A 67,606-nucleotide genomic window follows, 5' to 3' on the forward strand; every position below is an offset into this window, starting at 1 on the left:
GTTGTGTCTTGATGTTGGAATGTTCCCTGTTTTGTATTGTAAACTTGCAATAAAATAAATTTTTTTTTTTTAAATAAATATTTTATCCCCCAATCACATGTAGTGTTCATCTTGGTGGTTGTGTCTTATGGTGTTGGAATGTTCTCTGTCTTGCTTTGTAAATTTGCAATGCAATAAAATAAAATAATAAAATAACATAACATAAAACTGTTTAAACTAATTACAGCTAACATATGTGTGATTGCAAAAGAGCAAATTCAAATGCAGTAATAATTCTAATAGATTTGGCAATCATTTGTGACAGGATAAAGTTTGAAATGGTTACAAAACTGGAAAAATTAAGGTTAATTAAAGAATTATTTATTTCTGGGAATGGCATTTTGAACTTTTTAAGTCAGTTTTGTTGAAAGTTCTATTTAGAACAACTTAAAGTATTGCTCTCCCTTCGAAGTACCCTCAGAAGGTATCATGCATAATTTGGAACACAGGGAATATCTTCACTGGCCAGAGCTTAACACTTACTTAACAACACTTTTCATGCTTTTGCATACTGGAAACAATGTGTTATCACTTCAATCTCTGATCCAAAAAAAATCCTTTTGAATTTATTATTAATATACTGTACATTTAAAGCATTCAGAAACTGATATTCAACATATGGTGTTTTCAAACCGTTCATATGAATCATACTGTGTAAAATGTTTTTATGTAAAATGTCCAGGAAGAAAGTACATTCTTTTCTATTATGACATACTTTTATAAAACACTGATATTTGTCATGTAACCCTTAGAATATTTTTTATTTTTACCCTCACCTGCAATATGGCTTATGATATTATATGCAATGCAAGTCTTTTTCTCTCCCCTACTGACGCAAGTTGATGAAATTTCTGCGCATCACTTAGATGAACTGAGAAATGTTGCTCTGAAGAGATCACAAGGTGACTTGGACACAATGACATCATTTAGCTCCATGAGTAAAGCTTCAAAGCCTGAACATACAGTTGATGTCAGAAGTTTACATACACCTTGGCCAAATACATTTAAACTCAGTTTTTCACAAGTCCTGACATTTAATTGTAGAAAACATTCCCTGTCTTAGGTCAGTTAAGATCACTATTTTATTTTAAGAATGTGAAATGTCAGAATAATAGTAGAGAGAATTATTTATTTCAACTTTTAATACATTCATCACATTCCCAATGGGTCAGATAATTACATACACTTTGTAAATATTTGGTAGCATTGCCTTTAAAATAGTTTAACTTGGGTAAAATGTTTTGGGTATCCTTCCACAAGCTTCTCACAATACGTTGCTGGAATTTGGCCCGTTCCTCCAGACAGAACTGTTGTAAAGGAGTCAGGTTTGTAGTCCTCCTTGCTCGCACACGCTTTTTCAGTTCTGCCCACAAATTTTCTATCGGATTGAGGTCAGGGTTTTGTGATGGCTACTCCAATACCTTGACTTTGTTGTCCTTAAGCCATTTTGCCACAACTTTGGAGGCATGCTTGGGGTCATTGTCCATTTGGAAGACCAATTTTAAAAAAGACTGAGCTTTAACTTCCTGGCTGATATCTTGATATCTCTTAATTTTTAATGTAGGACTCGTTTTTGTCACGATTCAGTGTTTCTCCCCTGTCACCTGTCCCGAACTACACTTCCCATAATCCCCTGCCCTCATCACTGCCAGTGTCATTGTTCTCACCTCTATGTAATTTAATCATCACCCTTCTGTATTTAAACCCTGTTGTTTGTTCATTCATTGTCGGTTGTCAAATAATGTTATGGTTGTCCTTGATGTTTCTCCTGCCTGTGTTCTCCGTGGATGTTTCTCATGTTTATACTTTGTTTACCCCTCGTGGATGTTTTGTTTGTTCCCTGTATTGTTTAGTTATCCTGTTCACCATTTGTTCCTTTATTAAAAGAACTGCATTTAGATCCTCACTCCTCGTCTGAATCATAACAGTTTTACTGTGGATATGGATACTTGTTTACCTGTTTCCTCCAGCATCTTCACAAGGTCCTTTGCTTTTGTTCTGGGATTGATTTGCACTTTTTGCACCAAACTACATTGATCACTAGGAGACAGAATGCACCACCTTCCTCAGCGGTATGATGGTTGCGTGGTCCCATGGTGTTTATACTTGTGTACTACTGTTTCTACAGATGAGAGTGGTACCTTCAGGAGGTTGGTAATTGCTCCCAATGATGAACCAGACTTGTGGAGGTACACAATTGTTTTTCTGAGGTCTTGGTTGATTTCTTTTGATTTTCCCATGATGTCAAGCAATGAGGCAGTTTTAAGGTGGGCATTAAAATACATCCACAGGCACATCTCCAATTCAGTACACCTCCTATCAGAAGCAAATTGGTTAATTGTCTAAAGGCTTGACATAATTTTCTGGAATTTTCCAAGCTGCTTAAAGGCACAGTTAACTTAGTGTATGTAAACTTCTGACCCACTGGAATTGTGATACAGTCAACAAAAAGTGAAACAATCTGTCTGTAAACAATTGTTGGTAAAATTACTCATGTCATGCACAAAGTAATAGTCCTAAACAACTTGTGAAAACTATAGTTTGTTAATATTAAATCTGTGGAGTGGTTACTTTTGAAGACTTCAACCTAAGTGTATGTAAACTTCTGACTTCAACTGTACTCTTGTTCATTCAAACTCAGTGGGCATTTTGAATTATGAGAGCAAAGGTAAAGTACTAAAGAGAGTAAAAAGGGCCAATAATATGAATAAACAGTAGTCCCTAAAATAATACTTAAGCCACATTTATAGTGCCTTATAATTACATACCCAAGTTTACATTTATGATGCTTTTATTCAAAGCGACTTTCAAGTGCTTTTTTTCTTAGTGCATTCTAAGTACACTTTATATCATAGGAAAATTAGGCACAGTTTATTAAATATTAGTTTAGTGACATTAAATGTTTACACGTAATAAAATATGAAAATTAGGCACATATTATTGAATATGCATTTATTAAATATTACAAATGATCTGTTTACTCTTAATAAAACAACACATTTTAATTAATTTTAATAAAATCTGTTTACATGTAATAAAATATACAAATTAGGCACATCTAATTAGTGGTCACCCAATTGTGTATACTTGTGTATATGGTTGAGTGACAATAAAGGGATTTGATTTTATATCTTTTAAAGCATTTGACAATTTTAACTTCTTTAAATAACTTCTTGTTATGGTGCAATAGTCTTTATTCACAGTAGCGCCATCTTTGTTTTTTGACGTGAATGAAAACGAGGCTGTGGTACATGCCTCACTCAAAGTACATGATATGTTAATTATTAAATAATATGATAAACCTCAAAGGACCATGGTATTACCAGCTGATTCCATCACTGTACCATGGCACCACCATGCTAGACCTTTGTAAGGGAATTCTACATTGTAGTTTATTTATTTGCAGCTTTGTACTGTCATATGTAAGTCAGTAATCTCTGAAAACAACATATTGAAACTACAGATCTTATGCAGCACCATATAACCTTGATTGAAGTCTGCAACGTGCATGAAAATGAGGCTGTGAGGGACAGAATTACAGTCTCTTTAAGACGTATGTAAATAAGTATGTCTCGGATGTCAATAAGACAGATGTCTTTGAGACGTTTTCATTTAGAATGTTTGTAAATCTGATCTTAAGACGTTTAGTAGATGTTGATTAAAATATGATCCTTTCCTGATAAAAAGATCTAAGACAGACATCTCAGAGATGTACATGCGCTATCTGGGATGTTTTCTGGGGGTTTTCTTTTTTTGTGTGTGTGTGTGTACTGAATTTTTTAGAAAGATGTCTGTTCGTTTGAAGAGACTGTAGCATATGTCTATCCCTCACCACCTTTATTTTTATTCCCACCAAAATTGTAATGTGGCGCAACACTGAATAACGTGAGTTTTGTTCTGATGTTGATTTCCTTTGTGAATTTGCACATATTTTATCAGATCTTGTAGTTACTGTAGATAGAGCTTTAATTGTTGGTGACTTCAACATTTACATATATAATGAAAATGACACATTGGTATTCGCATTTATTGATATTCTCAATTCTCTTGTAAAATGCAACATGACCAACTCATCGCCATAATCATATGCTAGATTTAATTCTGTCATATGGAGTTGTTGTTTATAATTTTGAAATTCTGCCACAGAGCGAAGACATCTCGGATCATTACCTCATCTCTTGTATGCTGCGATCAGCTTGATATCGTTCAGGTAGATCTATTCTTTCGACCACTAAAGATAGCTTCACTAACAATCTTCCAGATCTATCTCATACACTCAGTAAACCCCAAAGCCTAGAAGAACTTGATGAAATAACAGAAAATACACAGTAATTTCTAGCACTCTTGATAGTGCTGCCTCACTTTGATTACAAAAAATTAAAGAAAAAAGCCCTGCACCATAGTACAATGATCACACTCATGCTCTCAAGAGAGCAGCTCGGAAAATGGAGCACAAGTGGAAGAATACAAAATTAGAGGCGTGGAAGGATAGTGTCTGTAGCAACACTAAAAGCTGCCAGGTCAGCATATTTGAACAAACTCATAGAAAATAACCACAACAATCCTAGATGTTTATTCAGTACTGTGGCTAAATTGGTTAGGAATAAATCCTCAACAGAACCAAATATTACGTCGCAGCACAAGAGTAATGACATCATGAATTTCTTTACTGATAAAATTGAAATAATCAGAAATAAAATTGGAATTATGCAATCATCTGTCACAGTACCTCAGAAAACAGTGTCTCATAATTTTCCTCACGTGCAACTTCAATCCTTCGCTGTCATGGGTTATAAAGAGCTAACAAAACTTATTGAAACATCAAAAGCCACAACATGTTTGTTAGATCTAATACCAACTAAGCTCTTAAAAGAGGTATAAATGTAATTTCAGAACCATGTCCCAACTGCCATTTGAAAGTTTTTTTTTATCAAACCACTTATTAAGAAGCCACAACTTGATCCTGGATAACTGGCTAATTATAGGCCGATTTCAAATCTCCCTTTATTTTGAAAATACTAGAAAAGGCAGTATCCTCACAATTATGATCATTTCTACAGAGAAATAGTATATATGAACAATTTCAGTCAGGATTTAGACCCCATCACAGTACAGAGACTGCACTTATTAGAGTTACAAATAACTTGCTCTTATCATCTGATTGCGGCTGCATTTCACTTCTAGTGCTTTTAGATCTTAGTGCTGCATTCGACGCGATAGATCACAAAACTCTCTTGAATAGGCTAGAAAATGATGTTGGCATTTATGGAGCTGCATTAGCATGGTTTAGGTCCTATTTAGCAGACCTATTTAGGGCCTCTGCTTTTCTCCTTGTAAATGCTTCCCCTGGGAGATATTATCAGGAATCTTGGAATAAGTTTCCACTATTATGCCGACGATACCCAACTTTATTTTTCTTAAGCCTGATGAGATTTCACAATTCTCCAAATTAGCAGAGTGTATCAATGAAATCAATGATCGGATGGCCAGAAATTTCCTTCTACACAATTCCGACAAAACAGAGGTACTAATTATTGGACCAAAAACCTCTATAAATAAGCTGCTAAAATATAATTTGACTCTCAATGGGTGTACTGTTACATCGTCTTCAAAAGCAAAGAACTTAGGTATTATATTTGATACCAATACATCCTTTGAATATCAAATTACCAGTGTATGTAGAACAGCATTCTTCCACCTAAGAAATATTGCAAAATTACAACACATGCTCTCTGTTGCTGACCTCAATACTAGATTATTGTAATGCATTACTGGGAGGATCAATAAATAAATAAATAAATAAATAAATAGGTTCAAAATGCAGCAGCTAGAATGCTGACGAGAAACAAGAAATATGGTCATATTAGCCCCATTTTATCATCGTTACATTGGCTACCTGTTACATTTTGTATTAATTAAAACATTCTGTTAACAACATACAAAGCTTTGAATGGCCTAGATCCACAGTACTTAAGTTACGTTCTACCATGCTATATTCAGTCACATTCATTACAATCACAAAATTATGGTCTGTTAATAGTTCCTAGAATATCAAAATCCACAAAAGGAGGTAGATCCTTTTCATATTTGGCTCCTAAACAATGGAATAGTCTCCCTAACACTGTTCGAGATGCAGACACACTCACTCAGTTTAAGTCTAGACTAAAGACTCATCTATTTAGCCAGACATACACCTAATTTATCCTTCAACACACAATTAGGCTGCTTTAGTTAGGTCTGCCAGAACCAGAAACAGTGATCATGATCTATAACCCTGTAATAAATTGAATGGCATCTATGCTAATATTATTTTATTTGTTTCCCTGTCTCAACCACGGGACTCCTATCCTGAGGTCACAAATGCCACCAGAACCGGTTGGATCAAGCTCCAAGCTTCCTGCTTTGTGTCGCTGTGCGATGATGACTAATAGCAGTCGGTGCCAGCCAAACATCACTTCAGTCAATTACGATGAACTTCAGAGGATGAACTGATGCCAACTCCAACCATAAGACATTGGATACTTCATATGCCATTGGCTGAACCTTGGATTTAGGATGGACCTCACCAAAATTACCAGCCAGGTTCAACTGCGATGCACCTCACTGATCTCTGCCTGCATCACCTCGGTCTAAAGATAGACTATGCTCTTGAAATTGAATACATATAGACTATCAATGTATTGCCAACAAAAGCCTTCATCAGCCAACTAACAAAGGACAATTACATCTATGTGAACTTCTGCAGCTAATCCAGGATGGACTTCAAAGACATTGGTCATTAATCTTACAGTTCATTCAAAATCTATGTTTAAACACTGACCCTTAACATTTACTTATTTTAATAATTTTAAGCCATGACTTGCACTATACATAAGTAATATTGGTATTATATTCATGATGTTAGCCAGAGGGGAAACCAGCCAGAGTTTGGTTTCTCCCAAGGTTATTTTTCTCCATTAATCTACATCTTCTGGAGTTTTGTGTTCCTTGCCACAGTCGCCTTTGGCTTGCTCACTGGGGTTATTAATACAATTATCATTTAATTACTTATTTTTAAACACAATTCACAATCATATTTTATCAAACTACACAATGATGACTAAGACATTATAGATATTACAGTTTCATTTTCTGTTAATGCTTGATCTTCTGTAAAGCTGCTTTGAAATGATGTGTGTTGTGAAAGGTGCTATACAAATAAATATTACTTGACTTGACTTGGCTTCAGTCAAATTTTTGTCAATTTAAATGGTTTTCAATCAAGGTCTAATAATAGACTTAATATTGGAGATTTGATGTGTAATTGTACTATATTTACCACAAGGGGTCGCTTTATATCAGGCGATCAGTATGTCTGGAAATGGAGAGAAAAATTACAAATCCACAAATTCATACTAAAACGTCTCAAACACATTTAATGTAACAGCAGGAATGGAAAAAACGAGGCTAACAGCATTCAAAACAAAGCAAATAGTATTCTCAAGACTAAAAACACTGTTTATGTAAAAAGAAAGGCTACTTAAGCAATGCAAGTGTGTTCATCAGTACCCAAATATCGTTGTCAGTACATTTGTTGCAGCAATGAGTTAACAAGTATGTACTTACACTTTCAAGCTCATTTATAGATACTGTCCAGTAAACACAATTCATATATACATCCAAACAATTTTTTATAAACGCATACTGTAAAGATTCAATTGGAAACATTTAAATCTCATTTTGAATAGACTTAAAATTGGATAAAATGTTAGTCTAAAAAGTTAGACTACAACAAAAGAATACATTTTGTAGTAAATGACAGGTTATATATGAGATATAGGCAGGGTTGGGAGGGTTACTTTTTAAATGTATTTCACTACAGATTACCGAATATATGCTGTAAAAGTAATTTGTAACATATATTGTTAGATTACTCGAGGTCAGCAATGTATTCTAAATACTTTGGATTACATCTTCGGCACTGGTAGATTTTTTTTCACTTGTTTTGACTATAAAAACTCTGCCAAGACAAAATACACATGTTAAAAATACATTCTCTGAAAAACCTAAATATCTTATGCAATGTTGTTTCTAAAACAAGATACATCAAATCGATCTTGTTTTAAGGATTTTTTATTTTTATTTATTTTTTACAGGAAACAATACAAAGATTATTATCAAGAATATGATTTTTGCTCTAATATCAAAGATCTTACTAGAAAAAATTAATTATGATCCAACGTGAATTTTCTTGATAAAAAACATGATTGTGTCTGGTAACATATGCATGTAAAATGGATAGAAAACTAACAATTTACACAAGGTTTATTTCTATTTCTTCTGCTCCAAACTTACTTCAAATGTACTTCTCTGTCTGCTCGTATGAATGTAACATATCTTAAGAAAGTGTTTCACCGCTGTTCAAATGCACTTTGGATCACATCATTTATATGTATAAATGTTTTTCATCTGAAAGGACTAAATATTAAATGAAACAAATGATAATATAATGCAAAGTAATCTCTTCAGTAATCAAAATACTTTTTGAATGTAACTGTATTCAAATTACCAATAATTTAAATTGTAAGTGTAGTGGAATACAGTTACTTATATTTTGTATTTTAAATACGTAATTCCGTTACATGTATTTCGTTACTCCCCAACCCTGGATATAGGCAGGGCTGGATTGGTAATCTGGCATAACGGGCATTTTCCCAGTGGGCCGATGCACATTGGGGCCGATTGGGAGAACCGAGCCACGAACTGGTCGGCCGTGAAACCCCAACTTTTGGGCCAGTTGCTATGTAAAATCCCCGGCCGATTTCTCTTCCCAGTCCAGCCCTGGATATAGGCTAGATATAATGAAACTCTTTCAGAAATCCAAAAACGGAACCCTAAACTTGTAAAAACTATTAACCTTTAAAGCTTTCCACATTTACTCAAATTCCCAATATTATTATATTTTTATCAATATTGCCATTCCTTTATCACTGATATTTTATCATTGTTAACCTCTAAGTATTTTCTCTTAACACATATTGTGTTGGATGCATCCCATTCTTATACATAGACAAATGCAAATAAAGTTTGAGTTTATGAAGAAATACGTACTTGCAAAAGGAGGGCGGGGCCACCGCGCTCGACCAATCCCATTCCAGTAAACGAGCGAACGCGTTGACATGAGTTTAGTAGAGACTGATCACTGGGGTTAAAATGAATGTGAGAAATTAGAACGCCTAATGGATGTAGAAAAGAAAGTCCCACCTTACAGGACACCAAAAAAGTATTACTTTCGGCCATCTTTGGAACGCTCCCGGGCAGCTGTTTCCAGTCATGACAGTGCAGGTCCTATCTACTTGAATGGGGGAAAAGTGAAATCTCAAAAACGGTTGGTCAAGATTATGATCAAAGAGCATATTTCAAATCAGCAGTAAAATCGTACAAAACTGGTGGCGTAAAGTTTGCTTTTTCACCTCTATATTGCGCAAAAACGCATAATAAAAAAGCAATCGCAGGCTTGTATAGCTAATGCGCATGCGTTTACTCGAGTTGATTGACAGGCGATGTCTGTATCTAAAAGGTGATTGACTCTTTTACCTGTAAGGCGAGACTTCCTCTCTACGTCCTTTGGCCGTTGGGCTCCCATTCATAGAACTGACCCCTCTCTGTTGCCTCTGATGTAACTCGAGAACGCGCATGCACATTAGCTGAACCAGCCTGGAAAATAGCGTTTTTAGAGTGATCTGAGCTATGAAGAAGCATAATTTATGATGCCATTGTTGTCAAATTTTACTGTTGATTTTAAACATATTTCTTAAACGTAATTTTGACCAACCTTTTTAATGTTTTGGTCTTTCCCTATTCAAAAATAGCAGCTGTAGTTGTATGTCGCTTGTTAGCATAGAAAATATCTGCCGGTGAGCGTTCCAAAGATGGCCACCGAGTGAACTGACTTGACTTGAAAGCGACTTTGAGGTGAATTGGTTTGTGCGCATGCGTGTTGCGGCGGCTGAATTTGAGGCGTTCGCGTGAACAGAGCGGCGTTTCTATGGTGAGGTGATATTTGACGGGCCACTGGACCGGTTTACAGCTCACCGCCGAACAAGGGGCTCTTTGATGCTTTTATGTAGCCGATTTCGTAAATAATTATCTGGACTCTAGAATCACAAGAATAGGCTCGTAGTCAAAGACTTCCTCCCTGGAAACATACTAACGCCCTAATCAGCATAAGCGGCGAACAGTAAAGCGCATCGTTGAGATCTTGATGCATCAGTTTTGAACTATTTGATCATTCCTACAATTGATTATTTTGCCTTTTCACAGCCATTTTCACGGCAATTAAATGTGCACGTGGAGCTGATGAAACATCCACCTCCTGGATCATTTCATTATTCTTGCGCTGAAGACAGATTTCAAGTTAATGTTTCGCCAAGAGGTCGGTGTCCTATCCTTCATTCCGTCTTGTTCGTACCTTTTCCAATACGAGAAGAGGAACATGTCTCGATATAACATCTACAGTCTGCTGGACTGGATATATGGAGGGGTGGACCCTAAGTTTGAAGGCAACGGAGGGCCCGAGTGTGCCGGCTTCATCTCCCCTCAGCAGAGAATAGTCGAGACTCTGTTCATCACCGCCATCTCTGTGCTGGAGCTGGTGGTGGCTCTCAAAAAAGTAAATGTCCCTAAAGAGGTCCGGGATGTGGGCAAGGATGGACGCCGGACGAAGGAGGACAGCTGGTGCAAGAACTTGTTGCTTGTGCTGCTGTGCATGACGTTTGGGGTGGAGGTCGGGTTCAAGTTTGCCACTAAGACTGTGATTTACCTCCTCAACCCATGCCATGTGGTCACAATGGTGCAAGTAAGTCTAGTTATGATGTAATAAAATGCAATATAACAAGATCTGGGTTGGTAACTGAACGATTGTAGACACTGAACCTCAGGTTACTACAGCCAGCCAGTTACTTAGGAAGTGTAATACTAGTTGATTTTGATTAATTGGTCAGTTACAAATGGGTAGGCTAATTATTAGTTGTTCAAATTATGATTCAACGGTTTATGCCCCATAGTTTGCAGCTTTAACCCTAGAATGCATGTGGGTCAAAAATGACCCAGCGTCTGTATACAATTTAAGACATAATTTTTATATAATGTGGACTTTTGATCTGCCACTCCAGTTATTCCTTAGTTAAGGCATCTTTTAATTTATTTTATTTTATTTATATCATAAGAGAGTTAGCATCAGTTCCCCTAAGTATAGTACGCCATTTTACAAGTTTATAACAATTTATTTAAAAACGTGTTATCCTAGTCCATTGTACTTATATGTTTGTGTGGGTTATTGAGGTGACTCAAAGGAGGAAACATGGCACATTCTTGGAGTGCCCATTGAAACCTGTACAAACAGATACATGATACAATATCTTTGCTTTGTAAAGCTAGGTTTAGATTTAGCCAAGTTACTGAAGATGAAAGGAATATTATGTGAGTAATAAAAGTTAAGCTCAATTAACAGCATTTGTTGCACAATGTTGATTTCCACAAATTAACTTTTATTAAAATAAGCTAAAATTGCTTATTGCTTTGCCCAGAGACATCCTTGTGCGCATCATAATACACAGGATAAACTTTAAAATGTGTTTAAAAGTTGCATCTGATGAGTCCGTTTTTAAAAGAAGTAAAAATATTTCAATGCAATAAAATACATTTGTGCCGGAGTATTAAATTAGTTGGATTGAAAACTTTTCAGATCTACCAACTGTTTTATTCCACCAATATAGACAATCATCTCCAATCTTCCTTTACAAAACTGCTCAATGCTATTATCATAATCAAACTCATTGAAAACATATACTTAAAATCTACAATCTGAAGCCATGACACCAAGCTGTTATTCCTTGTCTTATTAGGAACATGCCTACAGAACATCGACAAATTATATAATATTCATTAAAATGCATGATCACAAAGTGAGAATACCAGCCATTCCAAGATGTTAGAGTTACAAACAAAAGTACAGCACAGGTTAGGTCTAGCATGTGCACTGCTACAGTCGTTGATGACAGGACAGTCAGTCCAATTCTCTTTCATATTATGTTGACAGTGTATCCCAGCTTTCAGGTTAAGATTCATAACACTCTTTTCCAATTAAATGACAAAAATACTATGATGATGAAATCTATAGTTGTTAAGCGACAACTAGTTAGCATGCATGAAAACTTTAGTCAAAATGTAATGATCCCTGTGCAAGGGACCCCATTTTTAAAATATAATGGTAGCTTTATGTTTTAATGTTTAAAGACTCAATAAATAGTGTGTTAGTTACCACATTATGAACTCTGTGTAGAACACTGCTGTCACGGCTTGACATGTCAACTACCCATTTACAGATATATGAAGTGTTATGGTGTGTAAATAATACATGTCCTGAAATCAACCCCTTCAAAACCGGTCTGTATGATGAAACCTTAAACATAGTCTCTATTTTAACTCTTTAGTTATAATGGTTCATGCTTGCACACACACTGCTTTTCCTGGGAAAGCAAATTTCCTGTTTAACATAATAAAATATCTATTGTCTTACACCCACATGTATTCACTTTAAAATTGATGCAGATTTTATTGACTGAACACCAACTGCCCCTCCTTTTAAAATCAACATGAAATAAAATTAAACCTAATTTATTTTATTGTTACACATTTCTGGTCATATTACACATGATCAGCACATATTATTCCAAATATATACAAAAAAAAATGTCATTGTAATCTTTCATTAAAATGTAATAACTTCCTCTGAAATGACTTTTCATTTCCACTGACATTACCGAGGCCGTATGGGCCAGTTAATGTTCAGCAATTGGTTAATACTAACCAGTAGCCAAATAGCTATATAGACATTGCTTTAGAAAACTTGTTTTCAGGTCTGACTCTATTCTGCTACAGAACACCCACTTTGCATGATCCAATCAGTTTCTAATGAATAAAAGCAAAGTCTCTTTCAGGGCAAGTCAGTCCACTCAGCAGCCATCTTTGAAACACTCCCGGGCAGCTATTTTCTATTAAGTGACCACTCCACCAGGAGTGGTGGTGGCGTAGTGGGCTAAAGCATATAACTGGTAATCAGAAGGTTGCCGGTTTGATCCCCACAGCCACCACCATTGTGTCCTTGAGCAAGGCACTTAACTCCAGGTTGCTCCAGGGGATTGTCCCTGTAATAAGTGCACTGTAAGTCGCTTTGGATAAAAGCGTCTGCCAAATACATTAATGTAAATGTAAATGAGTACAACTGACGTAAAAGCACAGCTCCTATCTACTTGAATTGAGGACAGAATGAAATCTCCAAAACATTGGTCAGGATTTCGATCAAAAAACATAGGCATCTGCAGTAAAATCTGACAACAACTGAATCACAAATTTAGCTTCTTTAGCAGATCACACTAATAAATGGTATTTGTCTGGCTGGTCAAGCTAAAGCGTGTTCTCGAGTTGACTGACAGTATCTGAAAGGTGATTGACTCTTTTACCTCTAAAGCAGTACTTCATTTTCTACATCCATCATATTGGGTGTTCCATTTTCTCACATGCTTTTCAAAACGTGTTCTGTCTCAGTCTCTGATAAAATCCAGTCCCGTTCTACAGTTTATACTCGTGGAATATCGTGTTTCACTCAGAAAAAAAATTCACATTAAGTAAGTAAAATAAGTTTTGAATGTCATTTCATGTTGACTGTTAAAATATACAGCAAGAAGATGCAAACCTTTTATCAAGTCAAGCATATTTTCCCATATAATTTTAGTTTTCTATACATCATTCAATATGGCTAATGTGTTCCGCATCAAGGCTATTTACTATTCTCATGGCACAACTTTAATATTTACCAGCATAGTGATCAGATTTGCATGCATGAGTTTATTGACATGCAAAACAATTGGGTCCATGACTGTTGATGCCTGGTAGCATGACATCACAGCAATGACAGGGTGACACCCAGCTTTGATGTTCCTTGGCTGGAGGAAGGGAACATTCTTTCGCACAATCAAGCCGGTTTTACAGTTGAAAAGGGACCCATTTAAAATGGTTCTTCAAAATGTTGTGCACTCAGCTGTGTCCATTTACTGTGGTTAAATACAATCACTCTTTGCATTGGAGTAATCTTCTCAACAGAAAATCTTTGAGGTTCTTTTTCAAGAGAAGTGAATTGCCTTGCATGTAGAAAGATTACAAGCTAAGCATTAAACCGTTCCAACAGAGAAACAATGCTTCACGTTATTGTGATCTGGCATTTGGCAAATCAGTTTATTTTATGTTGATCAAAGAGTTCCTGTTTTTCATGTTTTCTGTGTGAATCAATAAAATGTTAAAAAAGAAAATAAAAAGACTGGTTGAACAACTTTTATGCAGTTTTTGCTATTGGAGCACTCGCAACCCACAATTCTTTGCTTCAATGGAAATGTACATAAATTCTTGGAAATAGTGATGCCGATTTGCCCAAAAAGATGTAATGTTAATTCCCAAGTTGAGCAGTTTTCTTATCTCTCTACATTGTTATAACTCTCCTAAAGTTTACCGCAGAGATTCCCTTCTCATTCAGAGTACTCACACAGGTTGTGAGAAGTACATTCTGTCATAGTAACCATGATATGTTCTGTTTCTGTTTGTCCTACAAAGACATTCTTGTTCGGTATACCACTGCCTTCAAAGGACGCGTCCTACCTAGCAGCAGCCTTCGAAATGAGACCCATTCAGTCGAAAGTTTGGTCTGTGCTTATTGATATTTGAATCACCTTCCCCAGTGGCCGAAGCTGGAAGTTTTGTTGAATGTAAGGGCACTTGTTTCAGGGTGAAATGTCCACTAGGTGGTGCCAAAAATGAAGTTGGATATTTAGTTGTAAATTATGTATTGAAGTCAACAAGAATGCATATATTTATAGGGGTGGGCATTTTTGAATAATTTAGTTGAGTACTCTTACTCACAAAAAATGAGTAATCGGTTACTTGTAAATTAAAATGTACGTTAAAAATAAGAAGAATGACACGTACTTGAAATGTATATTTAGTTTTATTCACAACTGTTACAAAGAAATGTTTCAAAAGCAAATAATTTCAACAAACTATGTTTTCCTTTTTTGGGGGGGGTGTAATGAGTAATGTGCAATGTGCATAAAAAATTTGGGAAAATGTTTTAAAAGAATAACAGTAAAAAAACATTTGCACTTACCCAGAGCTTACATAGAAACCAATACTCATGGCATGAGGGTAATGCACATATATTAATTCTGAGTCTACGTCACAATTTTATAATTTTGCATGTTATTATTCAGAAGAACAAGTGGTAAAAGTAGTTTCTTTTTAATTGATTTCACGCACATACATACATGTATTGATCTGAAAAGCTTTAGAGTTTCTTGCACCACTTATAATTTTTTCCACCATAAAAGCAGAAACTCATCAGTTGGTTTGCATGACTCTAACTAGAATTGAAAATAAATAGAGTAGAATTCAATGACAATCAGTTGAATTCCCCCCATGGACTCAGTTGTGACTGAGATGTAGTGAGAGATTCAAAGGGAAAATACAGTGTAATTCAGCATTGCTCATTGCAGGCAAATTAATTTGCAATATTCAAGTGTTGTTTTTCATATTCAACTAGCTGGTGCAGAACGAGTACTCGATTAGTCGAGTACATCTCTAATAAATAATTAACTCAACCCCCTAACCCAAATCCTAAAACTGTTAGTGTAGTAAAAATATATATTTAGAGCAAAAATGCAACCTCTGAAATCATGGTTACAGTTGTTAAGCGAACCCCACGGGAACCGAACCCATAGCTCAGAGGTTGTTCATTCAACATGCTATCTGTAGAGCTAGAGAGAAATGTGATCACTTATGAATTGATACAAAATGTCTGATGGTGGTTGGCGCTTGTCAGTAATTCAGCAGTATGGGGTAGATTTCAGGGTACACAAAATTTCAGAAGCAACACGACGATAATTGATGTGATGTATCACCTTGCTGCTTAACGAAATATCACCAGCATTATCAATCAGTGTATATACTGTGAATATTCCAAATATAGAGCATAGCATTACCAGTCATTAACCTTTTCTGCAAGCAAAGCTTTACGATATAATAAACAACCAGACCAAGAAATCTTCATTGCTTTTGCAGATAACACTTTATTTTAGTGTTTATGTTATTGTGTATTTAAATAATTGCAGAGTAATGCTAAGGAAATACATTGTGTGTGCCTTTCAGTGGTTCTACTTATGTCAGTATACTCATGTATACAAGTCGTATTTTAATAAGGTCATGAGTCTTATCATTAGCTGGTAAATATTAAAGCTGGTTTAGTGGGGAATTGTAAACAGCCTAAATGAGGTACTCAAACATAAGCCAGTTTGATAAACCAATAACATGCTGAGGGGGTTATGAGGGAAATAAGATTGGCATTATAACATATAAAATGAACCCTAACCAACATTTAACCTTACCAGATATTTTAGCAATTGTTTTGTCTTATTAGAGTACAGCGTTATTCACCGCATTCTACCCCAATATCATGATATGTTTTTCCTGTACCTTTTGGACAAGAAAGCAATATAAGGTATTTTTACTTGAGAATGTAATTGCAGCATACAGGAAAGCTGAAAAAATAAAGGCATTAGAACTTACAAGTATACTTTTGGATGAAAGATTTTTAATTCATTCAGTCAAGCAAATTTTTAAATTGAACTTTTCTCTTAAACCGTTAAGCTAATAATATAATTTGTAACAAACTTTAATTAGAAATGCAGCTTGTTTTAAGCAAATACTGTAGAAGCATTTTTCTCTATTGCTCTCAGTCTGTAGATAATTGCTCAGTGTTCTTTGTGTTTTTCTTTAGATCAGTATGGTACCAGTTGAGTTTGTCCAGCTGAAAAACAGCAAACGTGCACACAAAATAAAGCTTATTTGCTACCCAGATTTCCTGAAAACTTTAGAATAGAAAGAGATTACCTCTTTAAATTTCTGATGTATGAGGAAGATGTTTGTAGGCACATTTATAAAAAATATGTCAGAAAACGTTTTTAGGGCCTTTGCACACCAAACAAATTTTCGATATATTGAAAATACTACAGCTAAACATTATATGATGTTTTACCGTGTGAATTTCATACTTTTTTTTTTTTTTTTAAATGTACAGTAATTTCAAATCTACGGAAGAGGATTAGGGCCAAGCAATAATAAAAAAATAAAGCCATCTCGAGAATAAAGTCATTATAATGCGAGATTAAACTCGTTAAATTTCGAGAAAAAAGTCGAAATACAATCTTGAGAATAAACTCATTAAATATCGAGAATAAAGTCATTATAATGCGAGATTAAACTCGTTAAATGTCAAGAAAAAAGTCGAAATACAATCTTGAGAATAAACTCATTAAATATCGAGAATAAAGTCGTTGTGTTTCGAGAAAAACTCGATTAAGTTTAATCTCGCATTATAATGACTTTATTCTCGATATTTAATGAGTTTATTCTCAAGATTGTATTTCGACTTTTTCTTGACATTTAACGAGTTTAATCTCGCATTATAATGACTTTATTCTCGATATTTAATGAGTTTATTCTCAAGATTGTATTTCGACTTTTTCTTGACATTTAACGAGTTTAATCTCGCATTATAATGACTTTATTCTCGATATTTAATGAGTTTATTCTCAAGATTGTATTTCGACTTTTTTCTTGACATTTAATCGAGTTTAATCTCGCATTATAATGACTTTATTCTCGATATTTAATGAGTTTATTCTCAAGATTGTATTTCGACTTTTTTCTCGAAATTTAACGAGTTTAATCTCGCATTATAATGACTTTATTCTGATTTTCACTATTGGTCTTCCTCCCAAGCTGCTCTTAATGTCTGAAAAAGGAAATGCTGGCCTCCTTTTGACAGCTGCTATTAAGTCATGCCAATCAAAATGAATACTGCTTTGGATAAAGCTGTTTTATGGCTGTAGATTTTGCCAGACAGGGCTCAACAATAAGGATTTTCAGTTCCACTTTACAATTAGGTTCTGTTCGTTAACATTTGTTAATGCATTAGGTATCATGAACAAACAATGAACATATTTACAGCATTTATTAATCTTTGTTAATTTTAGTAAATAAAAATACAATTGTTAGGTCATGTTAGTTCAGTGTATCATGTAAAGTTAACTTGTACAACTTTTGATTTTAAAAATGCATTAGTATACAGTATGTTGAAATTAACATTAACTAAGGTTAATACATGCTGTAAAGGTATTGTTCATTGTTAGTTCATGTTAACTAATGTTGTTAACTACTGTTATCAAATGGAAATTTATTGTAAATCGATACCAGCTTTTTTTCTTTTGGGATAACGTTTAAATTTTACATGGCCTGGCAACATGAAAAAAAAAAATACATTTAGAAACTTTTTAACAACATATTTTTAAATGGTCAGAAGCAAAGTATTTTTTTAAAATTAAATATTTATGATGCTGTCAGCAAATAAAAAAATTATATATACCTATACATAATCTACAAACATGAGTTCTAAACTCTGGTTGGAATAGGCCAGAACCTTTGTGATGTGTCTGGACAGTAAACGGACATACACACCACAAAAACACACAACAGTGATTCAGTGTTAAAAAAGCCTATTCACAGTATTTGTTTATTTATTAATGTATTTTTATACAAAATCTGCATTCACATGACTCACTGTAGCATGATGTTATTTTATGTGGCGCTCCAAATGGCGCAAATCATATGAATGCGGCTTCACGATAGCAAAATGTATTTGTATAGCACTTTACACAACAGGCATTGTTTCAAAACGGCTGTACATTAAATTATGGAAACAGAAATAACAGAAAATTTATAAATATAATGCCAATATTAGTTATTTATTTTTAGAACTGTTAGTGGTTAAAATTAGTAAACAAAGTGTTGCGGGTCAATGGTTAAACAAAATGATTTTGGTGTTTTAGTGTTAATGTCCTTGAAGTGATCCTGAATTAACTGAGGAAATATCCTTGAAATTATCCTGAATTAACTGAGGAAATACATGTCTCAACTCAACTCAGTTTTATTTATAAAGCACTTTCAAAAACCACACTGGGTACCAAAGTGCTGTACATGGAGTAATAAAAAATAAATAAAATCACATTAATACAGCTTAAGAATGCAAAAAAACATTTAAAACCTATAAAACAAGAATAAGATAAAATCTACCTAGTACAAATTATAATGCAATTAATTAAAAGCTAGGGAAAATAAATACGTTTTTAAGGCACCCTGGAAAGAGAATAGAGACGGAGATGATTTTATGACCAATGGAAGCTCATTCCAAAGTCTAGGGGCTGCCACCGCAAAAGCTCTATCACCTTTAGTTTTTAGGCGAGATCGAGGAACTGACAGACACAGCTGATCACTAGAGCAGAGAGACCTTGAAGGTTGATTCAAACTTATTAAAGCAGAGATGTACTCAGGTGCAAGACCATGAAGAGCCTTAAACACATACATCAACACTTTGTACTTGATTCTTTATTGGATCGGTAACCAATGTAGTGAAATCAAAACTGGGGTGATATGGTCTCTTTTCCTGGTTCCAGTTAAAAGCCTAGCAGCTGAATTTTGGACCAGCTGCAGGCGAGAGAGAGAGGCCTGACTCACACCCAGATACAAAGCATTACAATAGTCCAATCGAGAGGACACAAAGGCATGCACAACCTTCTCCAAATCATCAAAAGAAAGGATGGGCTTCAACCTTGCCATAGTTCTAAGATGGAAAAAACTATTTTTAACCACAGCATTTATTTGTCGATCAAACCTGAGCTCAGAGTCGAATATAACACCCAGGTTTTTTACTTAGGGAAGTTTTTCCCTGGAAGCAGTGACAAATTTCTTTCTAAATTTAAGTCACATCCCTTTGACCAAAAACAATAAACTCTGACTTATCCTCATTTAATTGAAGAAAGTTGTTTGCCAGCCAACACTTCACATCGGCCATGCATTTATGCAGAGACTCAAAAGAGTGGTGATTCCCATGTTTAATAGGAAAGTAAATTTGAGAGTCATCAGCATACAGATGATAGTGTATGCCATGCCTTTCAAAGATCTTTCGTAACGGAAGCATGTAGAGGGAGAATAAAACGGGTCCCAAAATGGAGCCCTGAGGAACCCCACATGTTAAAGGAACAACTGATGAATAACAGTTCTCTAAACAGACTGAAATCGTTCTACCCTTGAGATATGAGGAGACCCAATCCAAGGCTAACCCCTGAATACCAACCTGGTCTCTTAGGCGATTGATAAGTATGTCATGATCAACCGTATCGAAAGCGGCACTAAGATCCAGCAGCAGAAGACCAACAGGACTACCAGAATCCACACCTAATAAAATATCATTTAAAACTGTCAACAGAGATGACTCTGTGCTATGACCAGCTCTGAAGCCTGACTGAAATTGATCGAGCAAATTATTGATGGCTAAAAAATCATTTAATTGTGCAAGCACCGTCTTCTCTAATATTTTTGACATAAAGGATAATTTTGATATAGGTCTAAAGCTGTTCATATCAGATGAAACAAAGTTTGCTTTCTTAAGAAGAGGCTGAATAACAGCATGCTTAAAGCAGTTGGGAACAATACCAGTGGTCAGGCTACTGTTAATAATCGATAACACACTTGGACCAATTGATTCCACCACCTCTTTAAACAAAGTGGATGGAATAACATCACACATAGAACCAGTAGGCTTCATATGTGCAATTATATGTTTGAGTTGAGACAGGGACACAGGTACAAAACAGGTCAATAGATTTTGCGGAACAGGATAGGTAACAGGATCATTACTAGTAGGTAAGATTTGTGAGCGTATACCAGAAATTTTAACAGTAAAAAATTTTAAAAACTGCTCACATGTGTCCACCGAAGGGGAGATGGGAGTAAGGGCAACTGGATGAAGAAATGATGTAATAGTAGAAAAGAGAACTTTAGCATTATGACAGTTCTTTGAAATGATATTAGAAAAATAGCTTGATCTGGCTAATTTAACTGTTCTTTGAAATTTAGTCAAACAGTCTCTCAAAATTTCATAGGACACTTGTAGTTTATCTTTAAGCCACTTTCAGCTCAGCCTTCCTGCACTCCTGCCTAAGAGCACGGGTATTACTATTCAACCAGGGCTGAGCCTTGACTTTTTCTTCCTAATTTTTAATGGAGCCACAGTGTTTAAGATGCCAGAACATGACAAGTTGAACTGGGAGACCAAATCCTCAGGCCCCATATCAGAAAAAGGAGACTCCAGCAGTGATTTCAGTGGAGAAACATTAAAAGCAGCTGAAAAACTACTAGCAGTAGAGGGAGTGATAAAACGAGATGTGACAGCAACAGGGCCATCATTAACTTGATCACTGCATGAAAAATGTGGGTTAAAAATAACAGTCTTGTGGTCTGAGAACACAGTGTCAGCAATTTGCACATTGCTGATAGAAAACCCAGAGATAAAACCAGATCAAGGGTATGACCACATATATGTGTAGGGCCAGCAACACTCTGAAATAAACCAAAAGAATCTAATAAATTAACAAACTCTTTGACCAGTGGTCTCGAAGGACAACACACGTGAATATTAAAATCCCCCAAAATTAAAATGCTATCTGAGCAAGGAATAATAGCAGATAAAAAATCTGAGAACTCATTTATAAAATCTTTGTTATATGACGGTGGTCTGTAGATGAGGGCACATAACACAGATTTAAATGAATTCAGCATAATAAGCTGAGCTTCAAATGTAAAAAACGCCTCGGTGGACAGAAGCCTGCATTTGAACTTGTTTTTAAAAATAACTGCAAGGCCCCCACCCCTACCGACTGCCCTAGGTGAGCTAAAATAACTACAGTCGGGAGGTAAAAGTTCTGAAATAGGAGCCATGTCGCCGTTGCTGAGCCAAGTCTCCGTAACAAATAAAAAATCCAATTTCTGAGAGAGAAAAAGATCGTTCAGTATAAAAGACATGTTAGAGAGATCTTGCATTGATCAAAGCCATTGTCACAGAGATAGAGTCAGACGAAAGATGAGAAGTCACATATGTATTTCCCGACCTACTGCTACCCAGGGTACGTAGGTTGTTTAGGTTAGCACCGTGGCCTTCATGCCGCCACCTCGAAACCACGGTCCGCGATGGTCGCCACCCTGATCCAGATGAAGTTGGATGTACAGGCACCAAATATGAACCCCTCAGAGTCGGCAGCACTTCAACACCATCCCGCTCTGAGGCCACAGATGAGAAGAAAGTAATCCTTTGCGACTTCTTCGACCTCACTAATAGTCCAGCCCGCTTTCGACGCCTCCTTCGCCGTTTCCTCCGCAAGCACATACACCCAGGCAGGTGGCAGACTTGCGTCAGCGTGACTGGCGCAGCATGAGAAGGGAACCACCAGTTGACACTGGGATCACGTATCAAACAGTCAGTTACCTCCGTTCATAAATTTAAAAGAGCCAAGCGATCATAGACCAGAACACAGCAAACCATGCGAGAAATAAAGCCAATGATAAAGATAAAAATGTAGATGCATTGTCCTTTGATTTTGGCTGATGAAGTCTTTTGTTAGTGGTTATTTCATTGTCTATGTAGTTCTTTTTTTTTTCTTTTAGTTTTGTCCCTCCTTTGACAGCTGATATAGGTATCATTCAGTGAGAGCATTGCAGTCCAGCTGTTATCTTATGGCAAGTCATTTTGGTGAACTTCATCCTGAGCCCATGTTTCAGACAGAGGCTCATGAAGAATCCCATGGCTTTGAGTTTGCATCAGTTCATACTCTGTGAAGTCTGTCTTAGTAGACTTAAGTGAAGTCTGGCTGGCATGTGCTGGCACATGCTTTAATTGGTCATCATCACTCTCTTCACTTTACATTTACATTTATGCATTTGGCAGACGCTTTTATCCAAAGTGACTTACAGTGCACTTATTACAGGGACAATCCCCCCGGAGCAACCTGGAGTTAAGTGCCTTTCTCAAGGACAGAATGGTGGTGGCTGTGGGGATCGAACCAGCGACCTTCTGAGTAACAGTAATGTGCTTTAGCCCAATACACCACCACCACCACTCCATGATCTCCATGATCCTTTATGATCGGAGATAAATCTGGCAGGCTCTGGTAACCTCAGGATATAGTCCCGAGTTTGAGACAGGGAAAGAAATAGAAAACAATTAGCGTAAATGCCACTCACTTAAAAGCAGGGTTAAAGAATAAGAGAAGTGTTTACGGTTCCAGCAGACTTAACTAAAGCAGCATAACTGTGAATTGAGTGATAAATTAGGTGTATGCCTGGTAGATAGTCTAGAGTTAAACTGAGAGAGTGTGTTTGCGTACCCCGCCTCCGGACATACGGGTATAAAGGCGGGGAAATACGTCTAGTTCATTCAGAATTTTTCTGAGGAGCTGGAAATGGTCCGGCCACAAAAGTGGCTCGGCTCAGCGACGTGGCCGGGAGGACACAACGTCTCGTTCCCTCCATCAGGAAATGGAGGTTACATACGTAACCTAGACGTTCCCCGTCTCTCGTTCACTTCGACTTTCGTTGTGTCGAAGAAGCGCACTAGGGGTACAGTTTAAATCACGATCCACCCGGTCAGTCCGTCAGCGTGTACCGAGTTCTACCGGCTTGGACCTGAGAAAACACGGGACGATACTGACTCAACCCTGAGATTGTAGAATATCGCAAAGGTATTAGGTGTTGCCCAAACCGCTGCTCTGCTTATGTCTGCCAGGGAGGTGCCTCTGGCCAGTGCCCACGAGGATGCAACACTCCTTGTTGAGTGTGCTCGGACCCGCAAGGAGGGGTGCACGGCCTGGGTGTGATAGGCCAACCTCTGGGCGCCTCTTAGGAACCTGATAATTAAGTCGTGCTTACCCAAAGACTTGCCATCTACTGCGTCGTGGTGGGCCACGATAGCAGCTACGTACATCTCCAAGGTGGAAGGAGACAGCCTCCCCTCCAACCTCTCCTGCAGAAATGAGAGCACTGACCTAACTGTGCACCTCTTTGGGTCTTCAGTCTGGGAAGAAAACCAATTCACGAACAAGCGCCACTTCAGGGCGTAAAGTTGCCTGGTAGAGGGAGCTCTGGCTTGTTTGATCATGTCTACGACAGCAGGTGGTAGATCAGCTAGATCTTCCGCGTCCCGTCCAGGGGCCAGACGTGGACGTTCCAGAGGTCTGGGTGCGGATGCCAGTGCGTGCCCCGTCCCTGAGAAAGAAGGTCCTTCCTCAGTGGAATTTGCCAGGGAGGGGCTGTCGTGAGGAATATGAGGTCCGAGAAACAAGCCCGGGTGGGCCAGTAGGGAGCCACTAGGGTGACTTGTTCTTGGAGTGGTGGTGGTGTAGTGGTCTAAAGAACATAACTGGTAAACTGGTAATCAGAATGTCGCTGGTTCAATCCCCACAGCCACCACCATTATGTTCTTGAGAAAGGCACTTAACTCCAGGTTGCTCCGGGGGGATTGTCCCTGTAATAAGTGCACTTTAAGTCGCTTTGGATAAAAGCATCTGCCAAATGCATAAATGTAAATGTAAATGTTCCTTGTCCTCCCTGACCTTGCACAGCACCTGTGAAAGAAGGCTAAATGGGGGAAATGCATACTTGTGCAGCCCCGAGGGCCAGCTGTGTGCCAGTGTCTCTGCCCTGAGGGCAGCCTCTGTTTGGGCATACCAGAGCGGGCAATGGGAGGTCTCTCGGGAGGCAAACGGGTCTACCTGAGCCTTGCCGAACCATTCCCAATTCAGCTGAACTGACTGGGGGTGAAGCCTCCACTCTCCACTGGGCAAGCGTTGTCGTGACAGCACGTCCGCTACCACATTGAGGTTGCCCGGAATGTGAGTGACGCTTGCTCCAAAGGAGGAGACGACGGGCGAGTTGTGACATGTGGCGGGATTTATGTACGGTGGTGCAGTCTGACCTGATCAAGACGTGTTTGTCCCGAACTTATGGGAGAAACGTCCGCAGGGAAAAGAATAGAGTAAACAACTCTAGGCAGTTGATGTGCCAGCGTAGCGGGGCCCCTTTCCAACGGCCCGTGGCTGCGTGCCAGTTGCTCACGGCTCCCCAACCCAACTTTGAGGCATCGGTAGTGACCAGGACGCGTCGGGACACCTGCTGCAAGGGGACTCCTTCCCGCAGAAAGCAGAGGTCTGTCCAGGGTCTGAATGTTTGGCAGCAGGCGGGGGTGACCATCACACGATGTGTGCCGCGGTGCCATGCTCGTCTCGGGCCTCGAGTCTGGAGGCAGTGTTGAAGCGGTCTCATATGCATCAACCCCAGAGGCGCGACCGCCGCGGAGGATGCCATGTGCCCCAGGAGCCTCTGGAAAAGTTTTAAAGGGACCGCTGTGCCTGGCCTGAAGGCGGCGAGGCATTCCAGCACTGACTGCGTGCGCTCGTTGGTGAGGCATGCTGACTTTGAGACTAACTTCATGCCGTGAAAAGAAATGCTCTGAACCGGGGCGAGCTTGCTTTTTTCCCAGTTAACCTGAAGCCCCAAACGGCTGAGGTGCCTGAGCACCTGGTCCCTGTGAGCGCATAGTAACTCTCGGGAGTGGGCCAGAATGAGCCAGTCCTCGAGGTAGTTGAGTATGCGGATGCCGGGTTCTCGGAGCGGGGCAAGGGCTGCCTCTGCGACTTTCGTAAAGACGCGAGGGGATAGGGACATGCTGAAGGGGAGGACTTTGTACTGATACGCCTGGCTGTCGAACACAAACCGTAGGAAGGGTCGGTATTGTGGCAGAAGTGAAACGTGGAAGTACGCGTCCTTCAGGTCTACCGCTGCGAACCAATCTAGATGCCGGTCGCAAGTTAAGATGTGTTTTTGTGTGCACTTTTTGAACGGGAGTTTGTGCAAAGCCCGATTGAAAACTCGCAAGTCCAAGATCGGTCGGAAGCCGCCGCCTTTCTTGGGTACGATGAAGTAAGGGCTGTAGAAACCCTTCTTCATCTCGGTTGGAGGGACAGGCTCTATCGCGTCTTTGAGTAAGAGGGTTGTGATTTCCGCGTGCAGGGATATACTGACTTACTACAGGTGAGTTTTTAACAGTTAGTCAGTCTATACACTGGGAAATTACTATAACATTTGGGATGTAAAAATACAATTTTCAGGAATATTTATGTTTATCTTAAAATAACCCAATACTGTACTCATATTATTGGATATACTGTAATAATCTCACCTGTTGTAAATCAGTCTATCTACTGGAAACTTACTACAACCTTTGGAATGTGAAATCATATTTTGGTGAATTGTAGTTTTCTTTTCTCAAAAATAATCTAATACTGTACTCATTAATGGACTTACTATAAACATCTCAGTATGTCAGTCTATATAGTATGTCAGTCTATTAACTGGCAACCTACAACAACAATTGTAATATAAAAGTGTCCTTTTAATGTTTTATGTTTAACTTGCACATCAGCTGAATGAGTGATTGGACACCACCTGTTTAATAGTGAGTGGAATTTTCAGATGGCCCCTTAAGTACACTAAGAAATGAAAGCGCACCGGAGCATTTTCAGTCATTGTGCAGTCTTTTATGTCTGTATGTTATAGTTATATACCATTTATATTTATATAGGCCCTACTATAACATCAAGCCAAGTTTGTGAAATCTTTGCAAACTTTCTGCTGGTAGAGAGCGTGAGTGTACGAGAAACCGAATATCCAAAAAAATATCAAACCCAAAACTAACTTTTCCCAGCTTAGGTGTGAGGGACTTGCTCATCATAGAAATTACGCTAAAAGAAGTTCTTGAATGCTCGTCTCTTTTCTTTACTCTTTAATGATTTCTCATTTAAAAAATGCACAAAACACTAATTTAAATTAAAATGTATCAAATAATCAAAACAATAATCAAAACACACAGTGTCCCGTGGTTATTTTTCCAATTTCCTATTTTTAACTTGAGCATTAAATCGAAATTATGAAAAGTCATTATTTGTTTTTTAATTTTTTTTATTTTGAATTCCTAATTGAATATGAAATGAACAAATAATAAGCTGATTCTCCATCACCAAACACCAGTGCCTGACTTCACTCACACACTTATGTCTGAATGGGGAGCAAATCCAGGGATCCATGTTCCAACATCTATTATAAAGCCTTCCCAGAAGAGTGGAAGCTGTTATATCAGCAAAGAGAGGACCAGATTTCTACTAATGCCTATGGTTTTGGAATTCATGTTCATCAAGCACATACAGTTTGGGTGTGGTGTTTGGGTGTTCACATACAGTACTTCTGGCCATGTATTGCGTTTGCGCAACATTCTGTTTAAACATTGGGATGGCTATTCAGGCAGCATAACAATCAGTTTATTCTAGTGCAATATCCTCTTTATCTAAAGCAGAGATTACAACATAAAACTGTTGACTTCACCTAAAGGCATTGAGCTTTATCACTTCCTCTTTTCCAGATTTTCCTGCTTGCATGTCCTCCCTGCAAAACCGCCATGGTCATCTTTAGGTGAGTACTCTGAGGTTGCTTTGCAGAGAACTGTGAAGATATCTTCAGCGCTTGCACAATAACTCTGTCACCTTCATACTTGGCCTCTTGTGTAATTTGTTTCCAGTGACAGTAACTACTGTAGTGTTTGGCCTCTCCGGCATATGAGGAATTCAGACCTCTGCAGATCACCAGACTCTTCTTAAAATAGCCCTTCGACCTGTCAACACCTTTGCCTGCAGATGCTTAAGATAGTTATTATTTGACAGTTTTGTTGTGGAACTGTATCTGTGATGTACTGATAATGACGATTTTAAGTTGATTTACTTAGTCATTGGAGAATCAGGGAAGGGAAGTCGGTGCACGTGTTAACAGCCTCAACGACTAATCTCCCTGCTTAGTTGATGGTCCCACTGACTCTCCGACAATTCCATCATGTTTGAAATTTTCATAGGCAGTCGGTGGCAGTGAGGAGCTTTTCAATGGGAAGAACTGACAAGCCATTGTTCTGTTTGAACTGATCCAAAGTTTTCCTTCAGCTATAGCACAAACCACATATGTCCTATGTGTTTACCATGACAGCAACTTGTGGAATCTTACTGGTCCTAAAGCACCAATTCAGAGTTTGCAGGTTCAATCCTATGTAGTTGTTCACTTAGGAACTGCAGTTAGAGGTAATGGGTCTTAGAGGTAAATAGTGAACATTTGGGGGAAGGTACTTAACCCCAGGTTGCTCTGATTGAACCGCAAACAATGCTGTTCATGCACTTTTAAATAACTTTAGATATCATTTTTCTACTTAGTGGCTGCGGAGTAAAACTCAATTTGATTTAGAGTGTGAGTCTTATAGTTCCCCTCCAGTTGGCTCACTCTATATCATTCTCAACTTCAACAAGCATATCTGCTGCCATATAGGTACAAATAGGCCCAACCCAAATTGTATATATCTTTAAGTCAACATGAAGTTAGAATTTGCTAATTATGTTCTTAATACATTTTCCCGTTCTTCTTGTGCATTGCTCATCAGTGGAAGATTTTCCTTTTTGGCTCACCAAAGCCCTATTTTTCAACCCCTTCCATCCATATTGTGATCATATCCAATCAGTTCCCAATGGACAAAATCGATTCCTGCCTTTTTTTTACCTGAATGTTCTGTTACACTTGGAAATATGTCACATTATAGAAGTAAATTGGGTTGAGAATGCCATTTCTTCATATTGACTTAAAATCTAATTTTCAATGAAAGCTGGTTCCTATCCAATGAGGGAAAGCTTTCATGGGGTAGAATTGAATATATCCTGGTCATTGTTTCTAGGAGTGAAAAAGTGAATGGCAGGGCCATAAATGTAGCTCCAACATGATTGACTGGAAAGCAATGCTGCCGGTGGCCTTACAAGTTAAAAAGATTACAGTCATCAATCCCTTTACATTACTTGAGCTGTACTACTACTTTTATTAAATATTAAGTTGCTTTTGCTACTTTCATTTTAAGGAAAGTAGAGGAGTGACAAATTCATGGGGGTAGAGAGGATAAAGTACTGCGGTACCATGATCTGGGGAGGATATATTGTAATGGTACTGTGATATATTACAATATTAAAAACTACTGAAAAATAATAAAAGGATATTTAGAATTAAAAAAATACCATTATGAGACTAAGACAGTAAATGAGAACTGGGGGAATGTTAGTTGAATTATCCTGGAAATAATGTCACAATGGACATCATACAAATAAGAGCTTGTGTAAAGCCTTTGCTCTGTTGCATTATATGGCATTGCAGTGAATGTGATGGCTTTAACGCAACGTAGTTAATGTCCCTCTGTCTATTTTGACACCTCATAATAAGATGCACTATGGTGCTGAATTCCTCTCGAGAGCTTCTAATGTACTATATGAGAGACGTGCTGTTCTGGTAATGTAACCAGATGACAATAAATAATAAATAACCTCAGAGATTACATGAATTTTAGATTAGTCACATTATAAATAGTTTTCCTCAAATGGATAATCTGAGTTTGAATCTCGCTCATTCCTACTACTGCATATTAATGTGGAAAGCTCCTGGCAAAGCTTTGTGATTGGACAGATGTACATACCTAGTGACAGTTTTGACCAAACAGTTCAAAGTTTGTGGCTGAACAGTAAGGATTTTTCCCTCTGGAACGTTCAGGCTACTAATAAATTTTTTATTTGTCCTGCCAACATTTGCACTAATCAGGAGACAAAAAATGTAAGTAATATTTAGCTACTTTCATAAAATATGCATCCGAAAAATATATTTTAGGTTTCAAGTTTTCTAAATAACAACAACAACAACAAAAAACGATTTACTACACAACATTTGTTTTTAGTTTGCAAAAACTGGACAGCTGGATACCATCAAACTATTATGAACTGTGTGAATAATAATAATTATAATAATAATACAATTGCTACTAGTAAAATGTCTTATTTGTCCTGCCAAAATTTTCTCTGATTACCACACAATAAATTAAATTGAATTTTTATCAACAATATATAAATATACATATTTTTTAAGTGTCAGAAAAAGTTATTTAATTTGTTTTATATAATTATGTTTTTTTTTTTTTTTTTAAGAAAAGCAATTTACTACAAATAATTTCTACTAGTAAAAATGTGTATTTGTTCTTCCAACATTTTCACATACCTTTCCAATCAAAAAAGCTAAATAAATGTCATTTTTAACAGCAGCATATTTTATAGTGTCAGAAAAAGTTACATATATTCTTCATTTAATATGTTTTTTCAAAGAAATTTACAACAATTAATTTTAGGTTTTTAGGTTATTGCAAAAATAGCTGGAATCAATGCAACAATAATGAAATGAACAATAATTAATAATAATACAATTATAATTTGTTCTGCCAAAAGTTTTCCTGACCCTACCACAACATTTTTTTTATAAATGTAATTTTTGGGCAACAGTATATTTTATACATTTCCGAAAAAATATTTAATATAAAAAATACTACGCAACTATAATATAACTACATTAATAATAATAATGATAATAATAATAATAATGTTTTTTGAGCAGCAGCGTATTTTGTTTCATTTAATATTCAAAACACTATGCAACTATAATGTAACTCCATTAATAATAATTATTATTATTATAATAATGTTATTATTAGCAACAGCATATTTTATGTTTCAGGATAAAATATTTAATTTTCAAAACACTATGCAACAATAATGCAACTCCATTAATAATAATATATAATATTGTGTAAAGGGATCAATGGAAAGGAGGAGGCGAGAACCGGCTTTTCAACATAAATAATAGTTTAATGATAAACTTAAAAGACAACATAAACACACACGTGACGGACATGTCCGTAAACGATCACTCTCTCTCACGCACGATCCTCTGCAGTCGACCTTTATCCCTCACAGAGGCTTAATTAGCCTAATACGGGACCGGGTGTGTATGATCACGACCCGGCCCCGCCCTCCGCCCTGCCACATATTATTTTTAGCAACAGCATATGCTATAAAAAAAAGCTATTTATATTCTTTAGTCATGTTTTCTGTAAAAAAGCAGTTTACTCTTCAGGTATATACAGCTGCGTCACCTGCTCTGTACTATTTTTGGTAGTAGCATACACCCCCCTAGAGCGGCGGATACTCAGGGAGTGGTGATTACTGCTTTTGGAAAAGTCCATGAGGCATCAGTGTATATCTCCCTGATAATTCAGAGTCTGGGGGACAGAGCTTCAACTTCTCTCAAGAGATTATAGGAGAAAGATTTCTGTGGGACTGTGGGATAGGATTCAAATAAATTTAAAGTCTGCATCTAGAGATGCAAGGGTGCGCTTTATGCAGTTTAAGATTTTACATAGAGTCTAATGGATCTCCTCTAGATTGTATAGGCTTGGTCTTAAAAACACACTCACCTGCTGGCGATACCAATCAGTAGATGGGGACACAACCCATGTATTTGGTGGTGTGTTAAGATCCAAAATATTTAGTTTAGGGTTCAGAGTTTTATGTGTGACGTATTGGACACTCAAATTTAATTTTACCCCTGACACTGTATTTTAGGCGATGGGGTGGTCATTAATATAGGGGATAAATATATAAAAAATTGGGTCCTACCCAGTGTATGATCGGGAGGCAGGTCAACCTTACGGGATGGAAGTCTGCTGGAGTGCCCTTATTTCAGGAGTGGTGCATAGAGATGGGCAGGGTGGAGACTGGCGACATTCGAAGTAATGTCATATAGAAGGATATTTAATAAAAAAATGGGGCAGCTATTTGTCTTTTTTGGAAGGCTCTCATGGAGGGGAAGTGGAGAGAGATGTGTAGTTTTAAATGTGTGTGATTATTTATAAATATATGTCGTGTGTGTGTGTGTGTGTGTGTGTGTGTTTTATTTATATATTTTGTTTTTGTTTTGTTTTGTGTGTATTATCAAGTTGGACCACAGGGATATTTGTTGAGGGTCAGGGTGGGGTTGGGGATTGGGAGGGCGAAAGGGAATTATGGGGGTTAAAAGTTGATTCGGTGTATATATGTTTACTTTTCTGTTTCATGTGTCTGAATCAATAAAAGTGTTAATCAGAAAAAAGTAGTTTACTAACAAATATTTATTATGTTTTTAATTTTCAAAAATAGGAAACTGTGCAACTATAATGAACTCCATGAATAATAATAAGACAATTGCTACTAGTAAAATTTGTATTTGTCCTGCCAACATTTTTACTGACCATTCCACAATAAATTAAAATAAATATAATTTATTTTACAGTATATTTTTCGTGTTTATTGATTTTTTTCCTTTAATGAAGAGTTTCTTTAAAAAACTATTTACTACAAATAATTTATTTGGCTTTTCATTTTGAATTTAAAAAATAATAAACAACTATAATGCAACTCCTTTATTATTATTAATAGTAATATAATATAAATAATAATAATAATAGCTATTAGTGAAACCATTTATTTGTCTAGCCAACATTTCTACTGTCCCTGCAACAAAACAAAGAAATTAATTACAATTAAAACTTAAATGAATAAACTACAAATTAAACAAAACATTTTATATGCACCAGAAGCTTTTTTTTTATTTAATGTTAAATTCCCTTAGAAAATTAAATGTATTTGGTTAATAATTTGGAAAACATTATGTACCTATAATGCAATTTAATTATTATTAATAATAATAATAATTTGATTTGTGTAACACCTTTCGTGTATCAAATGTAGCTCAAAGTATTATTTCTTTCAATATTAGAAAATATGTTTTTACGAAAGTAATTGAATTAAAGAATCAAAAGTCAATTGTTAATTGAAATTGAGGTGAAAAGTTGTGAAATGTGGGTATTCATTCTTGCAATTTTGACAATCCCTTTCTGTGTTGACCAGCTAGATATCATTATCTTGACACATTTAATTTACAGCATGTTTAATATATCACCCAAAACAAATATTTAAGATACAGTGAAGAAAATAAGTATTTGAACACCCTATTTTGCAAGTTCTCCCACTTGGAAATCATGGAGGGGTCTGAAATTGTCATCGTAGGTGCATGTCCACTGTGAGAGACATAATCTAAAAAAAATTTGTATTTGTATGATACAGCTGCAAATAAGTATTTGAACACCTGAGAAAATTAATGTTAATATTTGGTACAGTAGCCTTTGTTTGCAATTACAGAGGTCAAATGTTTCCTGTAGTTTTTCACCAGGTTTGCACACACTGCAGGAGGGATCTCCTCCACACAGATCTTCTCTAGATCAGTCAGGTTTCTGGGCTGTCGCTGAGAAACACGGAGTTTGAGCTCCCTCCAAAGATTCTCTATTGGGTTTAGGTCTGGAGACTGGCTAGGCCACGCCAGAACCTTGATATGCTTCTTACAGAGCCACTCCTTGGTTATCCTGGCTGTGTGCTTCGGGTCATTGTCATGTTGGAAGACCCAGCCTCGACCCATCTTCAATGCTCTAACTGAGGGAAGGAGGTTGTTCCCCAAAATCTCGCAATACATGGCCCCGGTCATCCTCACCTTAATACAGTGCAGTCAGCCCTGTCCCATGTGCAGAAAAACACCCCCAAAGCATGATGCTACCACCCCCATGCTTCACAGTAGGGATGGTGTTCTTGGGATGGTACTCATTATTCTTCTTCCTCCAAACACGGTTAGTGGAATTATGACCAAAAAGTTCTATTTTGGTCTCATCTGACCACATGACTTTCTCCCATGACTCCTCTGGATCATCCAAATGGTCATTGGCAAAATTAAGACGGGCCTTGACATGTGCTGGTTTAAGCAGGGGAACCTTCCGTGCCATGCATGATTTAAAACCATGACGTCTTAGTGTATTACCAACAGTAACCTTGGAAACGGTGGTCCCAGCTCTTTTCAGGTCATTGACCAGCTCCTCCCGTGTAGTTCTGGGCTGATTTCTCACCTTTCTTAGGATCATTGAGACCCCACGAGGTGAGATCTTGCATGGAGCCCCAGCCGAGGGAGATTGACAGTCATGTTTAGCTTCTTCCATTTTCTAATGATTGCTCCAACAGTGGACCTTTTTTCACCAAGCTGCTTGGCAATTTCCCTGTAGCCCTTTCCAGCCTTGTGGAGGTGTACAATTTTGTCTCTAGTGTCTTTGTATAGCTCTTTGGTCTTGGCCATGTTAGTAGTTGATTTTATGGGGTGGACAGGTGTCTATGCAGCTAACGAACTCAAACAGGTGCATCTAATTTAGGATAATAAATGGAGTGGAGGTGGACATTTTAAAGGCAGACTAACAGGTCTTTGAGGGTCAGAATTCTAGCTGATAGACAGGTGTTCAAATACTTATTTGCAGCTGTATCATACAAATAAATAGTTAAAAAATCATATTTTTTTTTAGATTATGTCTCTCACAGTGGACATGCACCTACGATGACAATTTCAGACCCCTCCATGATTTCCAAGTGGGAGAACTTGCAAAATAGCAGGGTGTTCAAATACTTATTTTCCTCACTGTATAACACATGTTTATGGTCAATTAACATAAAAATGCTAGTACAAAGCAGCACTGACCAGATAGGGCAAGTGACAGTTCCACCAACTGGCCTAAAACTCTCATACTTGCCTCTTTTTGTTTAGCCCAGAAATGAACTGTAGTGTGTAACTCTTGGGTTAGCAATTCAGTGTATCACAAACACCTAGTTTGTCTTATCTTTTGTCTGTTTAGGTGGAATGATATGGCAGTCTAAATACTTATACTGTATGTGTATATGTGTGTGTGTGTGTGTGTGTGCGTTTTAAAGACTATGCATGTGGTGTAGTTTAAGTACAGCTACGGAAATGCTTTTGAACTTATTTGCGTGTAAAAAGGGGTCGTTAGGGGTCATGACTTCATATGCCTGTTAGCTGGTGTTTTTTAATGAGTGCTAATCAAGAGACTCTTGGATACAGAAGTGTTTGTCCTTCAACCAGTTTTTCTAGTTCTCTTTTTCTAGCCTTAAAGGGATAGTTCACCCAAAAAATTAGCATTTACTCACCCACATATTGTTCCATACCTGACTTACTTCATGTCCCAACAGTAATAGTATCATAAAAAATGTAGTAATAATAATATAAAACAAGGACTCCGTGTTACAATTGTCCCTGTTACAAAAATTGTATTAACCCACTGTAAGTAATAACACTACAAAGTAATCATGTTTTAACGTTTAGTAATATTACTAAATAGTTCCCTTTACAAAAGGCTTCACTACGATGTTACGCTGCTAAGCGCTACGGGAACAGCTTTAGCTGTGAGCCGAGCTGAATAAATGTGTGGAACACGTCAATGAACATTGACCGGAATTTATAACCTTGGCTGATGTAATCATTAGATGCACCTGAGGCCAGGCTATAAATGGATACGTCACCAGGTGTCGTCAGAAACTCTTTTTTCAGAGCGATTCTGTTTCTGTGTGTTTCACACACCCTGTCAAAACTTTCTTTCCTCTGTTAGGAGATAGATTCAGTTAGGCAGTGTGCAGTGAACGTTGTTCTATTTTTCTCTTCTGTTTAGAAAATATGATATATATATCTATCTTTTTTTTTTTTTTTTTTTAGATAGAATGACTGAAAGCAAACGGTGCGTGTTCCCCTCTTCTTGCTCTATAGCTGAAGACGACACACATCAGTTTTTGCTGTTTGTTTGGGGGTAGAGCACGCTGCTCTCGCGTTGCAGCAGGGCGGTTGCGAGCACTGCGATTTGCTTTAACAGGCAGAGTGCGTCGTGCTCGCTTCGCTTGCTTCCGGGAGTCAGCACTCATGAAAAGATCGTTCGTGGGGCTCGTGCATGGATTTGGCTGAGGAGCAAGAGACGGGTTGATCCCTTTCTCTCACTCTCTCCCCAAACCCAGCTGGTCCTTCACATGATCTCGAAGCGCGTTCCGACGCTTCTTCGGATCATGAGGTGGATCGCTATTCTCTTCCCGCCTCCGAGCTTTCCGTCCGCGATAAAAAATCTACGGAGGAATTGCTCGATGTTGTTACTCGTGCGGTTGCCAGATTGGACTGGCCACGCGAAAAAGAGACCCCCAAACGCTCCAATTAGGGGATAGATTTTATCTTCCAGTCTAAGAAAGGGAACGCCTCATGGGTCCCTTCCCTTTCTTTGGTAACCTCCTTGAAGAGCTTTTTCGCTCATGGAGAACCCCTAAAAAAATATATATATATATATAAAAATAAATATATTTCCTTCCCGTGTTCACATACCCTCGACGTCATTATATTCGACTATCGTGGGTGCTGAGGCACGGGGGTATTCAGTGATGCCGCCGGTCGAACAGACGCTTGCGGGCTATCTCTCGCCGGGCTCGACATCGTCACTTAAGAAGCCCTCTTTCCCCTCAAAGCCTTGTAGGACAACCTCCACTTTAGTGGGAAGGGCTTATCAAGCAGCAGGTCAGGCTGGTGCTGCTCTGCACACTATGCTGTTTTTCAGGCATACCAGGCTGACCTCCTGGACGACCTGAGTGTGGGTTCTGCGCTTGACGAGCAAGCCTCAGACCCACCTCGGTCCTGACTGAAGGGAGGTTCAAAAGCAAAGCGTGGCGAGTCGTGCTCCTCCTCCCAGGGATTGGGGACAGTCTCGCCACCCTTGCCAGCCCTCAGGACTATAAATTCTAGTAAGAGAAAACCCTGACGGTCTTGCGCCTAGATTAGGGGGTAGCTCCCCTCGGGACGGGCGCGTGCTTCACTTCACCCCTCCCGGTACCCCCTCGAAGCCCCTCCATTCCCGCCACCTCTTGGTGTTTCGGGTTGCAGAGGCTTCCGTCAAAATTGGGTGTTTTCGCTGTTCCTGCATTTTATTCAGGACGCGAAACACCCAACAACCCCTCAACAGGAAGTGTTAAAATATAATACCCATCTCAGAGATCCTGGCAGCGTGGAAACTTCTGCCGGATATATCCTTTTCTGTGGGTCTTATAAGGGCGTCAGGATTTAATTCTCTCACCGCTTTTCCGTGTTTCAACGGCGTGTTCTCACTACCGTAAACCGGATTTCTTTTTTGTAAAAAAAAAAAAACTCTCAATCTCCTGGTTAAAGGGGCCACGGTATGTGTTCCCCTTCCAGAGAGAGAGTTAGGTTATTACACCTAAATACTTCCCGTTTCCCATGGAGGGTGAGGGGTGGCGTCTGGCTTAGATCTTAAGCTTGAACTACCCGTGGGTGTTCAAGTCCAAGATGATGCCTGTCAAGACGGTCGTGTCTCAAGCCCTACAACTCGTTTGGCTGGTCACCATCGATCTTATGACGCACTTCTATACTTCATTTAGAAGTTCTGCCACAACATGGAAAGTTCCGGGGGCGAAGTCTTCCGGGGTCAGGTTCTTTCACTCAGCCTAGCCCTTTTTACCCACACAATCACAATGCATGATGTAGCGCTGGCTCCTTGCGACTCCGGGGCATCTGCATTCTGAATTACGTAGACGACTGGCTGATCCTAGCGCAGTTCCAGGAACTGGCAGTTCAGCACAGGGACATCGTCTTAGCTCATCTGTTTCTCTGGGGTTGAGGCTCAACGCCAAGAAAAGCGTCCTCTCTCCCACTCAGAACACTGTCTATCGGGGTATCGTATGGAGTTCAATCACTATGCGGGCACAACTGTCTCCCGCTAGGATTGAGTCCATTCAGATCACCCTGAGCAAAGTCAGGCTAGGTTGCACTGTTATCAGTATCAACGATTTCCAGGTCTCAGGGCGAACGCGTCCACGGTGATCCCTCTGGACCTTCTGTTCATGAGACCGTTTTTGTTGTGGCCAAAAGCCAGGGGATTTCTTCCAAGGGCCAAAACCCCTGGGTTAAATAGGGTTACGCGCCTCAGGCTTCGTTCCCTTTCTATGTGGTTCAGACCCCGGTTTTCTGCCTTGGGTCCCACTCTAGGTGCGTCTTGTTGTCACAGACTGCTAACGACAGACGCCTCCCTGACGGGCGGGGTAGCGGCCTTAAGTGGTCGTCCAGCTTAAGGGGATAGGAGGGTCGTCAGCTCGGTTGTCACTGTCTCGGGTTGATGGCTGTATTTCTGGCCCTGAAATACCTCCTCCTGAGGCTGCCATGTCTTGGTGCGGGTGGACAATACAGCGGTAGCCTCTTACATAAATCATCAAGGAGACCCACGTTCTTGTCAGCTGTATTTCTGACACGTCGGATTCTCCTTTGGGCCCAGGGCAAGCTCCTGTCACTCAGGGCAATTTACATCCCTGGACGCCTAAATGTGGGAGCAGATTTGCTGTCCAGACAGAACATACCGAGGGGCGAGTGGAAACTCCACCCCGAGGTAGTACAACAAATTTGGGAGAGATTTTACAGAGCAGAAGTGGACCTCTTCGCCTCTCAAGAGACTGCGCAATGTCCCCTCTACTTCTCTCTGAGTCACCCAGCCCCCCTGGGTCTGGACGCGATGGCGCATACATGGTCCAGAATGTGTCGGTATGCTTTTCCCCCAGTTTCTCTGCTCCCGGGAGTCTTAGCCAGAGTTCGCCAGCAAGGGTCTTGCCTCTTACTGATAGCGCCTCACTGGCCGAACAGGATTTGGTTCTCAGAAATTATATCTCTCCTCGACGACTCGCCTTGGGCGATTCCGGACAGGAGGGACCTTCTGTCTCAGGCACAGGGGACGATATTTCATCCCCGGCCCGAATTGTGAAACCTTTCATGTCTGGCCCCTAAGGGTACCAAATGAGGTTCACAAGGTTTTCTCTTGAGATTATCGAGACCATTTCAAGTGCTAGGGCTCCCTCCACTTGGAACTGATCTGGGTAGATTTTACAGGGCAGAAGAGGACCTCTTCGCCTCTGTTGATAGCGCAATGTCTCCTCTACTTCTCCCCGAGTCGCCCAGTCCCCCTCCCCTCCCCTTGGGAGGGGCTGAACGTAGTAACGCAAATGCACCTGCATGCGTTTCCTTCTACTAAAGTTCTTATTACAGAACCAGCTAACTGCCAGTTTGTTTCAGTTCTGGATTTTCTGTAGAAAGAACTGTCAGCGGGCACTTGCCTCGCCACTGCCAGGTTCTATGTGGCCACTGCGGTTTGCCACGGCTTGGTGGGCGGGGTGCCCTCAAAGAGGCATCCTCATTATTGCCCGGGCCTACGAGGCGGCGGTCAAGCTTCGCCAGTAGGTTTCAGGGCGCACTCTACCAGAGGGCTCTCCTCCTCTAAAACCTTGGCTAGAGGTCTCCCTCTGCAGCAAGTTTGTGATGCGGCAGGTTGTCCTCTCCGCACACATTCATTGGATTTTTATAGTTTGGATGTTTTGCCACTCCGGGCTCTTATGCCCTTGAGTCGACATCTCAAGCTCATGTCTGGACAAGTTTGTGATGCGGCAGGCTGGCCCTCTCCGCTCACATTCATCAGTTTTTATGACAGGTTTGTGTTGCAATAGGGTTCTCTTCGCACACATTCATCGAACTTTATGGGCTAGATGCTTTGCTACTCCGGGCTCTTATGCCCTTGAGTCGGCATCTCAGCCCATGCCTAAACAAGTGTGTGATGCGGCAGGTTGTCCTCTCCGCATACATTCATTGGACTTTTTTTAGTTTGGATGTTCTGCACTCCGGGCTCTTATGCCCTTGAGTCGACATCTCAGCTCATACCTGAACAAGTCTGTGATGCGGCAGGCTGGTCCTCTCCGCTCACATTCATCAGTTTTTATGACAAGTTTGTGGTGCGACAGGGTTCTCTTCGCACACATTCATCAAACTTTATGGGTTAGATGCTTTGCTACTCCGGGCTCTTATGCCCTTGAGTCGACATCTCAGCTCATGCCTGAACAAGTTTGTGATGCGGCAGGCTGGTCCTCTCCGCACACATTCATCAAAATTGAATGGTTTAGATGTTTATGCTACTCCGGGCTCTTATGCCCTTGAGTCGACATCTGAAGCTCATGACTGAGTCCTCTCACGTTTTTGTGAGTACACTGCACAACCGTAGGGGTCCGGACAGCCCCAAGTGCGGCGGCGTGGGTATTGCGTTCCCCGTAGCGCTTAGCAGCGCAACATCGTAGTGAAGCCTTTTGTAAAGGGAACGTCTCGGGTTACATGTGTAACCCTTGTTCCCTGAAAAAGGCGGAACGAGATGTTGCGCTGCTTTACCGCACTGGAGCGTCCCAGGACTGCTCTTCAAAAGAAGTATCTGGCGACACCTGGTGACGTATCCATTTATAGCCTGGCCTCAGGTGCATCTAATGATTACATCAGCCAAGGCTATAAATTCCGGTCAATGTTCATTGACGTGTTCCACACATTTATTCAGCTCGGCTCACAGCTAAAGCTGTTCCCCGTAGCGCTTAGCAGCGCAACATCTCGTTCCGCCTTTTTCAGGGAACAAGGGTTACACATGTAACCCGAGACGTTTTCTGCACTGTATGGCGCTAATTCTTTTCTTTCATTTCTAAACCTTCTGTTTAATTCATTTAAAATGTCACTATTTGATTATTTAACTGTGATCCTGTAGTGCCTCTTTCAGATATAACTTTGACTTGCCTAATTGTTTTTTCAACTGTGATTTTACAATCTTTTCTGTTTTGAAGGCTTCAGGTTCACATGCTGAATGGAGCCCTTTTAGCCCTTCTCTTCCCAGTGGTCAACACCAGACTGGTGAGTACATTTGCATTAAATTGACAGCCAAATTGATATAAGTGATGTCTGATGTCATAGTAGTTGACGATTCCCCAAACATAGAGAATAATTATTCTATGTTCAAGAGACATAATACAACAATAGAGTTAAGAGAATAGATATTCATAACAAAGAAAAATGTCAAAGCAGACTGACAGAGCACGTGAAACTAGGTATTATGACAGGGCAGGGGCACAGATCATAAAAGGTTGTGTTGTTATGTTGAACTTGTTAGTGTCGTGTGATGGTTCAAACATTTGTTCTGGAGGTAGTCTAATGTTAAAGAATCTGTTTAAAGGTAAAGCTGCATTTACTTATGTTGTGTGTGCATTCCTTTCTATTGTGTGTGTGTGTGTGTGTGTGTGTGTGTGTGTGTGTGTGTGTGTGAGACAGAGTGTGTGCTCCATTTAATCTGAAAGTTTGAGTAATGTCTTATATAACTCCAAGGATTTATGTAGGATAAGAGATTAAAGCTCAGTCTTGGAGTTTGGAATTTGTTGCTTAATTAACTTTTTGTATTTATTCTTTCAACCAAATTTAATTTTTAGTTGTTAAGTGTATGTATGATGTCAGTTACCCAGAACCAGTGTACACAGGTGTCCTATCAAGTTCCACTTACATTTGACAAACACAAAATGTAAATAACAGAATTTAATTTTCTTTCCCTTTAGGCCATACTTGATATACAAAAATATACATTGCATTGCATAAAAAAAACATCAAAGCAAGTATCCTCTGACCCGGTATAGGTAAAGAATACGTTATGAATACTGAATCGTTTTTGGTTCCAGTTGTGACTGTCAAGACCATCAAAACAAACTATATAAAAAAGAAAAAAACTTTTTTTAGTTTAAGTGGAATAACTAATTCAAACCAATTGCTCCGGCAATTTTGATCCGAATGGGAAAAACCAGTTGTGACATTTCACAATGTTATGTGACATTCTTAATGTTATGCAAATTTAAATAGTTTTTTGAACATACATGAATTATGGATGTCCATTTAACGCGTTAATTCAGTGCGATAATTATGTAAACAAATGTGTTAAAAAAATGTATGCAATTAATCATGCCCCCATATTTTTTTTATGAAAGGGTACAATGGGGCTAAAGGCCCTCTCAATGGTAAAAGACCTTTGGATGTTTTTTTTTTCTCAGAAAACATTGGATGGCAGAAAGAACAGTTACAGCACCTTTCTAAAGCCCTGTAACACTGCAACAGATTGTTTGAAATTAGTGAGAAGGAATGGATTTAATTGCAATGGACATGCAAAGTTTTCCCATTTTGAGTGCTGGAAAAGGCAGTAGAGATTAATTTGTGAAATAGACATGGTCTAAAATTGTAACTCTAAAATGTACACTGTTGATTTTCTGGTATCAGAATTAATCAAAAATGACCCAAAGGAAAAGTAGGGTGCAGTTTCTTAATAATAGGGTTTAAGAAATATATAAGATCCACTTGTCACTGTATATCAGCATCATCCCCATTGGCAACCTAGAACTCAAGAAATTGGTATTGGCATCAGCCATTAAAAAAAACAGTAGTAATAACTAATATTCATAGCTGTTTTTTTGCAGTTGAGTTTGGTTGCAATATCTTATTAGCTTATATCTCTTATTTGCTTAGTAGTAAAGTAAAACAGGTTCTTTTGTCAGCATGTCTTTTTGCATATCTTTCAAATCATATTTTTGCATATAAAATTGGATGAGAGTGCCCTTGGATATTGTTGTTGCAGAAATGTTTAATACTTAAATAATATAGTTTTAAGCTGCAGAACTCTGAATGTTTTATCGTCTAAACACTTATTTCTTCCCTCACAGCTTCCATTTGAGAAGGAGATCTACTACATTCAACACTCCATGCTGTATCTCGTGCCAATCTACCTCTTCAGAAAAGGAGGTGAGTTTACGAAGTTTCTTTAAACATTGCGTTAATGTCCAGCAGAAGTTCTGGAGCTTTCACGCTACATTTTTGTGGTGTCGCAATGCCATGTTAGCTTCCCTGTTTATACAGTATGTTTCAGTTGATTACCATGTAAATTACTATTGAAATCAGTAGACTCATTCCTGTTATGCAGAACCTGTTTGATCTGCCATTGTGTGAGGGGTTGGTAGTGAACTTACACAAGGGTGTTCATTGTGATCATTTTATTTATTTTCATTTTCATTGGCTTATATCATACCGATTTCTGTACTTTTTTCAAACAGGATGGATTTTTTTATTTCTTTTTTATTATTTAAGTGAGATATACCAACTAATACCACAAAACATTATCACGTAGTTCATTAAATCCAATGCTCATTTCTGTGGAAGTTAAAAACAATGTCACTTCCTAAAGGATGTTGTCATAATGATGTTCATGAACTGGCTTTTGTAAAAGGGATATTGAGGGCACATGGAAACCTATAAATTGATTACAAAAAATATTCCTCAAAAAGAGTTTCCATTTGAAACATTTCAATTATAGAAAAGGAAAAAACGGCTTCCGGTTTGACGAACCAGGAGATGGCAGCTTAGAGAACGTGCTCTCGACAATTTCGGACAAAGTAACCCACTACAACCCGAATATTTAGAAACAAACTTAATTTAAAGTGTGATTTAAGACAGTGGGTTTTGAGAATGCCCAGAGGGAAAAATAAAAAGTCAAAGCAGACGGAGTTACTCGGCGTCGAAGGAGCTAGCTAAACTTCATCGCCTAGCAGCGTAATGGAGGACGAGGAGGATATGCATACGCAACTTCGGAGCGGATCAAAGTGAGACCGGAGATTCTGGCCTCATACTTAAAGAGCTGAGAGAGTTCAGAAAAGACAGCAGTCAGCAGCTGAACGCGATTCGGGAAGAAATTAATAAATCCAATACGAGGATCGAAGAGGCGGAGAGGAGAATTGACGCGACTGAAACACGGTTACAAGTGGCGGAGGATACCGTGCAGGAACTGCTACACCTTCAGATCCACCTAGACGCTAAGCTGACTGATTTAGAGGGCCGCTCCAGGCGAGAAAATATTAGAATTCACGGTGTTAAAGAGGGAGCGGAGGAAAATTCCCCATCGATGGTGGTGTATGTGGAGCGTTTGCTGCGGGAGGGTTTGGAGCTTCCAGCTACATTTGAACTTCGAGTGGAAAGAGCTCACCGTGCCTTGATGCCGAGGCCGCCCGGGAAGCCACGCCGAGATCCATCGTTGTCAAGATGTCAAGCTACAGGATGAAAGAAGAGCTGTTGAGAATGGCCTGGCAAAAGCGAGGATTTCAATATCTCGGAAAAGAGTCAATCTCGATCACGACTACTGCGCCGGATGTCTTGAAAAAGCAAAGGGAATATGCCGAAGCAAAAGCGGTATTGAAGGAGAAGAAAATCCGATTTCAGACGCCGTTCCCGCCAGGCTTAGAGTTTTCTACCAGGAGGGAGTTGTGATGTACGGTTCGGCGGAGGAGGCTACGGAGGATATGGCGAGGAGGGGTTCCCGGTGTCGATAATTAAACACCCGGACTCGCTTTTGGAGCGGATCCAGCGGTTCACGTGGCACACCGTCAAGAGACCAGGGAACCGACACAGAGCTGGCAGGGCTTTGGATTTTAAGGAAAGATTACAGGCTTTCAGACATCAGGATTCAGGATGACTACTAGTTAACTGAGAATTGCTTGGTGCGAGTTTACTGGAAATATAACGGGTGAGTCCGTTGAGTCGTTGTTTTCTTTTTCCGCTTGGGACTCTCAGTAGAGAGAGGAATTAACGTTAAATCCTTTAACACGTCCTGTTTACTAAAGAAGCACTGAACGGGCTGCATAACTAATTAAGTTTATAATGTAAACGTCGGGGAGATTTTCTTTTATGTTGCCAAGACAGTCATGCATGAAGGCCCTCACCCATTCGTAAGGGGGGAGGCTTTACCTCAGAGCCCTTTTTCTATCAGGGCTTCACCAGGGTCAATATTAAGACCCCACAGTTGGAAGTCTTTTTATTTCTGTCTTTATTGTTCTTATTGTGTTCTCGGTGTCGCAGCAGTTCTTGCTGCCGTTCTTTGTAGTTTGTGGGGTATATACTGTGATTCTCTTTATTACTCATGGTCATTTAGGGTTATTTTATTTATTTTATTATTATTATTTATTTATTTATTTATTTTTATTTATTTTTTTTTTGTCGTTTATTTCATTTCTCATTTTTCCCTTAGTATACACTGAATGCAATCAGTTAAAATAGCAACTTATAATGTGAATGGCCTTGTCAACCCCATCAGAGAGTAAGATATTAACTAAACTAAAAGAGAGAGAGTTGAGGTGGCGTTTTTACAGGAAACACATCTTTCGGATACAGAACATGCTAAATTAAACCGATTGGGCTTTAAGCATCAGTACTCATCATCGTATACGGCGGGGCACAGGAGGGGGGTGGCAGTATTGATATCCAGCAAGACTAGTTTCGAACCCATTTTTGAAAAAAAGGACACGGAGGGAAGATTTATTCTGGTGAGGGGAAATTTAGGGGCTCATTGGTTACCCTATTCAACATCTACGCTCCTCCTAACTCTGACTGGAAGTTTTTTAAACAGATATTCGATTTGATAACAGCGGAGACCCATGGGGTCCTAATCTGCGGGGGGGATCTCAACATTAGACTAAATCCCAAACTGGATACCTCAAGTACACACACAGTCCAGCCCAATTTGATAAGTAAAAAGATCAATCTGTCTATGAAAGAAATCGGATTAATTGATATCTGGAGAGAATTAAACCCTTCAAAGAGAGACTACACTTTTTTTCAAATCCACACTTGGTGTATTCGAGGATTGATTATTTTTTACTTTTGCTCAAGATCTAAACAGGGTAGTTGGCTGCGATGTGGGGAGCATGGACCTTTCAGACCATAGCCCCATTTATTTAAAACTAAATCTTGAACAGTACCGGAAAGACACTTTATGGAGGTTAAACACATGTGTACTAATTCAGATGAAGGAACAAATTAAGAGGGATATTGCTGAATACTTAGAACAGAATGACAATGGGGAAGTTCCCCACCAATAGTATGGGATGCATGTAAAGCTGTGCTTCGAGGCAAGATAATTGGGTACAGTGCTCACCTAAAGAGAGTAAGACAAAAGAGTTAATTCAGTTAGAAGTAGAACTAAAACAATTGGAACAACACCACAAAGACACAAATGATGGAAAAAAATAGAGAGCTACTTAGGAAGAAAAAGAACGAAATAAATGAGATTTATACAAAGGATATACAAAAAAAGTTAATTTTTACAAAACAGAAATATTATGAAGGGGGTGGGAAAGCCAGCAAATTATTAGCATATAGGCTGAAAAAACAACAAGCAGAGAATTCAATTCATAAAATAAAAAATCCTATTACTAATTCGATGCATTACAAATTAAATGAAATACAAGATTGCTTTGAAAATTATTATAAAAAACTATACTCCCAGCCTCAAATAGAGGGAGAGAAAATGGAAGATTTTTTCAGAAAATTCATCTGCCCAAATTGAATAGTGAACAAAGTAGGAATCTCGTAGCAGAAATTACAGAGAAAGAAATTCGATCAGCCATATCGCATCTTAAACCAAATAAGGCACCAGGTCCGGACGGGTTCCCTTCCGAATGGTACAGAGTCATGGAGGGTTCTTTGACCCCGGTGCTGCAGTCCACCTTTAACTGGGTTCTTAAAGAGAATAGTATACCTCCCTCTTGGAGGGAGGTGGTAATATCCTTAATTCCGAAAGAGGGGAAGGACAAGTTTGAATGCGGTAATTTTAGACCAGTAAGCGTGTTGAACCAGGATTATAAAATATTTACCCATATACTATACAAACGAATAGAGGGACTGCTACCATTAATTATTAGTATTGACCAGACGGGCTTTATTCGCGGAAGACAAACTCAAGATAGTATTAGAAGGACTTTACACGTAATTAATCATATAACAGAGTATAATTTAGATGCAGTACTAGTGGGGCTGGACGCAGAAAAAGCTTTTGACTGTGTAAATTGGTCTTTTTTGTATAAAGTTTTGGACAAATTTGGATTTCACAGTACCTTTATTAAAACATTACGAGCTCTCTACGATAGCCCAAGGGCAAGAATTAAAATAAATGGGGCTGTCTCTAGCCCCTTTTCATTAGAAAGAGGAACAAGACAGGGATGTCCAATTAGCCCCCTCCTGTTTGCAATCTTTATTGAGCCCCTGAGCCAATGGATCATTCAGGACAACAATATTAAAGGAATTGTTATGCGTGGGGGAGAACAAATTATTTCGTTGTTACGCTGATGATGTACTGGTGTATTTAACTGACCCTGAGCAATCGTTGGCACGGCTATTTGAATTATTGGAGCAATATGGATCCTTTTCTGGTTATAAGTTGAATGTTCCAAAAACACAAATTCTATGTTTTGATTACAACCCTTCTGTAAATATGAAAAATAAGTATAATTTGAAATGGGACTCGGATTCAATTAGATATTTAGGGGTGAACATTCCAAGGGACTTGACAAATTTGTTCTCACTTAACTACCTCCCCTTGAACAAAAAGATCAGGGAAGACATAAGGAGATGGGATCTTTTACCTTTCCTCAATTTCGGATCACGCGTGGAATCTGTCAAGATGGTTATTTTGCCGAAGTTGGTGTATCTCTTTCAGTCTCTTCCACTAGATATTCCTGACCAACAATTCCAGGAGTGGGACAAGCATATTTCAAGGTTCATTTGGAAGGGACGAAGGCCAAGAATTAGATACCAGAGTTTACAATTGTCAAAAATCAAGGGCGGGTCGCTCTCCCATGCTTAAAAGACTACTATATTGCTGCTCAACTGAGGCCATTAATATGCTGGTGCAACCCAGATTACTGTGCTAGATGGAAGGAGATTGAGGGAGCTATATCAGATGAATTTCCAATTCAGGCTGCAATTGGGGACAAGGATTTGCTATTCAATTTAAAGGAATTGGGAAACCCATGGATATGTTTGTCACTTAAGATATGGAGCAAGGTAATAACTCATAATAACCTGAAGGATGGGGTAAAGGTGCTGAAATGGTGTGCATTCGATACAGATTTTTTGCCTAATAGATGGGACGCAAGATTTAAGAGATGGACCTTGCAAGGTTTGACAGCATACTGTACATTTTTGTATAAGGGCACTATAAATAGCTTTCAAAATCTGAAGAGGCAATTTGGCTTAGATAAGGATGATTTTTACAGATTCCTTCAGGTCCGGCATCATATGGACCAAATGCAGAAGTGGTGTACAATAGTAGGCTGGGATAACATTTTGTTAAAAGTGTTTATGGAGGCCTATTTTGCTGGCTCTAACCGGAAGCTCATCTCAAGAATATACAAGGGGCTACAATGAACAAAAGGTAGTTCACTGTATGTAAAACAAAAATGGGAACGGGAAGGAAACTTTGTTCTAAAGGAAGAAGATTGGGAGAACTTATGTAAGATACAGTGGAAAACTTCCAGTTCATTTCTATGGCGAGAGTTTTGCTGGAAAAACCTTGTGAGGTTTTTCATTACTCCAACTCAAAAGAAGCACTACACCAATTCTTCGGCGTGTTGGCGACATTGTGGGTGCCTTGAAGCAAATCATTTTCACATTTTCTGGTCCTGTACAGTGCTGATCCCATTTTGGAGGGAGATATATAAAGTTTTGCAAAGCATTTTTCAGACGGATATTCAATTTAAATTTGAGTCTTTATATTTAGGGGCCTTAGCAACAGAAAATGTTTCTACTCATGTCAAATACTTATTTCAGATCCTAAGTGCTGCTAGTAGAAAAGCAATTACTAGAAGGTGGTTAAAACCTGGAAGACCTATCGTAGAGGAATGGATTGACATTATCTATGATATTTTCAAGATGGAAAGGATTACCTTTGCTTTGAGATTGCAACAGGAAACTTTTTTGAAAAGATGGGAAAGATGGATAACGTATATTACTCCATTACGCCCATCATTTGTTTAAAGTGGATTTTGGTTTTATTTATTTATTTATTTATTTTTTCTACTTTCCCTCGGTAGAGAGCTTTATGAGTCATTGAGATTTACCCCAACATGTTTGTTTAGTTCTCATTTTGATTTTACTATGTCTAAAAATGGTTATGTGTATGTAATGTAGAATGAAGGCCTAATGGGTCCCTGATTACTATAGTAATGGTTTCCGAGTCTGTAATACTTTTCTTTGTTTCTGAGTTATTAATGTACATTTACAGATGACTTAAGGAAAAATTTGACATGTAATATCATTGACTTTATTGTATGGACCTGTAAAATCAAAATAAAAAAAGAATTTAAAAAAAAAAAAAAAGAAAAGGAAAAAACAAACACACACATGGAAGAATTGGGTTTGATACATAAAACAGTCATATCTAGACATAAAAGGCCTTTGAAAAGTTCCGAAAATAAATAATAAAGGTGTGGTAATAAGTTTCAAATTAAGTTGTAATAGGACCTTAATATAACAAGATTTAAAGAAGTTAAATCAAGTATTGAAACAAATGATCAAGTATCCAAATAAACGCGCTACTCAGGCTTGAACAGATCTGGGCTCCACGCATGCATGTTGAACGTGAAGGCTGACTTTTTCTGTTTCTTTTGTCAGGTGTGTATAAGCCGGAGCCTCTGAGTGACATGTGGTGGGCGCTGCTGTCCACCGGCATCCTCTTCCTCTATCACTTCATCTTCCTCCAGGGCCTCGGAATGGTACGACACAATCAAACACTCATATCGGATGTTACTGGCACAGCACAGGCTGCTGTTCATCTTACTAGTCAATTTAAATTGACTGATAATTTCACTAGTTTTTTTTATTAGGGCTGTCGATGTAACTTGTTAATTCAATATGAAAAATCATTAAAAAAAAAAACATGAGGCTGTGAGGGATATACTTATCTTCTCTTCCATGGCATGCTCTGTATAAAGCTCCTTGATCACGTCTTATTTTCCACAACTGGTGTTCTCTGAAGTTTTTTTGTCTATGAATTTAAATGTTTTTCAGAGGGCACCAATATCATGCATCGCTGACTGAAGTGTGCAATGCAGACAATCTAAAATGCAACCTTGCAGTTTAGTGATCATGCAAGGCCTAATCGAGAGTTCAATCTTATATTGCAGCCTTAATGGATACCATACCGATTTCTCAGAGGTCATAGTCTGCAGGTTTTAAAGCATTTCGGATGGTCTTCCTCATCATGAACAGTGCCCAAGAGATGCCGTGTCTGTAACGCTGGTTTATACTCATAAATGTCACAATGACAAAGAATTGAAGTTCCAACCTTTCTACATTATGTGGCTATTAGTATTTCTGGATTGTAAAAACTTTGAAATTGACTTGCACGGAGTGTGTGGTAAATTCTTTTACATTTAATTCATTCGAATTAATACAATCTTCTCCCTGTATTTTATCTCTGTGTCTGATTTAGAACAGGCAGAACTATAAATCTAATGACCTTTACCAAATAATAAAGAAAAGCAGCCAATAAGTGCCCAACATAGATGGGAACTCCTTCAGTACTGTTTAAAAAGCATCCCAGAGTGATACCTCATGAAGTTGGATGAGAAAATGTCAAGAGTACATGACTGCAAATTCTAGACAAAGGGGGACTACTTTGAAGATGCTAAAATATAACACAGTTTTCATTTATTTTGGATTTTTTTTTAGTCACAACATAATTCCCATATTTCCATTTCTATTATTCCACAGTTGTGATGACTTTACTATTATTCTAATTTAGGGAGAGAAAAAAAGGAATGAATGATTCAAAACTTTTGAAAGGCAATGTGTGTACTAATATATATATATATATATTACACACACACACACACACACACATATACACACACATACAGTCATGTGAAAAAGAAAGCACACCCTCCTTGAATTCTATGGTTTGATGTATCAGGACATAATAAAAATCATCTGGTCCATAACAGGTCTTAAAATTAGGTGAATACAACCACAGATGAACAACAACACATGATGTATTACACCGTGCCATGATTTATTTAACAAAAATAAAGACAAAATGGAGTAGTCAGGTGTGAAAAAAATAAGTACGCCTTATGATTCAATAGCTTGTAGAACCACCTTTAGCAGCAATAACTTCAAGTAATCATTTTCTCTATGACTTAATCAGTCTTTCACATCGTTGTGGAGGAATTTTGGCCCACTCTTCTTTACAACGCTGCTTCAGTTCATTGTGGTTAGCGGGCATTTGTTTATGCACAGCTCTCTTAAGGTCCCACCACAGTATTTCAATCAGGTTGAGGACTGGACCATTGCAACACCTCTTTTCTTTTTCAGCCATTCTGTTGTAAATTTGCTGGTGTGCTTGGGATCATTGTCCTGTTGCATGACCCAAGCTTTAGCTGTTGGACAGATGGCTTTAGACTTTAGAATACTTTGGTATACAGAGGAGTTCATGGTCGACTCAATGACTGCAAGGTGCCCAGGTCCTGTGGCTGCAAAACAAGCCCAAATCATCACCCCTCCACCACCATGCTTGACATTTGGTATGAGGTGTTTTTGCTTATATGCTGTGTTTGGGTTTCGCCAAACGTGATGCTGTGCATTTTGACCAAACATCTCCACTTTGGTCTCATCTGTCCAAAAGACATTGTTCCAGAAGTCTTGTGGTTTGTTCAGATGCAACTTTGCAAACCTAAGCCGTGCTGCCATGGTCTTTTTCGAAGAACACGGCCTGTTCTTGGGGTGAATTTGCTGGGACGTCCACTCCTGGGAAGATTGGCAACTGTCTTGAATGTTTTCCACTTGTGAATAATCATTCTCACTGTAGAATGATGGACTTTAAATTGTTTGGAAAAGGCCTTATAGCACTTCCCAGATTGATGGGCAGCAACAATTGCATCTCTAAGATCATTGCTGATGTCTTTCCTCCTTGGCATTGTGTAAACACACTCCTGAATGCTCCAGACCAGCAAACTGCTAAAACTTCGGCTTTTATAGAGGTGGTCACACTCGCTGATGATCAATTAATCAAGGGCATTTAATTAGCAGCACATGGCTACTAATTAGCCTCTTAATTCCTATGGAAGCAGTAAGGGCGTACTTCACTTTTCACACATGGCTTCTCCATTTTGGCTTTATTTTTGTTAAATAAATCATGACACGGTGTAATATGTCATGTGTTGTTGTTCATCTGAGGTTGTATTTGTGTGTGTGTATATATATATGTATATATATATATGAAATCTTTTAAATCCTTAAAAAAAATTGTGGTGTGGATGTCCTTTTTCTGCTAATATTGATTATGTGATTCAAACATTTAATTAATAAACACATCATGTAATTAATTTGATTAACTGGGCTATCAATATATTAAAATGCTTAGTTTGTTAATGGTGCATATATAGTTATTTTATTTTTTATTATTATTATTATTTATAATATAACTAACAAAGGTTTAGCCATTGGCCAGAAAGCTATATAATATCTTATAAAATTAATAGATTGAAATGAAAATAAAGAGTTAAAGAAAAATATAATAAAAACAAATATAAAATATAGCTGCGAGCAGCGATGGCGGGCCCAAGCCGGTGGCACCACCACCCCCTGTGCCTTTAGGGCAATGGAAGTACATTTTTATGTTTAACATGGGTGTATTCACAATACATAGTATACAATATACTATCTTAAGATTATTTATCATTATGTTAAGTACATCACACAAATTTGACTGTATTCACCTGTAATGTCTCCAATAAGTACAGTATATATTGGCCTGTATGGCCATGATATATTGCCTTAGCTACACTTTAGCTAACCTATTACATTAGCTAGTAGCTCATGAGTCATGAATGTTAGCAAGACACAAGTTAACTATATTTACTTTTGGCTAATTAGCTGTATAGTCGAGGCACTGTACACGACGCGGAGGGAGGGAGGGAGGGCGGGCATCGACAAAATCTCATCTACCGACCTGATGTTTTGATTTTTTATTTAATAAATATATTTGTTTGACAGGGAAGCTGTGCGCAAACAGGAATATATATATATATATATTAATTTATTTATAAAAATAAATAAAAGACTCCCCAGAAAAAAGGGCACTTTCTCTCGAGGAAGAAAAAGGGCAGGTGCTCAATCCCCCTTTGATGTCTATGTGTGCACATGCCTGAGGGTGAGTAAATGATGAGAGAAATATCTTTTTGGGGTAAACTCATTTTATTTGAAAGACTATCTAGGCACATAATAACACTGCATTGCTGTGACTGTTTATAACTATTTCAAAATGTACAAGCTCACACTTTAAATGGTCAGTGCTTTGATTTTTAAATCATTAAAATAGCAACAGATCAGAGAAAAAAATGGAGATTGAGTGATTATTTTTACATTTTACATGCCATTCAAAAACGTGGCATTTTACAACGTAAGAGAGAAATTAAAAAAACTTTAAATAATACCATTTGTACTTTTCAATGACTTGGGATGTCTATGTTCAGGGTGATTTTGAGCTTCAAAGTTCCAACAGAGAAATTCCCTCCCCCTCCCCTCCCCACACACACACACACAGACAGAATGGCAGGGCCACTATGTCTGTCAGAGAGAGACAGAGAGAAAAAACACAGAACGGGAGGGGGCACTCTGTCTGTCAGAGAGAGAAAAATTCCAAGAAATCCACATTCAAACCACAATATCTGACTTTCTGTTGGTCGGAGCTAATGACTGTAAATTAGAAAGTTGTTCGGCTTGACGAGAACAATATACACGCCGAGTTTTGTAACTGTAGATAGAACTAACTAAGTTATAACACACTTTATGTGTCCTTTTTTAGTCCTAAATCAATTTCCTCGCCACGGCCAAACCGTTCGAGATATCAATAATCCGTCCGGAATGTAGCATCCTCAATGTCTTGACTTCATGCCGACCGAGTTTGGTGGCGATTGGATTCATTCTCTAGGAGGAATATATATAATTCCAGAGCATGTGTTTCCAAACATCCCATAATAGCCGACTTCCTGTTGGGCTGGCGTAAAACTTAGAGCACGAAAGTTGTTCGGCCCGATGAGATCTACAAGTGTACCGAGTTTCATATTATTACATGCAAGCATGTTTTATATATGGGCAAGTGTTCGAATCCCATTCCAGGGGACGCTGTCGAGCCCCCCTGCCACACCCGGGTACCATCTTCGGCCCGGCCCTGATGGCCGCGGGTTCTGACACGTGTGCAAAGTTTCAAGATTTTTCGAGCACGTTAAAGGCCCCAAAACCTTGAAAAACAAAAATAAAAGCATTCTCACTCACTCCATTCTCACTGGAGTGGTGGCGGTGTAGTGGTCTAAACCACATAACTGGTAATCTGGTAATCAGAAGATCGCTGGTTCGATCCCCACAGCCACCACCATTGTGTCCTTGAGCAAGGCACTTAACTCCAGGTTGCTCTGGGGGGATTGTCCCTATAATAAGTGCACTGTAAGTCGCTTTGGATAAAAGCGTCTGCCAAATGCATAAATGTAAGTGTAAATGTCACTCAACAGCCAAATCATCCCCCTCCCCCCAGACACAGAGACGTAGGGTCAGTGGGAGAGGCAGAGAAAATTCTCCAAAACATCCACATTCAAACCAAAATATATGACTTTCTGTTGGTCTGAGCTAATGACTGTAAATTAGAAAGTTGTCCGGCTTGATGAGAACAATATAATTACTGAGTTTTGTGACTGTGGGTCAAAGTGTAAAACCAACCCCCTCACTTTTGTCAAAAGGTGGCGCTACTGAGCCCCTGCACCATGCCCGTTTCTGAAACTTTGGACATGTCTACTGGCTAATAAATGTGATGTGTCTGTCGAGTTTCATGCAATTTCAAGAATGCTAAGAGTCTCAAAAGCATCAAAAAAAGAATATTCAAGTTTGAAGCATTGCCGCGGCAACAGTATCCAAGATATCAATAATCCTTTCACATGTCTACATCTGCCGTGTGTTTACATTACACACCAAAAGTTTTAAGTAAATCGGGTAAAAATAAGAGGGTGATTTCAAAGCATTTTGAAAGTGACACGCTTCTTTCTGCCAGTTGGTGGCGCTATAACTTTGACTCACAATAGTCACATCCATGCGATCGGCCTGTTACAGCGAACACACTGCTGAAGTTTCATCGAGATCAATTAATGTATGCAGAAGTTATAACAGACTTCCTGTTTCTCTTTTCGCGCCATCATTTCGTTTCCTCGCCACGGCCAAACCGTTCGAGATATCAAAAATCCGCCGGCAATTTTTCATCCTCAATGTCTTGACTTCATGCTGACCGAGTTTCGTGGCGATTGGTGGAATTCTCTAGGAGGAGTATTTCAAATTCCATTGCATGCGTTTTCCAAACAACCCTAAATAGACGATTTCCTGTTGGGCTGGGGTAAAAAGTAAAAGTATGAAGGAAATATGAAACGATGAGATCTATATGTGTACCAAGTTTCATATTATTACATGCAAGCGTGTTTGATTTATGGACCAAGATTTCGGACCCCGTTCCAGGGGGCGCCGTCGAGCCCCCCTGCCACGCCCCGGTACCAGCTTCAGCCGGGCCCTAATGGCCGCGGGTTCTGACCCTTGTGCAAAGTTTCAAGAGTTTTAGAGCACGTTAAGAGCCCCAAAAGTGCCCGAATAGAAAAATAATATTCTAACGAAAACAATAGGGCCTTGCCTTTTCAAGGCTTGGGCCCTAAAAAACAGCAAAAGAACAAGTTGATGTCAAGTTTCTAAATAAGGACTACAACAGCACTCCAATTCATCAAGCACATGCACTCTCATACTTGTGGTAGTTGTAGTCCTTATTTAGCATTACAACTTGGTTTGTTTTTTTGTTTTCAACTGAACAAAGCAGCTTCTAAATTCACATACTTTGAGGTATGACTGTTTGTAATTTATGTTGTTGAACAAAATGTGAAAGACTCTTCAAGTTTTACTCAAACTTCCAAAACCGCTGTTCTAAAAACCTATAGGAAGTTCAAAAGGAAACACATGGCTTGAAAATGCTGATCCTTTTCCAGGTTTTAGGACAACAAACTGAATATTTTTATCATAACTCACCACTTTTCCTATGATGACACATACAACACTTTATCACAAACAGCACCTTTACTACAGTACTATTAAGTATAAAGTTTTATTTGTCAAATGTATAACAGCAGCAGTACTTGAAAATGAAATGAGCTGTAAATGTGCTATTGCTGCTACAATTAATAGTAGATTGTACCTACCATCACCTTCTACCATCAGTTTTTGTCTTCATAATAGTTTTATACAATAATAACCTTGGTCATGACCTCCACTATTCCAGCTAAATAAACATCCCAAAACTTTTCTGTTCTTATGACAATCACCCACTCTATGGTGAATAAATACTGTAGTGGGCAGTGTCAGTTTCTATATTCTCACTGCAAATTGTTATGTTATTTTGACTGTGGAATGCATAGAATGTGGGCTAATGGTAAAGTGAGCGGTTGCAGTCTGTCAGGTAACCATTATCCACCCGTCTCACTATGCGTGCTACTTTTTTGAAAATGCTTTGTAATTGCGTTCTGTTCCAGTGTTGCTCACAGAGACTGCTAAGTGAAATTCCTTTGCATAGTTTAAAAGTTCATACAATGACACTATTGAGAAGTGTTTGGTTGACTGTCAAGCAGGTGTTGGCTTAGTCAGTTTTGTGATCCCAGTATTTGATTCCCATTGGAGCACTCCACCTTTTCTGATCGAATTATCGCCTAGCACCATGTTCTTCCAGTTCACACTTTTCATAGAAGCAGATGGTGTAACTTACACTAAGATGCATCGCTGCATATTCCGCTTTCTCACCCAAATGTACAGAATACCCTAGTCATTTCTAGACCAGAAAACATTCTCCTATGCAGGTATGCAAGCTTATATGTTAATTGTTAGGCCAACGCATTTGCAAGTTCTTGCTTTACTGTGACATAGAGGTTATAGTTACCTTCAAATTTGTGTTATTCAGGTAGCTTGCCATAAACTTTCTTATGAGATCAAACTTGGTCAGCTAAATTCTTAAACCATTGCTCCGCCATGACAGTAGTTAACCTGAAAGAGAAAACTGACCATAGGAGACCAATTATGCTGATGCCTGCCATGTAGCGCCCCTTGTCACAAAGTTCTGACTAGGGATGGTACAATATATAGAATTTTGATTTATTTTGAACCAAAATAAATGATGAACCACAGCAAGGCAAAATTGGATATTGGTAACTTTTCATTTATAAATGATCACACGGAATGAAAGCAATGACCCGTCAAACATCAAAATCTTTCTGTTAGTTTTTTTCTTCTTCGGTTTATTTCTGTTCTTTGTCATTTTCACATTGAGGAAAAACGAGCATTACGGAAATGACGCGTCTCTTTTACGGAAGTCTCAGTTGTGAAAGCAGCACTTACCCGATGATGTAAACCCATCAAAAATGCTTTGAAACCTGCAGACTTGGACCTCTTAGACATCACTATGGAATCAATTAAGGCTGCTTAATAAGATTGGAATCATGATATGGCCTTGCACGATTACTAAAATGAAAAAGGCTGTGTTTTAAGTCATCTGCATTGACCGCGTCAGTGCTGCGTGAGCGAGCGGAGCCCTCTAGTGGGTGTGTGCTGAGAAGTGCAGCAATATAAGATGATGTTTATAACATTACAGTTCAAATCATCTTGAACTACTATGGCTTTAACGCACACATTCCAGCCAATCAGAATCAAGTATTTCGATCAGACCATGGTATATATTAGTATAATATAATTTTTCCTTGCAAAAAGATGTCCCTGATCTGTTCAGCTCTATTGCTTGTTCTGATCAGCCTGAATGTAGCCAACTATTTTGAAAGGTTTATTTGTTTGGGACTTTTACTTATAGAGAAATTAACACAAGAAACTCTTATTATTTGAACTTTGAGCATTTATATTGTGTAGTAGAGAACATTATTCTGAGAAATTACAATCTAAAAAATTGTAAATGTTCTGTCATACTTTGTCATTTAAGTGTTTTTATATTAAATCAATATAATATTGAATTGTGAATCATATTGTCCTACCACTAGTTCTGACATGCAACAGCGTGCAAAACTGAGCTTAGGTAACTGGAAGCGTCTGCATTCATGTATTTGACAGAGGATGTTTTGGGCATTAGGACACACACTAGGATTTACGCTAGGGTTCTCATGGTACCAATGCCGGTAAGGTTTCACAATTCTCAATACCAATTTCGAAGCAGCAAAAATTGGCAAAATGCTATTAAACACCCCTTTAGCCTATTTAAAAAGTGAAATATCAATGTAAATAAAACATTTAAACAATGTCATGTTTCCCTTTTAGTGTTTCTCAATTATTAAACATTGCTTCTTTTATTACTCAGATCTGATATACATACATACCTGATTGTTTTTATTCAACCTGTTTGCAATCCGTCGATTATGTTTACAATACCATGTCTGATGGGCATTTTAACCTTGAAACACATTCGACAGTGCACGCGTGTAGCCGCATTTAGCACGAGCGCTCTCCTTCTGATTGCTTCTCCGATCAAGCACCAGCTGTGACACTTCAATCAGCAGCATTTCAATGTTAAAGGAATAACAGAATGCTTATGAATTACCATGAGCATTTGAAAGCAGCCGTGTGTCGGTCAAACAAATGCACAGGTACCGAACGGGTACTTCAGAACCACTGGAATCCTTAAAAGTTCTCTATTTTAGTATCGACTTGGTACCGAAATAACGGTACTTTTGACATCCCTAATTTTGCTACGATGGTGAACGCTACAAGTTTGTTGATTTCGAAGGGGACTGTGAATTGCAATAAGAGGAACAAAACAAAAAGTCCTGCTGAAATGTGTTCTGCTGAAGAAAGAAAGTCATACACATCTGGGATGGCATGAGGGTGAATAAATGATGAGAGAATTAAAATATTTAATAATTCAATACTTTTTAGAAAGTTATTCTCTTAATTCCTCATGTTCAGACAGTTAAGGATATTGGGTTACGTGTTGCATGTTTTTAAGTAACTTCATTCAAATGTCTCACAGTTGTACAAGATGTGTTCTAGTGAGGCACATTTCATTGTACAGGTGTTCAGCTCATGCAGCTCAAGGGGAAAAATCCCCAACATACTGTGACTGAATTATTTTAATCTATTCCTTCTCCATTTTTCTTTATTAAAAAAATAGAAATAAAAAGCTAGTGCAGTAATATCTTGGAATTTAATTTTCTAGTTATATTTTTATCAACAGCAGGTTTTAATTAAACAGTTTGATTATTGTCATTATGAGTCTTTTTTTGTCTTGTTGAAAAATCCTTTGTCAACAAACATTTTCGTCTGTAATTTTGTTGACGAAAGAAACACTGACTCTAACACTGAGCTTTTTCTTGTGTGTAGTCACCCTTAGTCATTGTGGCCCTATAATAACTAACTCAATCTTGCATTTTGTCTTCCACCAGTTAACAGAAGTGAATCTGAACAACATGCTGTGTCCAGCTGTCTCAGACCCTTTCTACGGACCATGGTACCGAGTGTGGGCGACGGGCCATCAGACCGCCCTGACGTTAGTGCATGGCAAGGCCCTAACCATCCTCTCGCAACACACTGCTCCAACGTGCCGGTATCTACTGGACATAGCACGTTTACGCAACAAGAAGGTGGACTAATGTTGCTTTATCTGCAGTCTCACGCAGACCAGACACTCCTGCACTTGTCTGACTGTATCCTATACATACTGAAGCTGATTTTTATTACACACCATTTTTACATTTGTCACTGGGAGTAACAACTTGCAGTCCAAGCTGACAGTGACATCTGCATTTTAAAAGCTGGATAACCAGATCGGAGGACTGTTTTTGCACCGTAGGAGCAGGTAACACTTGGGACTCACATGACAAACCTTGCCTTGTTCTTCTTAATTCTGAGTTTTCACAAAATGACAATTCAGTGAACTCGGAACAGACGTAATCTTTCTTCTCAAGTTGCCTTCTCCAATTATACCCATCTAACAGATAAATGGGGCCAACCCGGTTTCCATTTACATTGCTTTTCACTCGATAGCTGTTATGTTGTTATTGACCCCATTTCCTTAAGCCTTGCTTGCTGGCTCTCAGAAGAATTGTGTTCATCTCAAAACAACACTGTGTATATTATCGAACCTTTGTGGAAAGCATCAGTATAGTGGTACTGTTTGTTTAGGAGATTTTGCAGTCCATTTCTTTGTAATACCGGTGTGTAAATAGTCTCAACATTAAATGATCAAATGTCGTTGTATTTGTTCACATCCACAATATGAAACAAGCACTTTCTGATGGCTAAAGGTGCAGTTGACTGATTCCATTCATTATTGATCAAGAGGCCAGGCCCTTGATGCTAATACTATGATCATTTTTAACAGTAGTTTTTATTTTTCTGTCATTATCTTTACATTTTTGATTGTAATTCTTTAGATTTTCCTTATTAGGAAAGTTGAAAAGGCTCAAGCTTATGTTCCGTTAAATTAATATATTTTGTTTATAGTCTACATTTTTTGTTACACACAACTAGTGTAATTCAATTCATAGGAAGTTTATATTTTATAAACAGCCAAATAGATCAAAAATTCTGGGTTCAACACAAGTTAAGCTCAATCGAAAACATGTGTGGCCTAATGTTGATTAACATAAAAATGTTAATCAAGGCACTTACAGTTCAATCCGTAAATGCTGAAAATACTCTGTTTCAAAAGGATAGTCACAAGTGGGGCTGCAAATAACAATTATTTTGATAATCGATTAATCTAAACGATTATTAGAACGATTATTCGACTATTAGCAGATTATTGCAATGAATAACCATTTGCTCTTTACCGACTATTCAGCTTGTGCCCCGATTTAAAAGGTTGGATTAAACGTGCTTACTAACAATAAAGAGGACAAAATCATCTTTTACAAATTCCTTTAAAAGACATTAACTGAATTAACGGGGCGAAAAAAGACTTATTAGGTTTAATTCAGTAAAGAATTCATTGCAAAAAATCCTATTGTTATCAAGTGTTTTTGTCTTGTTTTCCATTTTAAATTGTCTAAAAAAAAACATTTACTTGAAGCAACATATAACATATTTAGATTTGCTTTAGGAGACAAATATAAGTGTATTTTTTCACTTGGTTATACTTCTGCAAGTGCAGTAAAATATACTTATGTTCATGATCTATTCTCTAAAATCATGTCTAAATATCTTATATGCTGCTTCTCAGTTAAATGTATATTTTAAGGATTTTTAGATATTTTAAAATAGTTATATTTGTAATATTATATTCAACATTCTCAGATAACAATCTCATTTTTCTGCAGTATAGCTGCTAAAGTAAATGTACTTTGTTTTAAAGGAGTTTTAGATATTTATATTTGAAAACAAGCTAAAATAAAAAAATGTACACACATGTGAGCAACATGTGTGTACATTTTTTTATTTTTGAGAAAATAACATTTATGCATGTTTTTTGAAAAAACAATATTTTGAAGTAATTGAAATAAGGCCATACAACACATAATAAATATTTGTCCACAAGCCTGTTGAGAACTGGATCTTGTAGCCTCGAGTTTTTGCTACAAAATGATGAGAAAACATCCTGATCACTCATTCATACAAAACAATATAGTACTTTAACTTTGTAAGACAATTTTAGTGTTAGAAAGGTCATATGCGAGGAAACGTGAACTATCATGAATATTGAGGTAATTCACACCTGAGGACACAAAATACCCCTCCCCTGGGCCAATCAATGAGGAATGTGACAAAGAAAATGAATGTGAGGAGACTTAAAGGTGGGGTATGTGATTTTCTTTTTTGACCATTTTTTCAAAATAACTTGAAATCCTATTCCTAACCCACTTACTGGCTGTAAATTAGAAGCACTGAAATGAAAATTAAGCAATTTAATCATCTGTGGAACGGGCAGGACTCGAAAAACTCCAGCCGATCATTTTCAAGACCATCTAGAATCATTGGACAGAAAATGTGTCAATCAAACGGTCGTACCATGCCCCCCTCCCCCCACCACCTGGTGCGCGTGTCCCGTTCGTCATCAGCTGCTTTCAGATGGAGCGGCATTTACTACACAGAGCTGTAGTTCATCACTGACAAGCTGGGCAATTTACCCTTCATTATCACGGCCCAGCTTGTTAGTGAACTACGGCTCTGTGTAGTATACGCCGCTCCATCTGAAAGCAGCTGATGGCGATTTACTAATCAATGAATGCACTTTATGTTATGTGCTTTACTGACGAGATGCGCATAACAATCTCATCTGATAATGTTATATCGGTCAGCCCTATATTTAGCCATAAACTTCGGTGACAACCAGGACGTCCAATATATTTTTATATATTTTATATTTATACAATATATATTTACATTTCAAAAACATCAATTTTCTAACAATACTAATGATTTATGTGACTGTTGAATGTTAATAATATCTGGTGCAACTTAACGCTGAATGTTGTGCCATGTTGACGGTCTTAGCAGGTAAATGGTGACGTCATGCAGAAACTCCAACCTATGCTAGCCTGGCTCGCTCTCGCGCATCTGAGTTTTCGCTCGTGCATGATTGCGCGTCCATGTTTTTCGAATGGGTGGAGTCAGGGCCAGCGTTGGAGGAGAGAAGGTAGGACCTTATGAGTTGTGTATTTTCAAAATCTGCCGGCCGTTTTGCAAATCACATACCCCACCTTTAATGATCTTAATGAAGTTAAAAGAAGTAATCTGACTATATATTTTCTTTACATAAAGACTTTACTTAATTTTAGGCCTACACTACTGCTTAAAAGACTCTTCTGCTCACCAAGACTGGATTTATTTGATGCAAAATACAGTAAAAACAGTGATATTTTGAACTATTTTTACAATTTAAAAGAACAGTTTTCTATTTGAATATATTGTAAAATGTAATTTGTGATCAAAGCTGAATTTTCAGGATCATTACTGCAGTCTTAAGTGTCACATGATCCTTCAGAAATCATAATAATATGCTGATTTTCTAATATGGGCATATTTAAAGTTTATTTTACTCATTTACACCTTAACACATATTTGCAAGCACAAGCATTGATGATAATGAGGCAGCATAAACACTAGATAAAATATAATCTAAACATAGTCATATTTCAAATGTCAATACTCTGAATCCTGGCTGGCAAGTCTGGAAACAGTTTCACTAGTAAAATATGTACATGTTTATATAAAATAGCATGTCAACTAAAGAAAACTAAATGACTTACTCGTCCGAAATTGTATCCTCGGCTGGATCAAGTCTGTCTTCAAAATACAAACGTTCATCGGAGTCCCGCTCTTCTTCTGATGAAAATATGAACTCTTCGTCACTATCCAGGCGTCTTCTCACTTGTGTAGCATGCTGTCTTTCAAACTTTATTTTTAAGGCACAGTCCCCCCGTTTACCATTTGCCTTGATCGTCTCAGCACATTACAGTATGAATAGCGCGCTCTGCTGGTGGGAGTGATCACATTAGAGATAATTCGCTGAGCCAGGAGAAACTGTACATTGCTTTGTTTCATACAGATTACACTGCAGGAGAATATTAGTTTTAAATTTGAATCTTAAGCTTTCTTTAGACATATGTGTCATGTTTGTGTGATAAGTATTCACAGAGTTTCAGTTCATTTTTGTGACGTGTTTCAGAAATATGCTCACGAACACGGAGACTGCTGAAAGTTCACGCTTTTTATTTTCTTTATTTTACAAAAAGCACAAGGTTTTGTTGTTATTGTGAGTGTACACAAATAAAAGTAGACCCTTTATAGTCTCTATTGATGTCTTAACACTTATCTGTATGCCACAAAATGACAGAGAATTTTATGTCGTTTCCGCTGTAATGACGAATCGCCCGGCTTTCTAAATTTTCTCTTAATAACAAAGCTGCGTATTGCTCATTTTCTGCACAATAATAAATGCACAGTGACACACATATTATGATTCAACAAGTCACGAGCCATCACGTTATAATCTAGCTGCTTTAAGTGTGCACACTCGAGGGATGAGCATTCCCATGACAGAGTGTTTATCAGCTGGGTGCAGTTTCAATCTCTCCCCCTTAGATTGGGACACATTGTTCAACTCATAGACGAGGCGCCGACTCCACAGAGAAATGCCAGTTTTGGAGTTTATAGTTATTTACATGACCTGCTTCTTTATTATTTTAACTTTAATAAAGCTAACACATTAAATATAACTGCATTTAAGATGCATTGCCGGGGTGTTTCCTTTAAAGATGCTCGACACGCAAGTTTTGTTCCAGCTCCACTTATTCACAATGAGAGTGCTTCTGTATTTACTTATTTAGTATTTTTGCATTATAATTCCCTCATACTTTGATGTTGTCGATAACATCGACTAATCCTTTCAGCCCAAGTTACCTTTAAACAATGCATGTTAACATGATTTTATTTTGATAAAATCACTTACTAACATTTTCTGTGTACATTTATAGCCAATTTTACAACTTCGTTGCAATGACGAAGTAATGCCTTAAACCCTATAATGAAAATGTTAAAAAATGTACAGCTCAAATAATACACACACTTTAAATTAAGTGCTTTTATAAAATTGTAAGGTCCTCATTTCTTCCTTTAAACCCTCCAAAAATTGGCCCTTTTCCATTGTAAATTCTTCATTGTATCCAAGATTAATATATATATAAAATTCAAGAAAAAAATTGTTGAAATAAATGTTTGTGGTAATGAACATTATGCAGATGCAGCAGATGCTGTTGATTGAGCTTTACTTGTATTGAACTAGGAACATTCCTTAAATTATGATTGAAGTGTTTGTTTCATTTTTACTGACTACAATTGGCATCATTGCATTCACCTTATATAATCTGAAGAAAACCACATCAACATAATAGCAATAGCGGTTTAAAAATGAAAGTTTAATACAATGTAAACAAATCACATGCTTCAGACAAGGCCCCTTCTGCAAGTTTCTGCCTAAAATGCCCAATACTTAAAGGAGTGATGTGATTTTGGGAAAGATGTTATGCAGAATTACAGCCTTCTTTTGTGTTCCATCATGGATGTTAGTCACACGGGATTGGTACAATGTTCACTTTTAAATCAAAGAAAATTGTATTTCAATGTTGTCAAGGACTTAAGCCCAGAAATTCCAGGAATTTCCAGATTTGAGCAGTTTGTAGCTGTTGGGCTGACATGTTGACTGCAGACTGTTATATTGTGGAATCGCTCTCATTTAAAGGTATACCACTCAACAGAAGGGAAATCCTGTGATGTCAAGTCTTGGTCTTTTTTTTTTATTTTAGATACTGTATGTTTTTGTGACTATATTAAAGATCTTCTACATAATTTATCTTCGTGAAGTTTTTCCTTGAATTTTCATTTGTGGGAATTGTCTTCCATAAACCCACAATGGGCCTCATTCATGAAAACAAGCAGAACGATAAAGCCTTTTGACGTAAATTCTCATATTCATGTGTTTTTACATTTGTTGCAGGGCTGGATTGGTAATCTGGCATACCGGGCATTTTCCCGGTGGGCCGACACACTTTGGGGCTGATCAGGGGCGGACTGGCCATCAGGAGAACTGGGACAAAACTGAAATGAGCCGCCACGTTATGCAGAACGGGCCACAAAACGTTGCCGCGATATTCCGAAGGGGGCAGCAATATGCAGAAAGGGACAGCAATATGCCCGTCACTTATATTAAATAATACCTATTACCGAATCAAAGTTCTTGCTTTAAATGCTAATAAAACGTGTTTATCAAACATTTTGCAGTGACAGGTGTTCAAAACACTGTTAATTACACTCTCTTGATTATTGTAACGATCGCATTTCAGCGTCATATCAGTTTGGTTGCCATGAGACGTCTCTGACAAACAATGCACCCCTCAACACTACAACGTAATCTGAAAATTAAAAAAAGAAGCTCCCTCTTTGATACGTTTGTGATAAGATGTCAGGTAATTGTCACTGAATTTTAAATTTGAGTACTCACGCCCATCCCTAGTGGGAAGCTGGTGTCATAACGTCAGAACACCAACACAGAAACACTTCAAAATAAAAGCTAAATTTATAGGAAAAAAGTATGACAGAAATATATCACTATTGTAGTTATTCACTGTATTAGTACAACTAATACTAATAATAAATCAATAATAACTGTTTTATATTTAAGCAATATCTAGCATGCTGCACTTTATTTGGTAAAATATAACTCTAATGTTGGATTGTGCTGTGAGGTTCTGTATACAAGCACTTCAATATAAAAAATTATACAATATTATGTTGAAAATTGTTATATTTTAATTTGATTTAAAGTTTTAAATTAATTAATTTATTTAAATCCCATTTTGATGCTAAAATTGAAAAACTTATGTTGTTCAGAAAAAAGAAAAAAAAATGGTATCGGACTCCGTATCGGCGAGTACCAAAAATGAAGTATCGGTACCCCTACTCCAAAAAATGGTATCGGGACATCCCTAATGTAAACTAATTTAAATATAATAAAATATATGAAACTATTGATTAAACATTGTCAAATTTACGTGTAGAATCAATATATTAAACAAATATTCAGATATACACAAATAAGTGTTGAGTGTTATTCCCTGTCTACACCGGACACGAGCGTCGCGTCTAAAGCAATAGAACCGTTTATCCAGCATTCGGTCTACGAAGCGTCTGTTGCATCGACAGTAAACGGGTGTCCCATTCCATTTTGTGCTGAATGCACTGGCGCTACAACTGCCGACAACAAAGATAAACAGTTTAGAACGTTTGTGATGACACGTGCGGTGTAGACAGCCTCAAGCCGCCGTATCGCGTCAACGGTCTGTTAGAGAGACCAGCTCAATTCATGTACGTGGGCAGTCACTGCAGATCTTATTTGGTGTGCTTTGATGGCCGCGATTGATTTGGTGGAGTGTAGTTCTTCACGAGGAATTCTATGATTACGCACAATTTTTAATAAATGAAGTTAAAATAACATGGACAGATGCTTCAACAGAAGGATATGACATTGAGAATGTTAATCAGAGCTTACAATGTTTATCTTTAAGTTATTGATAAAGATCCATTCAACTAGGGATAAATTCATGAGATTTTTCCTTTCGGAACCAGACTGTTGTGCTCCACTGAACATGTTTCAATGATGTTTATGTAAAGTTTATTCCCAACTATGCTTCAAAAAGTCTAATTGTTCCAGCAATGCTTGGCATGGGAGGAAACCATTTCTTATTGACCTCTTAGACTGCTCGATTCACAAAAGAACCTGAGATGACAGCAGAAGCATGTGATGGAAACACCAGTGTCTAGGGATGGGAATCCTTAACGTTTCCAGTAATTGTTTTTGCATTTTTGAGGAGATTGTTCATATTCTCACTATTAAATGAGAAATACAATTCTTATTGTATTTACTGCCATCTACATTGTTACAAAATGACCAGAATCTCAGATTTCAACAAAACAGAAATAAATTAAATGCAGTTCGTGTAAAATGTGTGTGTGCAGAATTTTGAGACATAAATGCAATCCAATAATTGATAACTATATAAAAAAATCCAAACAAACAAGTAATGCGATGGCATATCTCATTTATGCTTTGTAAAATTCCACTTATTACAAGAAAACGTGTCTTTTAATTATACATTGTCAAATGAACAACCAGTCAGTAACTGCACTGCTTGAAGTCTCACAGGTCTGAAGTACATTAAATACAGTAACAGTTCCAGAGACAGTTTAGACTGTTGTGTAGTCTAATGTACTTCAGGCATGCGAGACTTCAACGGTTCTTTTTTCTCTTCGAATTGGACATTCATTATTTGCGTGTCAGTATACGATTAATTCAGAAGCGCTGTATGTTTCGTGCTGTAAATTCAAAAGAGCCAGCTCATAAGAGTCATTTGTTCAAGAATCAAAATACACTAGTAGTGCTGTGTTTTAAGTAAAGGGCAGTGCTGCTGCTGGAAACACTGTC

The 67,606-nt window shown here is 38.2% G+C and overlaps 1 protein-coding gene across 1 annotated transcript; it reads left to right on the top strand.

Moving 5' to 3' along the window:
- Positions 1-10,080: 10,080 nt before the first annotated feature.
- On the top strand, positions 10,081-60,717 carry LOC127625343 (transmembrane protein 164). Its single transcript, XM_052100588.1, has 6 exons — positions 10,081-10,876; positions 27,485-27,534; positions 40,554-40,620; positions 42,462-42,540; positions 49,234-49,334; positions 59,073-60,717. Exons 1-6 carry the CDS (start codon positions 10,439-10,441, stop codon positions 59,277-59,279), a joined length of 942 nt encoding a protein of 313 aa, XP_051956548.1. The 5' UTR covers positions 10,081-10,438; the 3' UTR covers positions 59,280-60,717.
- The last annotated feature ends 6,889 nt before the right edge of the window (positions 60,718-67,606 follow it).

The sequence above is a fragment of the Xyrauchen texanus genome, chromosome 31 (genome assembly GCF_025860055.1).
Source record: "Xyrauchen texanus isolate HMW12.3.18 chromosome 31, RBS_HiC_50CHRs, whole genome shotgun sequence".
In the NCBI taxonomy this organism is placed as follows: Eukaryota; Metazoa; Chordata; class Actinopteri; order Cypriniformes; family Catostomidae; genus Xyrauchen; species Xyrauchen texanus.

What these genes read in the sequence shown, in the direction of transcription:
- LOC127625343 (XM_052100588.1), top strand. Translation starts at nt 10,439, where the DNA reads ATGTTTCGCCAAGAGGTCGGTGTCCTATCCTTCATTCCGTCTTGTTCG. An exon ending in ACCGCCATGGTCATCTTTAG is followed by an intron (nt 27,535 to 40,553) that starts GTGAGTACTCTG and finishes TCTGTTTTGAAG; the next exon opens with GCTTCAGGTTCACATGCTGA. An exon ending in CTACCTCTTCAGAAAAGGAG is followed by an intron (nt 42,541 to 49,233) that starts GTGAGTTTACGA and finishes TTCTTTTGTCAG; the next exon opens with GTGTGTATAAGCCGGAGCCT.